Consider the following 69,792-nt stretch of genomic DNA (forward strand, 5'->3'; position numbering starts at 1 on the left):
GTACAGCCCACCTCCAGGGGAAGAAGTCATCTGTTCTCAAGCAGCAGCAGAGATGAAGAATTTGTTGGTCTGAATTGACCTAAGATTCAAGGCACTGTTTCTTCTCGACTCAGCCAACCACATAGCAAGTCATTTTTTCTAGACGACCTAAGGAGGGAAAGTTATGGAATGCCCCAAGAATTCAAGACTATATTGATTGACCAATGACAAGGAATGTTGACTGCAAGTCAGGAAAAGACTTTGCGGTTGCAGAAAACCCCAGTGTTGAGATTCTGTGAATACAGATTGACCACAGAGGCAAGCACTGGGGATTCTAGAACAGCTGTGACCAGAGATTGGACTACTCCAGAAACTAAAGAGTTATGTTTCTAGAATGCACAAAACAATTGGAGAGTCTGTGGGTCTAGAAGGACTAAAGTGACAGATTGGGAGTTCTTGATAGGCGATAACTCCAGACCACTGGCTCTACAGCATCGAACCGAGGGGGAGAATCAACGCTCTACATGATCCACAGGCTTTGTGTCTTTTTTAAGTGCCATTCTAGAATGTCCAAAGGAATCAAGATTCTGTGGCTCTAGATTGATCACAGAGTCAGGGAAGGATTGGCAATTCTGATGTCTGAGGTGTGCTGGTTGCAGTTTGCCCAGTGGAGTGGAGACTCTCAATGAGGATAGATGACTGCTTTGTGGTTCTGTAATGCCAAAAGGAATCAAGGCTCCAGGGATCCAGAGTTGTCCGTTATCAAAACCCGGAAGTTCTAATCAGCTCCTAGAACTTGGCAGTTTGAGGAGGTGGACTCGGGACTTGACGGGCAGCATTGCTGGGCTGACCTAGAAGGTGAGGGCTCGGGTGAGACCCTGTGGGTGACAGGGCTAGTTATTGGGCAAGGGAAGGGAGAGGCCCAAGGCTGGTGAGTCTGCAGTGCTCTGGAATCTTCCACCTAGTGATGTGTGTCTATTTCTTAAAGATGTTATACATATGTGTATTATATATATATAATATAAATAAAGATATCTATCTATTTTTTCCTGTGTTCCTACAGTAGGGTTAGAAATTGAGCTTGAGTTAGTGGAATGGAGTGCTTTACAAGGATCCAGGAAGCTTTGCTCTAGACCCCAGCTCTGCCTCAACTAACTGTGTGACTTTGAGCAAATCACGCCCTTCTCCTCACCTCAGTTTCCCCATCTGTAAAAACGAGGTATTGGAACTTGAAGTTCTCCAAGGGCCTTTCCCCGAGGATGATTCCTCACTTCACTGAGCGTTGGATGGGGGTGAGGGTCCTAGAGATACCCCAGCTCTCCCTGGTGCTGGAATGCCTGGTCTTCTGGGGGCAACAGGGATGGGAGATGCTCTCAGAGGCCAGGTCTGAACCTGGATGTCTGAATGACAGGGCAGGCAAGGGGGAGGGAGGGTTGTGGCTCAGGGCCAGAATCACCTCCTCTCTGGTCCAGCTTGGGGGCAGGGGAAGGAGGAGGCACCTCTGAATGTCAGGGGAATGTATGTGTTTAGGGGGAGACTTGTCCCCCAGATTAGATCATTGGGAGCCCTGTGATAGAATGGTGTGTCTGGGAGTGTGCTTCTGGGGTACATACAGGTCCTTGGATCTGGCCCCTGCCCATGCTGCCATCTACCTAAGTGCCCAGCAGGCTAGAAGCCAGCCGCAGAAGGAGCCAGTGCCAGGGAGGACACGTTCCCACCCCTGTGTCCCAGGATAGAGGGCAGGCACTGTCATTACCCATCAGCCTGCCCCAGTGCTGCATCAACCCAGGTCCCCCCTTCTGGTTTCCCCACCTCCCTTTATCCTGCAGAATCCCCACATAATAACCGGATGGGATTAATTAGCTGGCTGCTACCCCAGCTCAGGGTGGCTGGGGTAGGTATCGGGGGCAAAGGAAACCCAAGCATGAAGAAGGGTGTTAAGTTGGGGGTGAAGGGACAGGAAAAGGGTTCTGTTTGGAAGGAGAGAGAGTGGGGTCAGGGCTGGTGCAACCTGGGTTCCTGCTAGGGAGCGCAGAGCTTGAGCCACTCGTAAAGGTCACTGAGGGGATTAGGAGGCTCTGTGGCTAATCTGTCAGCTTAACCAGGTCCTGGCCCGGAATGTGTCCCCACCTGCCTAGCTCAGGGAAGGCGAGTGAGGACCAGGCCCAGACACCACCTCAGACCTGATAAGGGACCTGCCCGTTTCGGGGGTGCCCAATATCTCCTTCCGAGCCAGACCCCTGCACGTGCTTTGCCTGCAAGGAATGGGAATGAAAGGTGGGGGAGGGGAAAGTCCTCAAATGCGAGAGAACTTGGAGAGGAGGGAGGATTTTAAGAAGAGCAAGAGTATGAGAGGAGGGGGAAGCGAGTCACAGAAGACAGAAAGGACTCTGAGAAGAGGGAAGGAATCAGAGGTGGGAGGATGCTGAGGAAAGGGGAATTGTAGCGGAGAAGGATGCTAAAATAAGGGGAGGACTTTTGGGGAGAGAGAGAGGAGACTGAGAGGCAGCCTGAGGCAGGAAGGCGGAGCCTGTGCTTTCACTGTATTTGGCCTTCCTCTGTTGTCCCGTTCTCCACAACTGAGACTAAAAAGCGCAGCATTTGGAAGAAAAAAATAAGTCTTTTGTTTCACCACTCCTTGACTCTGAAGAGGCTGAGGTGGATGGGGAGGTCAAGGGAGAGGGTAAGAAATGGGTCTGGAGATCGGAGGGGCCAGTACCCGGAGGTAGGAAGCCAAAAGAAAGCTGAGCCAAAGCTACTCCCGGTTGCGTGGCAACCGCTGCAGTCAAAAGCCAGCTGGGCCGGCTAGGAGGTGTGGCTCACGGAAATAACCGAGGGTCGTGGCCCCGCCCCCTGGCAACAAGCCCAACAAAGGACCGCCCCCTAGCAACGTATTGCTAGAGGCGGGGCTCGGTTGACCTGGTATCCTAGGGCCCAGAGCCCTTGCGCAGGCGTAGTTCTCTCTGCTTCTGCTTAGTCCCACCTCCACGCAACTCCTTTCCGAGGCTTCTCATTGGTGAGCAAGCCAGCCAAGAGCCTTCTTTAGTTTCGGAGGCGGGGCCCGGCCCCTGCTCGCACTTCGATTGGCCCCACAGACCGTCTACCTCCGGCCGGACATTGCTACGTCTACTCCTTGCGCGTCTATTGGCCCTGGAGGGCGAGTCTTCGGTATCGGAGGCGGAGCAGACGAGAGGGCCCGCCGTGGATTTGGCGGTGTCAAAACGAGGGGCGGTCCCTACTGGCGGGGCGGTTGGGAGGCGAAGGGAGAGTCTTTTCAGCGCTGAGGACTGGCGCTGAGGAGGCGGCGGTGGCTCCCGGGGCGTTTGAGCGGGCTCACCCGAGCCCGCGGGCCAACGCGGATCCAGGCCCGACCGGCGGGACCGCCCCGGACTCCCCGCGGGCCTTCCTAGCCGCCATGGAGGACGGTGTCTATGGTAAGTCGGGGAGGGGCGGGGCCGTCTGGGAGCAGATGGAGCGTTTCGGCCCCAGCATTCTGCCGCGACCGTTCTTCCCGGCGCGCGCCCTGCGAAGCTGTTCGGCTCTGTCGTCGCTTCGCTTTTGTGGGGCACGGGACGGGCTTCCGGCGGGGCAGGAGAGTGGGGCGTTCCAGGCCATTGTTTGGGCCGAGCCTGTTTCCGGTGGCAGCGGGAGGGGGTGGGAGCGGCGGAGGCGAGGCCGGGGAGGAACCATTCCCTCTGGAGGGGCCGGGCGAGCCCAGTGCCTACTGGGAGAGGGGAGGGGGCTTTTGGGGACGCTGGGGTGAGGAGAGATCTTGGGGGCTACAGATTCCGCTAAGGCGGGGACGGGGCCCTTCGATGCCCCGCCCCCTTCCTCAACTCTTGCAAGCTGTCATCAGCTTCGCCTGCCATAGTTACTTTCCATGGACCCAGGAGTCCGGACACCCAGATCCACAGCTACCTCGCCAAGAATGGAGGCAGAAAACCAAGGCCTCAGCCTCCTTTCAAGTAATGGACCGAAGTTCAAGCTTCCAGCCCTTTTTTCCCCACAGACCTAAGAGTTCAGGCTCCCAGTCCCCTTCTCCCCCAGGACTAAAGAGTCTAGGTTCCTAGCCCTTCGTCCCCTGGACTGAGGAGTCCAGGCTGTACCCCGTCTTCCAGTAGACAGGAGGCTGGACTCTCATTCTCCTCCTGCCCTTGAACCTAGGAGCCCTGTCCTCCCCCAGATTTCAGAAGTCCACGCTCCCAGTCCCCAGAACTGACCTCCCACCCCTGATGCCTTCCTCCAGAACCCCCGGACCTGACTCCGGAGGAGCGGATGGAGCTGGAGAACATCCGGCGGCGGAAGCAGGAGCTGCTGGTGGAGATCCAGCGCCTGCGCGAGGAGCTCAGCGAAGCCATGAGCGAGGTGGAGGGTCTGGAGGCCAATGAGGGCAGGTGAGGGCTGGGGCAGGGAACCTGGGGGTCACGAGGCCAGGCCAGGGCCAGGGATGCCCAGGCATTGACCCTCCACCCTCCGTTCTCTGTCCCTGCAGCAAGACCTTGCAACGGAACCGGAAGATGGCAATGGGCAGGAAGAAGTTCAATATGGACCCCAAAAAGGTGCTTGGGGCCACAGGGCTGGGATCAGCCAGGCAGACATCCAGACGGGGGATTCTGGCATCTCTCTGTTCAGAAGTATGGTGGTTAAAGGTCTACCTTAGGTGCACGGACTTGGTCCTGATCCCAGGATTCAGATATTGGCTGCATTTGTTCCTGGGCTGGAACTTCCGCCCGGGGAGGGGGGTCTTCTTCCCCTTTTTGCTCACATTCTAGGGCCCACTTCTGTTGTCACCTGGAGTCCCCAGGTGGAGCTCGATTGAGTCTGGTAGGGAATATGGACAGAGATGTGTACAGAAGAGGGTTGACGAGTGCCATGACAGAGAGAGAGAGAGGTACCAGGGCTGTGGACACTCAGGGCAGCAAGCCTGGTGGCATCAAGGAGGGCTTCCCTGAGGAGGGTATATTCGGGTCAGGTTTGAAGGATGAGTTAGTGTTCACCAGGTGGAGGAAAGATGTTTGTTCGTTCATTCAGTCATTCATTTTACACCCATTTCCTGAGGCCTCCCTCGGGCCTGCCCCTCTGCTAGGCAATGCTGAGGACCCAGAGAAGAGTTTGACCCTGCCTTGCCCTCAGGGAGCCCCTAGATATGGATACCATGATCCAGAGTGAGATAGCCACAGTGGTGGTCCTCGTGGCATCAGGAGAGCCTGAGAAAGCCTTAGTCCAGCCTGAGGCTTGGCCCTCACAGCCCTTGATGGACTGCTGTCTACTAACAGTTTCCAACTTTATTTTTCTTGTCCAAAGCAATGGTAGTTTGTTCAGTCATTCAGCAAACATTCATGGAGCTGCTGTTCGTTGCCAGACCCTGCTTCCGGGGGGGCTGGAATTAACCAGGCAAAGGCAGAGGGAACAGTAGATGCAAAGGCTAAGACGTGGGACGGATGGTATTTAAGGACTTGGGAAAAGCCTGAAAGTAAAACTCGGCCCTACTCTGTTGAGGGTGGGGGTGGCTTTGGAGGCTCTGGTTTCTGAGGATGTGGGGGGAGGGGCGTGGCTTTTTGAGTACCCAGTCCTGAGACCCAGCTCCCATCCCCCAGGGGATCCAGTTCCTGGTGGAGAATGAACTTCTGCAGAACACACCCGAGGAGATCGCCCGCTTCCTGTACAAGGGCGAAGGCCTGAACAAGACGGCCATCGGGGACTACCTGGGGGAGAGGTGAGACCTGCCCCCTTCCCCCCCCGCCCCCCCACCACCTCCTGCTTGGCTTCTCACCTCGGCCCCATGCACCCAACTCCTCCCGAGAAGAGGCCCTGATAGATCAGCCTTACGACTGGATTTTGACAAAATGGGCTGACAGGAGTCTGGGGGAACCTGGGACCTTCTGGGGAACTGGGGACCATCTGTGAGCATCTGGGGGGTGTGGGACCTTTGTGGACATCTGGGCAATGTGGGGACCTTCCATTTAGGTCTGGGGACAGTGGAGAACATCTGTGGGTGGCGTGGGAGCGTGAGAATGGTGTGTAGACAACTGGTGTGCATGGGAATGATGTGGACCGCTAGGAAGTGGGGGGGTCATCAGTGGATATCTAGGGAGCACAGGGGGCCCATGGACATCTGAGAGCATGAGGGCCATCTGTGGATGTCCAGGGTGTGTCGGGACCACCTAGAAGGGTAGGGTGCCTGAGATTGGATGTTGGGAGTGTATGGGGACCAAGTGTGGATATCCGGGGGTACCTAGGGATTTATGGACAGCTGGGGTACATGGAGATCATCTGTGGATGTTGGGAATGTGCGGGGACCGTCTAGACATCCAGGGTGCATGGGGACCTCCTATCTGTGAGCGTCTGGGGTGTGTAGAGACTGTCTGAACGTCTGAGGTGCACAGGACCATCTGTGAGCGTCTGGGGTGTGTAGAGACTGTCTGAATGGCTGAGGTGCACAGGACCATCTGTGAGCGTCTGGGGTGTGTAGAGACTGTCTGAACGGCTGAGGTGCACAGGACCATCTGGACGTTTGGGTTGCTTAGGGATTGTGTGGACATCTAGGGTGTGTGGAACTTTCTGGATGTCTGCAGTACAGAGACCGTCTGTGGGCATCTGGGGTGCATAGGGACTGTGTGGGGAGTCTGGGGGTCACCTCTAGATTTCTGGCGATTGTCTGTGGACATCTGGACTGCACGGAGATGGTCCGGATATCTGGCATTGTGGGGATCGTTTTGTGGACATCTGTGGTGCACTGGGATTGTCCATGGACCTATGGGGGATGGGGGGCCATCTCCACAGGGCATCTGTGGAACCTGGGTCTCATCGGAGAGAGGTGATGGCCAGCAGAGCACGTGTTTGCTGCATTTCTCCCCACTGAATAGAGGTCCAGCCACACCAGTGTTCTCAAGGCAGACAGTCCTCCCAAGAGCCTTCTGAGTATCCCTGCCCTGGTGCCAGGCCTGTGATGGGGGCTTGGCCAAAACTTTCACCGGCTACAGGGGTAGCCTCTGTGCAGAAGAGGGGGCGCAGCCTCCCCACTCCTTCGCCTCCTGTCCACTCCCACGCCCACCTCCCCACGCCCCTTCCTGCGCGTGACTTTGTCCCTGTCCTCCCAGGGAAGAGCTGAACCTGGCAGTGCTCCACGCCTTCGTGGATCTGCATGAGTTCACCGACCTCAATCTGGTGCAGGCCCTCAGGTGAGAGGGACGAGGCTGGAAGGGCAGGAAGGTACCTGTCAGGGCTTTCTTTCCAAGTGATGATCCCTACTCAAAACAGCAACAAAAATTAGGGAATGGGTTGCCTTCACATGACAACAAAGTCCACGGTGGGGCTTCCTCCCGGCATACCTGTATCCAGGTGCTCAAATGGTGTCAGAAGGACAACTTTCTCTTTCTTTTGATTGTGCTCCACATGATCTGGGCATTGCTCGCCACAGACGCTCCTCCCACATGATAGCAGAAGGCCCTAGCAACCATCAGACCTGTTCAGCAACCTTAGTAGAAAGGAGGGTGTTTCCATATAAATCCACCAAAAGTCTCATGGCCGACGCTCAGTGGCCAGATTGGCCACAAGCGTGGAGCTCTCATTGGCCAGTTCCTATCACGGGGACTGAGAGTGGGGAGGCGGTCCTTCCAGTCCTGGCACCGACACCCGGCCCCTCTCTGACGCAGGCAGTTCCTCTGGAGCTTCCGCCTCCCTGGAGAAGCCCAGAAGATTGATCGGATGATGGAAGCCTTTGCCCAGCGCTACTGCCTGTGCAACCCGGGGGTTTTCCAGTCCACAGGTGGGGGCGCAGGCTCCTGGGTCCTGGGGAAGGAGGGAGCTGGGGGCTTGACCTCTCGGGTCCTGGGGGCCCATATGCCCCAGTCATCACCCCCTGACTGTCCAATGCAGACACGTGCTACGTGCTGTCCTTCGCCGTGATCATGCTGAACACCAGCCTTCACAACCCCAACGTCCGGGACAAGCCGGGCCTGGAGCGCTTCGTGGCCATGAACCGGGGCATCAATGAGGGCGGGGACCTGCCTGAGGAGCTGCTCAGGGTCAGGCCCCCCCCTCCCCCTTCCCCAGCGCCCTCAGCCCTGTCCCTCTTCCTGCCGCAGACCCTCCTCCCTGCGGGTCTCCCAGTGCCTGAGCTCCCCACCCGGGATCATCGCCTCACGCGTGGACAGCGTGGTCACGCCAGCATGTCCATTTCTTTCCTCTTTCTCTCTCTCTGGCTGCCTGTCTTGTCTCTCTCTTTCTCTTTTCTGTCTCTCTCTGGCTCTGTGACTCTTTCAGGGTCTTGGTGTGTCCCATTCTCCACCTGCCTGTCGGTCTCTCTCAGAACCTAGCAGCTCTTCCTATGTCTGTGTTTCCACATTTTTTTTAAATCTTTCCTCCTCTTTCTCCTCTCTGGGGCTCCCTCCACTCTTCTGCCTTCTGCTTCCCTTTTCTCCCGGCCTCCTTCCTCCCTGCACCATCCCATGTGCCGTCCCACCCATGGTCTCATTGGCTCCCTGGTTGCTGGAGCCCCCTCCCCACTGCCAGGTAGCCCTGGGAGGGTCCCAGGAGCCTGGAATTGCTGACCATGCCTTCGCCCCTCAGAACCTCTACGACAGCATCCGAAATGAGCCCTTCAAGATTCCTGAGGATGATGGGAATGATCTGACCCACACCTTCTTCAACCCGGACCGGGAGGGCTGGCTCCTTAAGCTGGGTACGTCCCTTGCTGACTCTGCTGGCTGCCTCTGCAGGGGGGAGGTTAGTGGGCCCCAGGCTCTGGACTCAGCTTTCTCACATACCCTCTATGTGACCTTAGGCCAGCAATTCCACCTCTCTGAACCTCAGTTTCCACATCTGAAAAATGGGCCAAAAATGAGTTCAGCCCTGTGTGCCAGGCCCAAGCCCAGGGCCGGGCTTGTATTCAGCGCTCCCTAACCCCTTGTGTTCACCCATACATGTTTACGGAACCCCTTCTTTGTGCCAGGGCCTGGTTTAGGCACTGAGGACACAGCCGAGAACCAGATCGCCCGGTCCCCATGTGGGGGGAGAGTGTTCACTCAGGATGCTCTCAGCTGTAGTGAACAGAAAATAGCCCAAGGGATTGGGATGCCTGGGAGCCTGTTACCTCACTTGGAGGGAACTCTTGGGGGTCCGAGGCAGACCGGCTATGACACTCTTGCCTTTATCCCCATGGTATGTACCGCCTCATCAGCCCAGTAGCGTGGTGGCTGCTCTAGGGGCGTCGTACCTCCCCAGAACGTCTCCCTTGGTCAGAAAAGAGCCTGCAGACATGAGGAAAAGGGTCTCAGAATACCCCGGTGGACTTCTTAGCTGGTTGGATTGGTCCCTGGTGGGGAGGCGGGGGCGCACCCAGGCTGGCTGAGGTGAATCGGGAGCCCCTGGCCACGATGGGATGGATGGGGCAGGGGCCAGTGACCCTTGGAACACGTGGCACCGGCAAATTCAGGGTTAGTTAGCAGAGGTCTGACAGGTACAGCTGGCTGAGGACTGGAGTGGTTCTCAACCCTGGCTGCCCAGAGATTCACCCGAAAACCGCAATGGCCAGTCCACAGACTTACGAAGTCGGGTCGCTGGGGGCAGGATAGGCCGTCAGTCATGTTGAAAGCTCTCCAGGTGGTTTCAGTGCATGGCCCAGGTTGAGAGCCATTGGCTCGGAGCTGGGTCTGGTTGTGGTAGGTGCCCTGGGAGGGTCAGCGGTGGCTTTTTTTTTTTAAAATTTGGCTGCGCCAGGCGAGCTCCTTAGTTGCGGCATGCATGTGGGATCTAGTTCCCTGACCAGGGATGGAACCCGGGCCCCCTGCATTGGGAGCGCGGAGTCTTATCCACTGCACCACCAGGGAAGTCCCAGCGGTGGGAGTCTTATCCACTGCACCACCAGGGAAGTCCCAGCGGTGGCTTTTTAATGGAGGAGCAGTGAGTGACTGCCCCAGGGAGACAGAGAATCTGGTGAGGAATTATAGTCCGGCGTCGACTGAAGGCAGCCCAGACAGTGGGAGGGCCCAGAGGAAGCTTCCAGCCTGGCACAGGGTCAGGGCAGGACTTTGCTCGGTTCACATCTCATCATCCACACTGCCTCCCCCGCCGCATGGAATTCTGCTCCTAAATGGAGGAATCGCTTCTCCAGCCACAGTAGCAGGTCCCTGGTGCATAAAAAATGCGAATCACTCCTTCCAGACAACTTGCTGGGGTGGATGGATTCCTGAATCAGCTCCGAAGGAAGGCCGACGGGTCTGCGGAGTCTGGGAGGAATTTAGATTCTTCAAGGAAGGCCAAATGGTGCCCCTGGCAGTGAGTGGGTGGGAAGGAAAAGCAGGAGGGGCAGCTTCCTGAGGAACTGGTTCTCTTCCAAACCGCGCCCAGCAGTAGGAATCCTTCCCATTTCTTGGATGAGGAGATTGAGGCTCGGTCACTGTCCAGCAGCCACTGGGCAGAGGTGGCCTTGGACCCAGATCTCTGACCAGAGCACGTCACAAGGTCTTTAGAAGAAGGCACCTCTTAAACACTGAAATACAGGAAAGGGAATCTGCGGTGGTGGTTATATTCACAAAGATGGTTAATAAAAGTCATTATTACTGCAGTTTAATCCTTGCGGGATCACAGGGAGCCCAGAAGCAGGTCACTTTGAAGCAGGAGGGTGTGGGCTGGAGTGGGTCTCTAGACTGGAGTCCACAGAGGGCAAGTGGTTGTCCTAAGGTCACACAGCCAGTTTGTACTGGTGCTGACATGAGTCCCCAAGCCCACCTTGGCCCACCGACTGGGGGTTTTGCCTTCTGCCTTGTGGGGATGACTTCCCGCAGAGACATCTTCACCGTGGCAGTGGAAGGCCCTCCTGGCCTGGGATACACCCTAGGGGTTGGGCCGGAGCTGGGCACTGGCGCAGGGAGGCGCTCTTGGTCGCCTCAGTGCGGTTCAGCATCCTCAGCCTCCCGGGGCGGGAGAGGGTCAGGCCATCCCTCCCTCATGTGGACGTAACTGGTTTTCTTCCCTCTCTCTCCCTCCCTCCCTCCTTCTCTGCGTGTTTCTGCTGTTTCTGTCAATCTCTGTGCCACCCCCTGCGCATCCCTTCCCTCCCCAACCCTGCGGCTCTCGGGGGCACCCCATTCTTCCGCCTTCCCTTCTCGCCTGGTCCTGCCTGCTTTCTCGCTGTCTGCCCCAGGAGGTAGGTACAAGGCCGGCCCGTCCTTGCTCCCCGACATGACACAAGGGGAGGGGGCTGCCCTGGCCTCGGGCCCCTAGCTGGGGGGGCTGAGGGCCCTGACCCGAGTCGACAGACAGGCTTAGAGAGTGTAGAGCCGCAGGCTGGGGGTGGACCGGTTCCCGGGGCCCAGACACCACGCCTTGTCCTGCTCGTCCGTCTTCCCACGCATCGCTCTGTCCGAGGCCCTGACAGCCCCACCTTCCCTGTGCTCGCTCTGTCTCTCGCCCCCCACCCGCCCCCCGTCCCCGCCCTCCCAGAGGCCCCGTCCCCCTGTTGAGCCCAGGCCCCCTACCCCCCTTCCCTTCCAGGGGGCCGGGTGAAGACGTGGAAGCGGCGCTGGTTTATCCTCACGGACAACTGCCTCTACTATTTTGAGTACACGACGGTGAGGGCGGGGCCGAGGGACAGGGGGCCGGACTCCTGAGTCTGCGGGAGGCAGGGGCTGGGGGGTGGCGGGGGAGACTGGAAGTCTGAATCCGGTCAAACTCGTTCTCTCAGGACAAGGAGCCCCGAGGAATCATACCCCTGGAGAATCTGAGCATCCGCGAGGTGGACGACCCCCGGAAACCAGTAAGACCCTCCCTGTACCCCGTCCTGCCGTGTCGGGGGGTCTCCCTTGGCCCCAGGGCTGGCTCTTCCCAGCTGCCCATCGTCTCGTGTCTACCCAGAACTGCTTCGAGCTCTACATCCGCAACAACAAGGGGCAGCTCATCAAAGCCTGCAAGACAGAGGCAGATGGCCGTGTGGTTGAGGGGAACCACATGGTGTACCGGATCTCGGCCCCCACGCAGGAGGAGAAGGACGAGTGGATCAAGTCCATCCAGTGAGCCTGCGCCCCGGAGTCCTTGGGGAGGGGGTGGCCGGGGGCCCAGGCCCCTCGGCCCTCACCCTGGGATCCCGCCCCTTCTGCAGGGCCGCCGTGAGCGTGGACCCGTTCTATGAGATGTTGGCTGCGAGGAAGAAGCGGATTTCTGTCAAGAAGAAGCAGGAGCAGCCCTGACCCCCTGCCCCCAACTCTATTATTTATTACGGAGCTGCCCTGCCCGGGTGGCCGGACCCCCGGGCCCTGGGGCTGCGGATCCCGGTTCCCCGTTTGGAAAACTCATCTCCTCTAGCTCCTCCCTCATTATTTGTAATTAATACGCTGTTGGTAATCTTATGAATTATTTAACCATTCGCGGTCTGCGGACCCCTCATCTCTTGGGGTTGGTGGAGCTGAGGTGCTTGGTGGAGCTGGCCTGGTAACGCATGAAGAAAGGGTGCTGTCCGTGCAGCTGAACGAGCCGGGCATCTCCTGGATGGCTCAGTTCTGGTTTCACCCATAGCCTGCGGGGGTGGAGTAAAGGAAGAAGTTTAACTGGGCTGGAGTGAGCGTTGCATTAGAACCGAAGGGTGCTGAGAATGCAGGTATGCAGAGCTTCCGGGACGAGGTCTGCCATTCATTCTAGACATTACTTGACAGCCAGGCGCCGGGCAGACACTCATCCCACCTTTGCTCTCATGGGCTTGTGGTCTTTGAGGGGCAACAGATAATATCTGATCGGCTGGGCTAGAGGTCAGTGGTGTCGGGAATAGGTTGGGACCAGTGTAGGTGGGGCGGGGCTTTGGGGCCAAGAGGGTGGGACTCTGGGCCAATTGAACCGGGTTTCTCAGCCACTAGAGGATCATCCTTTGGAAGACATTTTACACCACGCAGGGGTAGTGCTGAGAACCGGCATTTTTTATAACATCTCCTTTCCCGGGAATCTGACAGCTTACAGAAGTGTAAGGACCGCATTCTTTGAGGGTGAAACCTTGGGGGGTGGGGTACCCTTAAGCCCCAGGTCCAGGCTTGTCCCCCTTTGCCTTCCAGCTTGGGGTGTGCGTGGTGTCCCCAAGGAACAAAAGCACGTGGATCCCGAGAAGGGTGTCGGGAGACCCCGTCTCTCTCCTACGTCCAGATCCGCAGCTGAGGAGGATTTAGTACGAGAAACCGCAACTCCAGACATGCCCAGGACCAAGCCCCTGCTGGAAGGGAAGCCCGTCGTCCCAGGGCGTGCCTGAACTGCAGTCATCCTCCGTGTCCCCAAGGGATCTAACTGCTAATTGTTGAGTGCTGCCAGTGGGGTGTGGAAGATCCCGGGTCTCGGGCGTTGACCCGGCCCCACCCTTGGCCACAGACATCAGCGGGTGTGAAAACTCCTAATCGCTGTAACAACTCCAAGGTGGTGCACCCAGCCCTCCCGGGAGACTGCCAGACTACAATTCCCAGCAAGCTATGCGGCGCTGGCCGCCCCACTGTCGGGAGAGCCATTCTGGAGGTCTCCTGGGAAATGTAGTTTCTTAAGACTCCCATGTTGTGCTTCCCTTCGGCTGATCCCCTGCTCCCCACTTCCTCAGGTTGGGAAACAAGGCCCTGCCTGACCGCTTCCACCCCAGGGGCTGATGGGGAATGAAGTTCCCAAGTGAGGAAATGGAATTCCCAACTCCTCAAAAATTCCACGGAAATGGAGTCATTGACCCAAGAAAGTCATGGGAAATGAGGTCCTGGGTCGATGGAGGGTCCCATCACTGTCTCCCACTGTGTTGCTCTCCTCCATGGAAGGAACCCATAGGTACCGAGTGCCTATTGTGGGTAAGTAGCTGGCTCAGTGGAGATGCCCCAGAAGAGCATTCCAGGCAAAGGCAACAGCATGTGCCAAGGCAGGAAAAGGCACATCGTGTTGGAGTAGCTGACAGCATGTTGGTGCGCCTGTACGGTGTTGGTGGAGTGGGGCTGGGGTGATGGGAAATGGAGGAAATGCCTGGGCCCAATCGTTTGGGGCCTGGACAGCCGTTAGGACTTTGAATGTACTCTTAGCTGATGGGAAGCCATCCCAGGTCATGACACAGGAGAGTGATGTATTTGGGTTGACGTTGCAGGAGGGGGCCTTTGGCTGTTGCAGGAGAGTAATTTGGAGGTGAGCAGGGGCAGTAGCGGGGAGGTAAGTTAGGAGGCTGTGCTGTCATTCTGGTGTAAGAGGGTGTGGCCACAGACTTGGAGAGACCCGGACCCGCATGAGTCCTCTTGGAAGAGGAGCCAGCAAGACATGCTGAGGGCTGGGTCAACTCTGGGATTCTAGCTTGAGCAGCTGGTGAATGGCAATGTCATTTACTGAGATGGCTAAAGAGGGGATTTATGGGGGGGAGAAATCAGTGGTTCTGTTTTAGCCAAATTAAGCTGGAGATGCCTGTGGAACATTAAAATCAGACTCCAGTCTCCTCAGAATTGTCCTTCAGTTTTGCCCCCAATCCGTCTTCTCCCCAGGGATGGAGAATTCTGGCTTTCAGCTCCCTCCTCTCCCAGGACCCCATACTCCCAACCCCCTTGTTACGGGCTGAACCGTGTCCCCCACAAATCCATATATTGAAGTCCTAACTCCCAAAACCTCAAAATGTGACCTTATTCCAAAATAGGATCATTGCAGATACAATTAGTTAAGATGAGGTCATTAGTGTGGGCCCTAATCCAACTTGACTGGTGTCCTTATACAAAGGGACATTTTGGACACAGAGACACACATGCAAGGAGAGAAGGCCATGTGATGACGAAGGCAGAGATCGGGGTGATGCTTCTGCAAGCCAAGGAACACCAAAGATTGCCAGACAGCCACTGGAAGCTAGGAGACAGGCCTGGAACAGATTCTCCCTTAGAAGGAACCAACTCTGCCGACACCTTGATCTTGGACATCTAGCCTCCAGAACTGACACAGTAAAGTCTGGTTTAAGCCACTCAATTTGTGGAACTTTGTTACAGCAGCCCTAGTGAGCTAATACACCCCTTCACCCTCAGACCCAGGAGTCCAGGCCCCCAGCCCCCTCCTCCCTCAGACCCAGGAACCTAGGCTCTCACTGCCTAACTTGGCTGGGTTCCATGCAGCACCCACCCTGGGCAGACATGTTACAAGATCAGTTCAAGAACCACCAGATCTATCAGAAGTGGCAGTAGGGGACAGAGGCAAAACCTAATCCTCTCATTCGCTCTTTCTCCATCGCCCACAACTTACATGTGACCCTAATGCTCTCATCATCTTAATTCCTAAGCCAGGAGTCCACACAGCATCCCAGCTGGGTCCCCACTCCTGACCCCTTCCCTCCTCCCTCATCCAAACTGCTTCCTTCATATACACAAATGAATCTGGTACCAAGGTGACAGCGGGTGGGGGTGGGAGGAAGACAGGTTGAAGCCAGGAGATCAGAGATGCAATGACAGACCCAGTCAGAAGAAAAAAAGACAAAGATGGAGACAGAATCAGTCAAGAGACCAGGACAAATTGAGAAAAAGAAATCGAGACAAAAACCCGTGGCAGAAAGACAATAGAGACGGGAAGGTGACGGGGACACGCAGACAAGGAGAAAGAAGTAGAGATGGGATGATACTCAGACGAAGAAATAGATGAGAAGAGGCTGAAGACACGGGATGGGAAAACAAAGACAGAACTGGGACCAGGTGAAATAGGGAGATAAAGGGACAAAAAATAGAGAGAAATTTGAATGGAGAGGTTCGATTAGGGGGAAGGCAAGAGAATGTCAGAGAGGTGGGTGGTCACATGGAGAAACAGGTAAACTGAGGCACAGTTACCACGGGCAGGGAGATAGATTCTGACCCTCGAGGCAGAGGGTCTGTGCCTCGAGGCACAGGCAGTGCCGTTCTGAGGTGTGTGGGATGTGGCCATGATCCAGTGTGGGTGCTGGCAGGTCATTTCTGAGCACTTTCCTCACCAGCACTGGCTCTGGGACAGCTTCCGGCCACCTTGCAGAAACCCAGCTCTGACCATAACCTGCCACCTTCCCGAACCCTCGCCGGCTCCTCGTCACCTCCTGAACTGTAAGTCGAGGCTGCAGCAGAGGTTGGTGATGCCGACACCAGACTGAGATCCAGCGAAGTGGAAAAGCCGCGGGTCTCGCTGCCACACAGGCATTTCTGCCTTTCTGGGCCTCGATGTTCCTGTCAGATGGGGCTGTGAGGATGGCCGTATCTCCTGGACAGCACCCGGTCCCTGCAGCCTCCCCTCTTCATCTCCCGAAACACACACATGCCCCACGTTCCTCCAAAAAGTTGTTTTTTGTCTTTTTTAAATAATGTGAAAATGCCACGCGAAGGTTTGAACCAGAGGCCCCTCCAGGGGCCAGGCTGGGGTGGGAGAGGGGAGACGCGAGATGGGGGGGTCCAGGTCCCTGAAGCCTTCGGCCCCTGTCTGGGGCTGGGAGTGGGTGAGGAGGGGCCTCCACTGTGCAGAGGGGCTCCAGGCCCTAAAGAGTTCAGTTCAGTTCCGAGAAAGGCGGCTCTCCAGGGAGGGGTGAGGGGCTTCCTGCCTCATTTGGCACCGAGGGGGTCAAGGGGCTCAGGGGAGCCGTCCGGGGGGCTGGGGGGCGGAGGGCCAGGGCCTCCTGTTTGGCACATGGTGGGGGAGGGGGAGGGCCCGGTCTCGGGGGCCTCCCCGGAGGCGGCGTCTGTGGTGGTGGCAGTGGCTCCATCGTCCACAGAGGATTCTACTCTCAACCCCTCTTCTGGGGGTGCAGGGGGGTCAAGTCTTCGGGGAGTCAGTTCTCCACGGGGCCTGAGGATGGAGGGAGAGGAGAGAGAAATGGAATTACTGGGCAGAAAGGCTCATGGCTTCTGGCTTGCCGATCGGAGTGAAAACCAAGTCCTCACCATGGGGAGCGCCCCACCTGATCTGCTCTGTCCTTTTTCTGTCATTTACTCCCGCCCCCGACTCACTCTGCTCCAGCCACAGTGCTCTGCTTCCTTGCCGTTCCTCCAAGCACAGTCCTACCCCAGGGCCTTTGCACTGGCTGTTCCGACTGCCTGGCATGCCCTTAGCCCTTCCCATAGAACTCAGGCCTCCGTCGCCATGCCCCCTCTTCAGGGGTCTTCTCCGGGCCATTCTCAGTCAAGCAGTCGTCCCCCTCACCCCCCAAGGTCATTCTATCTCACTGCACTATAGTGGGGGGGGGGGGTTGTTTGTTTGTTTTGGCGGCGCCGCACGGCTTGTGGGATCTTAGTTCCCCGACCAGGGATTTCACCTCGGCCGTGAAAGCACTGAGTCCTAACCACTGGACTTCCAGGGAATTCCCTTCCACTATAGTTATTTTCTTTCACATTTCTCCTCTGGGATAATCTCAGCCATTGTCAAAGAGCTAGCTTCCTGTCCGCTTGCCCCTCTAGACTGGAAGATCAGAGAGGATGGGACTGCATTTGGTCACTGCTGCATCCCCAGCACCCAGTAGAGGCCCTGCGCAAAGTGCCGCCCCACCAGACTTCCCACCGTGATCCCTTCTCTCCCGGCAGGAGGAGAGCCTCCCACCCACACAACAGATCCAGAAGACCAAGGTCTGTGGGGTGGAGACTCTCAACCAGGGCTACCCACCGGGCACCCTCCCACTCCACCTCCCACTTCTCACCTGAGTGGCCTGGGTCAAGTCATTGCCCTCATTTCCAGTCCCTGAGCCTCGGTTTCCCTCCCTTTAAATGGGGAGCGTGACCCTCGTGTCCTTTTCAATGGAGTAGGGAAACTCTGAGATTCCTGGCATCACTCAGCACCCAGGGAACGTGTGTGAAGTGGGCAGAGCCACCCCCCAGCCGTGGTCTTGAAACCGGCTCAGCAGCTTCCCAGCCCAGCTGCAGGATAGCTAAGGACTGAGTAAAGGGATTTGGGATTTTGTGTGATCGGGCCCTCCCTCTCCTCTCCAGGTGAATAAAGGTGAAGTCATCCTGGATTGCTGGCCCTATGGGCCTCAGCCCTGACTCAACACTTGGCTGGTGTCCCCACGCCCTGGAACCCACCTCACCCTGTCCTCTTGGGGGCCTCTGAGAAGACCCCTGGGAGGAAGTGACATTTGGGGGTGAAATCTGAGGATGTTGACAAGTGAAGGGTCAACCCTCAGCCCATCCCTCCTGCCCTTGACTCTGTATGTCCTCTCCTCTCCCCCCTGGAGCCTTGCCTGGCCTCCTCCCCAGCCTCCCTGCCTCCACAGGCCCCCACAAGGCCTGGGAGAAGTCTTCCTACACCCTGGGCTGATGCTGCCCCTCCCCAGCTCACACTCCTCCCGTGGCTCCCTAGTGCCCCCAGGACAAAGTCCCCGCCCCTCAGCTTACCCTCAAGCCCTGCGGGGGTCTGTCCTGCTCTCTCTCACTTCCCACACCCACCCCCCTCCACCCAACTCTGCAAGTAACCTCCAGACACACCCGCTTCCCTTCTGTTCCATGAATCAGCCAAGCTCTCTCCTGTCTCAGGCCCTCTGCAAGCTGTCCTGTCTGCTAGCACGCTGTCCCCTTCCCCTTCACCTAGTTAACGACAACCAACCCTTCAAGTCCCTGGTTAAAGGACCCTTCCATCACCGAGGACACAAAGCCCTTTCCTCTCGTCATCTGCTTTCTCAACAACCCTGAGTTGGCACTTATTCACTTAACTGTGGGACTCTGGGGCAGTGCTGTGGGTAGGGCGGAGGGGGGCTCACTGATCTTGCCCAGCACAGAATCCCACGAGCCCAGTACAGCCGATGCAAGCATCTACTTCATTAAACACAGTAACAGCCACCAGTTAAAGACCACTGCAGCGTGCAAGGGGACGATTAAGCCATTCAATCCCCTTAACAAACTTAGGAGTTAGATCCTGTTATCCTCCTCGTTCTACAGAAACTGAGGTACAGAGAGGGAAAGCGACTTGCCCTAGGTCACCCAGCCAAGAAGTGGCAGGGCCAACACCTGAACTCAGGCACAGTGTAGGGGAGCAGGTATGGAGTCCCCCCTGAAAAGAGCCAGTTGCACCTTCCCCCTACTTAGTTCTGTCCTCTGGGAACACCTCCACCTGCCTGGCCCAGTGCAAGCCCTGTATGCAGGGATGTTCTCCTAAGGTGGTGGTGAGGATTAGTATTATGGCGTAAGTGAAACGCAAGAAAGGTACCTGACAAATGCTGACTACTGGAGTGGACACAGACTCAGAGGCCAGGCAGCCAGGGTTTGTGCCCCGGCTCCTCATGCCTCTCTGTGCCTCAGTTTTCTCTTCTGTAAAATGGGGATGAGACTAGAATACACCCCATGGAATCATAGGGAGGATTAAATGGGGTAAGATGTTGCAAGCACATTCTAGGGTCTATGAGAGTGCTTGCTGTTATTGCTATGGTGCTCCCTGGCCATGTCCTCTCTGCTCTGGTTCATACTAACCAGCTTTGAGCCCCCTGGTTTCCTCTGGCTTCTTGTCTGCCTCTGATCAACCTATGCCCCCCAAAGGAGATGGGATCAAGATCCACCAAGTACCAGACAGGAATCTTCGCACAAAGATGGGGCAAAGATCGGAAAGAAAAAGAAAGAAAGAAAGAGAGGGAGGGAGGGAGGGAAGCAGGGAGGCAGGGAGAGAGAGCGGGAGAAAGAAAGACAGATAGAAAGAAAGAAAGAAAGGAAGGAAGGAAGGAAGAAAGAAAGAAAAGAAAAGAAAGAGGGCTTCCCTGGTGGCACAGTGGTTGAGAGTCCACCTGCCGATGCAGGGGACACGGGTTCGTGCCCCGGTCCGGGAAGATCCCACATGCTGCAGAGCGGCTGGGCCCGTGAGCCATGGCCGCTGAGCCTGCTCGTCCGGAGCCTGTGCTCCACAACGGGAGAGGCCACAACAGTGAGAGGCCCGAGTACCGAAAAAAAAAAAAAAAAAAAGGGGCTTCCCTGGCGGTCCAGTGGTTAAGGGGGCGTGGGTTCCATCCCTGGTCGGTGAACTAAGATCCCACATGCCAAGGGACGTGGCCAAAAAAAAAAAAAAAAGATGGGCAAGACTCAGAGGGGATCCTTACAGAAGGGAAACTGAGGCTCAGGGAAGGGTGTGATTGCCCAAGCCCATCTGATGGACACCTCTTGGTCTGAGCGGGTTCCAGAGGTGGGTGGGGTTTCACTGGTGAGCAGCCAGACTGAGAGAGGGGAAGGAAGAAACTGGGAGAGAGGCAAAGAAATTCAGAGAGATGGGGACAAGAAAGTGGGAGAGACAGATGGGGAGAGATTGGCAGACGTGAGGCAGGGCCAAGGGTCTGAAGCACGATACCTGCGGGCCGGGCGTCGGGGGCCCGGGCGGGGGGCCCCGGGGTCTCCAGCGCAGGCGAGACGGAGAAGCGGGAGAAGCACAGGGGGGGGCCTGGAGGGGGGAGGAGGGGGAAATCCTCCGCCCACTCGAAACTGCCTCCTAGCATTGGGGGGGGGGGGGGGGGTGAGGAGGGAGAGGAGAGGACGCGGTCAGACCCTCAGTCACTTCTTCAGCCCTCCGACCCCGCCCCTCAGCAGGCCCCGCCCCGACGCTGCCCTTCCCATAGACCCCGCCCCCAACTCTGCCCCGCCCCGCCCCTCACCAAAGCCGCTGTCGTTGCTGGGAAACCCATCTCCGGGGGTGGCGGAGTGGGGAAGCGTCGGGGGCGCTGGGGGCGTTGACGGGTCCGTGTCCCCCTCGGGGGGGCCCTGGACACTCAGCTCGTTGGTTGGCGTCTCCTATGAAGGCATATTAGGGGAGGCAAGAGGGGGCGAACCGTCATATCGCACTCACTACATCCCAACAAGCAACAAACCCCGCTAACATTACTGGGGCTTCAGGCATCCCAATTTACAATCGCTCTCTCTGGAGATCCCCTAATCTGCCTTCGAAGCCTCAGGCCAGCTTTAACCTCCCCCGGCCTGAAGCTCCTCCCCCGACCACGGAGTCCCGCCCACAGCTAAGCAGTCCACTGCAGGAATTCTCTCCCGGCTCCTTAACGCGCTGCCTCCACGGAAGCCCCTAACCCAGGACTGTCTCCATAAGTCCCGTCCCGTCTCCATGACCCTTACTCACGTCCAAGATCTCGGCCACAGGCGTCCAAGTGCGGGCCCCACAACTACCTGCTCCTATGGTCCTCCAAACCCTTAACCCATTTTGAGCATCTCCGGACCCTCCCGCGAGCCCCTAAGCCCCGCCCTCTGAAGAGGCCCCGCTCCAGTTTGTTTCAGTGCCCTAGGCCTCAGCTCTTGACCCTGTTCTCACTCATCTCAGAACCTTAGTATGCCCCGCCCCAGGTTCATCTAGACACGGCCCCAGTCCACAAGCACTACACCGCCCTGTTTTTCTCTTCAACACTAACCTCCCAGGCTAGTTACTTTTAACACAATCCCCAACCCATCTCTCTTAGCCCCGCCCCAGTTCATTACCTGTGTCCCATCCCTGAACCCACTACTGCACTTAGTATCTTAACACTACAAGCAGCATCTCTTTAAGCCCTACCTGCAGCTTCTCCATGGCCCACCCCTAGTGGATAAGATCCCCTCCATCCTGAGCCGGCCCCTCGGCCTCCACAACATTAGAGCGCTGTTGCAGAAACCCCATCCCGAACTTCACTAGGCTCAGCCCGCACCTTACAGACCACGCCCTAATCCTCTCACTTTCTCCTTAGCCTCTGACCACCAGGTACCGCGCTTTCCTTCCGGATCCGTTCTCATCTCCAGGCCTCTCCCTAGCCCTCCAGCACCTTCCCCCACCCCAGGCCCCACCTCTGCTCTGGACTTGGCCCTTCCCCTGGCCCCGCCCCATCTCCAGGCTCCGCCCTCACACTCAAGGACTCATCCTGCCCTATTTCCCTAGCCAGTCTCTCCCCAGGCTCCGCCCTCACCCTGCAGGCCCCGCCCCAACTTGAGGCGAGGCCTTCCTCCAGGCCCAGCCCCATTCCCTGGCCCCGCCCTTACACTCAAGGCCTCATCTGGTCCTTCAAGTTCCGCCCCATTCCCTGGCCCGCCCTCACCCTGCAGACCCCGCCCCCAATCTAGGCGCGGTCTTCAGGCCCCGCCCCTCCCTAGACCCAGCCCCGGGGTCCTGCGCGGGGGCAGCCCACCTGGTCGAAGAGGTAGACGGTCACGTCCCCGTGGAAGGAGACCATCTTGCGCTTCCTCTCCAGCTCGCTGTCCTCGGGTTCGTCGGCCCCGCGTGGAGACTTGAGCAGCCCCCGCAACGGGCGGGCCGCGTCCGTGTCGGCGCTGCTCACCACGACGGGCACCGGGGCTGCCCGCGCTCTCCCGGGGCCCCGCGGCCCCGCCAGCGCGTCCGCCGCTGCCGCCTCCTCGTCCTCCTCCTCGTCCTCGTCCTCGTCCTCCCCGTCCTCCTCCGACGGCCCCGACGCCCCCGCCCCGCCGGCCTCCCCGCCAGCCGCCCCGGCGTCCACGCCCTCCCACGGGGGTCGCCGCGGGCCCGGCCCCGGGAACGGCGTGAGCGTGAGCGGCGGCAGCGCCAGCGAGAGCCGCGAGAGCTTGGCTGCGAGGGGAGACACCCGGTGAGCTCCTGTTCCTGGGGAAACTGAGGCATGCCCTCCCGCCTAACTCTGTGTCCTCAGGTAATCTCAGCCACAGTCTGGGCCTGTTTCCACCCTTGTGAACCAAAAGGCTGCACTGGGGGTCTCCAAGCAGAAGGGTAGCGGTCTTCCCCCTACTCCAGTGCTTAACCCTCCCCGTGGCTCCCCAGTGCCCACAGCACAAAGCCCCAGTTTCTCCCGGGGCCACCAGGCCCGAGTGCCCTGGCTGTGCTGACCTCTCCTGGTTCTGTCCCCACCTCATTCTGGCTTGACCTCCATCCAACCACATGGGCCACATCCCCATTCCTCCCACCTCTGAGCCTTTGCATAGGCTGTTCCCTCTGCCTGGAACTTCCTTATCTAACTCAAGTCCTATTCATCGTCCAGCTCTGTCTGGACTTTCAAAGCCTTTGGAGATCTACCAAGAGGTCAGGCCAGGCAACCCGCTCTGCACCCCATAGTATCAAGCACCTCGCCTTCCTAGCGGTTGATCTCAGTATAGAACTGTAATTCTGTGGCAGTGTGATTAATGTTTGCCTTGCCACAGAACAACTCAGAGGCTGAGTTGGGCTCATTCTGGCTGCGTCCCCAAACCCCAAGCACATAGAAGTACTCAGTCAATATTTGTGGGGTTAGTGAATAAATGTTCCCTGCTACACAATGTTGACCAAGGTACTTTCTTTCCCTTTTTGGCCCTCAATCGCCAGAAAATTGGGGTGTCTAGCCATCTCCAGGTCCTTTCCCTGCCCTAAGACTCCTTGATCTCAGCCTGCTGGGGGGAAAGGACTTCAGGTCCCTGGAGGAGGAAACCTCACTTCAAATCCCAAGCCTACCCTGCTCTCTTGCTGTGTGTCCCTGGGCAAGCAGATCCACCTCTCTGAGCCTCTGTTTCCTCACTGGTAAATGGAGGGGCCACTCATTCCTCCATTACTGCATAAGTGAGCTGTGTGCCAGGCCCTGTGGGGGGCGATGGTGGGGATGAGAAGAGGGTCAGGGCAGGGCAAGGAGAAAGATGGATGTGGACCGAGTCACTCTCCACCCCTCATTCACTCAACTCCAGCTTCACCAGCCTTTTGCTATTCCATGAACATGCCAAGTTAATGCCCATCTCAGTATCCTCTACCTGAAACATCCTTCTCCCAGATGTCAACCTGGCTCACTTCCTTCATGTCTGCTCAGAAGTCACCTCCTCATTGAGGCCTTCCCTGACCACCCATCTCAAGGTGATGGGGTGGAGTGGGGCTTTATAAAGGAAGCTATCAAGGGCTGTGGATACCCAGAGGAAGGACAGGGTGACAGTCTTTCGAAATCAGGAAGGCTTCCCAGGGAAGGGGGAATTTGAGTGGGGTCATGAAGGATGAGTAGGAGTTCACTGGATTTAAAAAAAAAAAAAGAAAAGCATGCTATTCCCAGTCTCTTTTTGCACCCAACAACACCGACCCCCCCACACCCCCGCTTCAGATCCTCTGAGGCATCTTAGTTGCTCATCCCCTGTCATTTTCATGCTGCCCAGGGTCTTTCCTGACACAGCAAATTCCCCACAACAACCTTGAGGAAGTGGTAGTGTTCTAATGCCATGGGTTTGCGGAAGGAAGGTTCTGTGCTCAGTCCCCTTCCTGACCTTTCCCTCTTGAGGCTCCTCTGGCAAACAGAGATAATAACCCTTCCCTCAAGTGTGGCTGTGAGGTTGCCAATATAAAACAGGCCCAGTCATTTATAACTTTCATACCAGTATTTAAGGAAATCAGGCCTCTGGATGATTCCAGTGGAACCACAGTCCCTATGTCCACATCTAAGCAGGAGCTGTTTATTTTACTCTCCATTTATCTTCTCTTAAATTGTCCCCTCTCTATGACAAACTATTTCCTGTGTTCCTATCAAAACTCAGTTTCCAGAAAAGGCCTTTCTACTAGGCTTTCAAGCCACCAGTACTGCGGTGGGCAGGGCAGGGTCTGAGGCTCCCTGGGTCTCAGCCCTGGACAGCTCAGGGCCTGGTGCACAGGAGGCCTGGCACAATGAACAGATGCCTCAGCTTGTTGGAAAGTTTAAACCAGAGATCACGCACTGGCAGCCCAGCCCACAGAAAGGCTTCTTTTGAGTGGGGTTCAACCATTAATACACCCAGAACTCTGGCTTAAAGGGGGAAAGCAGCAGATTTGGCAACGCCAGGTGGGCATTCCTGAATGGAGCTGAGAAGTAGCTGCATTTCCTCCCCAACTCCTACCCCACGTCTCCCAGCTCTTATTCATTCATTCATTCCCACCTGTCATTCATTCCCTTATACTGTCTGATCCCTGTGGGCATCTGAGTTTGCATCCCCTAGCTGACGTGAATTGTGATATAACAGCAGGTGCTTAGAAGTGCCAGGCGTTGGGCCAAAGGCTTTGGAAGTCCTAACTCATTTAACCCTCACAATCCTATTAGGTAGGCGCTATCCTTGTCATCTGTTTTTGGCAGATGGGGAAACTGAGGCACAGAGAAGGTCATCTGTCCAAGATCACAGCTAGGAAGGGGCAAAGCCAGGATTTGAGCCCAGGGAGTGTGGCTCTAGGGTCTGCACTTGTCACCATCAGGCTGACCTGTCTGGTACCTGGGAGCCTGAGCTTCTGAACTGCACCCTACATCTTGGAAGGAGCTGGGCCTCGGCCCCCAACCGCGCTCCCGTGCTCCCAGCAGCCTGCTCACCTTTGATCTGCTCGCTGTTCCCCTGAGGGGGTCCCAAGTCCAAGAACAGTCGTGGCATCTCGGGGCCCTTCCTCTCGGGCTTGGGGGGGTCCCCGTCTTCGTTGGGTGCTGTGTCTCCGCCGGCTCTGCTGTCTGGGACCCCGGGCTCTCCCTCGGAGGCTGCCTCCGGCCTGGCTCTCTGGGGCGCTGGCTCCAGCCTCGTCGGCTGTGCTTCCAGTGGCGGTGGAGGCGGCTGTGGCCTCGTGCTGTCGACCCATCCGGCCTTTGCGTCCACGCCGCTTCCGAGGCCGCCGCCGGGGGCCATCCCCATGCCCACTGGGGCTCGGACCCCACTCCCGAGGTCCAGCCTCCCAGCCCCGGGGGCTCTCGGTGCCCCCCCAGTCTCGGGGGCTCTCCTCTCGGTCCCGGGTTCCAGCACCCCGCTCCTGGGGGCTGGGCCAGTGGGGCCAGGGGCTGTCTCCCCGCCGTTCAGGGCCAAGACCACTGCGCCAGGTGCCAGGGCTCTCTCCAGCGAGGTCTCTGGGGCTGGCTCCCCGTTCATGGGGGCTGGAGCCCCACTCTCGGGCATCTTCTCCCAGGGCCCTGGGGCTCTCCAAGGCCCAGTCTCTGGCAGCCTCTCCGGGTTCCTGGGGAGTCTCAGGCCCCCATTCTCTGACACCTCCTCGATCTTTGGGGGCGTCAGTCCCCCATTCACCAGCACTTGCTCTTCTCTCGCCGGGGACCCCAGGCCCCCATTCTCCAGCACTTTCTCCTCCCTCCTTGGGGGTGGCAGCTCCCCATTCGCCAGCACTTGCTCTTCTCTCTCTGGGGACCCCGGGCTCCCATTCTCCGCCACCTTCTCCTCGACGCCCAGGGCTCTCTGTTCCCCGTTCTCCAGCACTGTCACCCCGTTCACGGGGAGGCTCGGGCCCTCTTGCGGGCTTGGGGCTTGCTTCCCGCTGTCCAGGACTGTGGGGCCCCTGCTTGGGCCCGGGGCTTTCTCTCGGTTCCCGGGGCCTCTCGCCGCCCTCCTGGGCCCTGTCTCGCGGGCGGCTGCCCCCTTCTCCCCCAGGAGCTTCCTTGTCACGTCCTCCCGCAAGGACATCAGCAACTGCTCGGTGCTCACTTGAACTACGAAGGTCGGCTTCTCCCGGGCCCCCGGGAGCGGGAGGGGACCCGGGTCTGGGGGTGGCCGGGGCGCTCCCGGGTCGGGGGGCTCGGGGGGAGCCCGTGGTCGAGGGACCCCTTCCTCCTCTGCTGCCCCCCCACCGGGGAAGGCTCCCTCGGGGGAAAAAGGGGTCTCGGTCTCGTAGCCGCTGTCGCCCGGTTTGGGGCCCGGAGACGACAGGCCTGAGCCGGGACTGGCCACGGCCGAGGGGGGGTCGGGGGACACGGCCGGGTCCGCGGGGGCCCGAGGAGGTGGCGGCGGCGGGGGGGGAGCGGGAGGTGGCCCCCGCCCGGGGTACTGGGGCGCCGCCGCCCCCATGAGGGGGTCCAGAAACTCGGGGGGGGCCGAGGCGGGGGGGTTCAGGGGCAGGTCGGCCAGGGAGCCCCGCTCCGCCCGCAGGGACGAGTCGTCCTCGGGGGGATGGGGGCAGCCAAGAGCAGGGTGGCCGCCCCAGCCGGCGACGGCGTCCCCCCGCTCCAGGGGCAGGCAGGAGCAGGCCCCCTCGCGGCTGCACAGGGGACAGGGCAGGGGGCCCCGGCGGCTGGGGCCCCCCCCAAGGCTGCTGCTGTCTTCCCCCGGGGAGCTGCCTTCCTCCTCCTCCTCCTCCTCTTCGGCCCACGGGGTGGCCCCCCGCTCCCCCAGCACCTCGGCGGGGTCTCCTGCCAGGGTCTCCCCGGCGCCCCGGCCCTCGGGGTCCCAGCCGCTCAGGAGGAAGCTGCCGGAGGCTGAGGACTGGGCCGGGAAGGGCCGGGCCGCCGGGAAGAGGGGGGAGGCCCAGGTCTCGGACACCAGCTGGGGGACCTCGGGGGGGGCCTGGGGGGCCTGGGGGGCAGGCACTCCTGGGTCCAGGGGGTCCCAGTCATTGGGGAAGAGGGGCTCTGGCGGGGAGCCATGCTCCTCGAGGCGGATGTAGTATTCGCTGCTCACGGAGGGGCTGCGGGCGCTGATGACCGGCAGCACGCTGGGCGTGGACAGCGCCTCGTAGAAGGGGTTGGAGGGGTTGGCGTGGGGGGCCGGGGGTGCGGACGCCGGCTGCCAGGTGGGTGCCCCCCCGCCCCGACCGGCCCCCCGCCGCGCCTTCTCCCACAGGCACTCAAGGTTGAGGCCACGGCTACTCTCGGTGACCGTGAGCACGTCGTCCGGGTCAGCCCCAGGGAAGCCATCCAGAAGGGGGAACGGAGAGGACAGGGTCCCCGGGCGGGGCGCGCTGTGCTGTGGGGGCCAGGGCCAGGGGAAGGGACCATCTCGGGGGGGGCGGCGGCGGCGGCGGGGGCCTTGGGGGCCGCTCGGAGAGCAGGTAGGTGAGCTGCAGTTGCAGATCAGAGGCTGAGGGGCGCTGGGCAGGCGGCCGCCAGCAGGACTGCAGGATGTCGTACCTGGGGGAGGGGGAGGAGGCAAGAGTGAGTAGGGCAGAGTCCTGGGGGGCGGGGGGTCGCTGGGGGTGGGCAGAGACCAGGAGAAAGTGGGGGGCAGAGACCCAGGGAGAAGGGGACCAAGACCCAGAGTGGGGGGGAACAGAAACCAGAGAGAGGGAGACAGAGACCTAGAAGAAGAGAGGACAGCAAGGCACATGTGCAGAAATGAGGGTTAAGGTGGCTTTCGCGTTTGGGTTACAAGTTTTGGAATCAGAGACAAGCAAGCAGCAGGGGTCTTCTAGGGTTGGAGAAACTAGGTTCAAACACCAGCTGCCACTCCATGCCTCAGTTTCCCTGCTCCACATAGCAGATGCTGGTGGAAGGGGTGGGGACGTCCCCACTCCATTCTAGGGCTGGTAGCAAGTGGTGCAATTGTGGAGGGGGGAGAGTGTGAAATGAGGCGGGGGATTCTGGGATCATCCTGGGGTGGGAGGTGGAAGGTCAGGGGTCCGGGGTCAGGCCCCGCCCTCACCAGTAGTCCCCGTAGGGCAGCTTGAGCCTCGGCCTGGCCAGCTTGACGTGCTGCTGACGGACGACGAAGGCGAGGACCTCCTCGTCTGATAGGTGGCGGTAGGGCTGTGCCCCAAACTCAAACAGCTCCCATAGGGTCACCCCTAGGGACCTGCGGGGAGCAGAGGTCAGAGGAAGGTCAGAGCCCTGCCCTGACGGGCCAGGGGGCCTCCCCTCCAGGCCTCAGTTGCCCCAACCGTAGAACCTGTGACCCTTCTGCCTTCCTTGCCCTCCTCGGCCGCCCCCCCGGCCCGGGCCCCTCACCAGATGTTGCTCTCGCGGCTCTGGTCCACCACCATGAAGGTCCCGTGCAGCTCCCCGAGGAGCTCGGGCGCTGCCCAGCGCAGCGGGATCCACAGGCGCTCGGGGGTCAGGTAGTAGTCCTCCTGGGTGTGGGCGGCACGGGGCGTGGTCAAGCAGGCCGGGACGCCCCCCGCCCCCTCCCAGCTCTGATGGAGGCCAGCCCTCACCTTGTAGTTGCTGTGCGCCAGGCCGTAGTCTCCGATGCGCACGGTGAGGTCGGAGGTCAGCAGGCAGTTGCGCAGGGCCAGGTCGCTGGGGGCGGGCGAGGGGGGCGAGGTAAGAAGGGGGTAGCTTGGGGAAGCCCGCCCCCCTCCTAGACCCCGCCCACTTTCCCGCACTGCTCCCCTTCCCTCTTCTTTTCCTCCCTCCTCCTCTCCTACCTTGACTCCTCCCCCTCCCCTGACTCCTCCCTCTCTTCTGTGACCCCTCCTCCCTTCCTGACTCCTCCCCTACTCTCCTGACTCCGCCTCTTCCCCCTGACCCTCCTGGGCTTTCCCCCCTTTTTGTGTCTCCCACTCAGGCCTCCTTCCATCCTTAAACCCCTCCCCTGTGGCCTCACCTCCCACCCCCGTAGCCTGGCCTCTTTCCCCTAAGTAGTCCCCTCCCCCCGCATTCCTCCCGGTGGCTCCCGGGCTGCCACCTGTGCACATAGTTGTGGGAGTGGAGATGTGCCAGCCCGCGAGCGATCTCCAGGCCCATCCTCTGCAGTGTCCGCAGGTCTCGAGGGGGCAGCTCAGGGGACAGGCCTTCGGGGGGCCGCTGGGCCCGGAGGTAACGCTTCAGGTCCCCCTGGGAGAGAGGGCAGGGAGGGGTCAGCACCACCGCCCCCTCCCAGGCACCCACACCAGGCAATCCGAGGCGAGGATGGGATGACCTCTGCCCTCAGTGGGCAGCCCCCTCTGGGCCTCAGTTTCCCCTGCTGCTTAGAAGCGCACAGGAACAGCATCCACCCACCTCATGCGCTAGTTCAGGGTGCACCACCTGGGGAGTGAGTACTCATCTACAGAGACGGCAGTGCTTGCCACAGGTGTTGCTATGATGATGATGTCACTGCTGCAGATCCCTAGCAACTGCCCTGAGCCCTCACCCCGCCCAGCTCCCGGCTCTGCCTCCCCTGCCCCAGACCCTCACCAGCTGACAGAACTCCATAATCAGCAGAAAGGGCAGTGTCTCCACGCAGACGCCCAGGCACTGAAGGACGTTGGGGTGCTGCAGGCTCCTGCGAGGGGAAGGGGGTTGCCTGGGTCAGGAAACAGCCCCTTCCATCCCACCCCAGCCCTCTGTCCCACCCCAACCTCCCAGCAAAACCAAACTGTTGCTTCAACCTCTTTGGTCTCAGTTTCCTTACTCCTTCCCCACATCCCCACCTCAGGACCACCTCACTGTCTCCCAGTCCCTGAGCCAGACCCCCAGGCACCTCCTTGCCCCTCCTTCTGGCTCACCACCCCCTCAGCCTTTCTTCCTGCCCCCTGACTCTTCCCCCTCCCCTGCCCTCCCTACAGCCCCAGCTCAAGCCTCCTCACCTCCTGGACTCTCTTCTCAGCCTCCTGCCGGCCTCCCTGCCTCCCATCTCTCCCTTCCAGTCTGTCCCTGACCTGATGCCCACCTGCTTACGACCCTCCATGGCTCCCTGGTACCCTGGGACAGAGCCTGGCTCACTCCTCGGTCTTTCCTGCCCCTCTGCCTTCCCCAGTATCATTCTTCACAGCTGTGTGCCTCTCTCCAAACTCAGAGGTGCCTGCTTAGGCTCCAAGCCTTTTGCATGTACGCTTCTCTCTGTGGAGAACACTCTCCTCTCATCAAAGTCCTCCTCATCCCTTAGTTTCAACATCACTTCCTCAAGAATTGTCACTGTCCCCTCCAACACTGGGGGATACCCCTCTTTTATCCTCACATTGTGGGTAAGAGTCAGGCTTGGGGGTCTGAATCCTGTCTCCTTCTTTCCCAAGTGTGTAACCTCACAGAAGTCATTTCACCTCTAGATCTGATCTAACACGGGAGCCACCGGCCATATGTGACAACTGAGCTCTCGAAATGTGACAGAGGTAGCTGAGGAAAGACATTTTGAACTTGATTGCATTTTATTTAAGATGAATTTAAATAGCCATATGTGGCTAGTGCTTGCCAGCACGGGCCTAGAGAGAGACAGGCAAGGAAGCAAGTAAAAGGATGAAATAATGACAAACTAGGATACGTGTTATGCAGAAAATACACAAGTTGATGTGACGGAGCATTCCAGGGTCCTCCTTAGGTGGGGGAGGGAGAGAGAGAGTGTGTGTGTGTGAGTGTGTGTGTGTAAGGGAAGGCCTTTCTGTTCTGAGACCCAGGAAGGGCAAGGGTTCCCACCATCTGAAACTGGGGCTGGGTGAGGCAGGAGTGACATTCTAGACAGAGGGAACAGCAGGACGGCGGTCCTGCGGCAGGAAAGAAGCTGGCATGTGGGAGGGTCAGTGGGGAGACCGCGTGGCAGGGGGCGAGAGGGCTGGTGGCAGGAAGGGAACAGGGCTCGTGGGCTCTAGGGACCAGTGGGATTTTGTCCTGCGGGCCACAGAAAACCATGGGAGGTTTCAGAGGAAGGGGCTAATAAAATCTCTGGGCAAAGCTCACTTTTACAACCCTCTGATAAGAGGTCCTCGTGTATGCACCCTTTCCATGACAGGGTACTCACTACCCCACAGGGCATTCATGTAACAAATGTTTATTTAATTCTTGTCTAGAAACCCTTAGAGTGGAGGGGAGACCAGGCAGGGGAGGGACAGGGTCCTGCCTTCCCAGACCTCCCAGTCCAATGGGGGCAGGGGTGGGAGGACCCTGGTCTGTGATTCTGATTCTGTCCTTCCTCACGCACAAGCAGGGGCCTGAGGAAGGGAACCACCATGAGGTACCCAGTGCCTAACACAGGGTCATCTCGCATCCTCTCAGCTGCCCTCTACATGAGGCTGCTCAGACTTCCTGGACTCACTTTCCAGATGAAAATACTGAGGTTCAGAGTGAAGAGGGGCAGGTCTCCAGCTCAGCTTCTGTGCTGTCCCCTCACCTTCATCACACTGCCTTCATTTCCCCGGCTCTGTCCCAAGGAAGAACCTGAGGCTCAGGGAGGGAAACTCTCTGGACTGAGTGGCACAGCCAGGAAAAGGTAGATGGACGATTCGAATCCAGATCTGACCCCACACTGCACTCCTCCCACTTCCAAATGTTACCTCCCTGAGGCACAAACTCACATACTTGGGCCTTCCGAGCCCCACATCCACCGAGAAGTCCCCATACCTGTACGGCTGTGCTTCTGAGATGAACTTGCGCTGCTCCAGGGGCCCTGCGCTGGCTCGGAGCTCCTTTACCACCACCTGGGCTGGGGTGTAGTCCGAGAAAATCTCTCCCAGGATCACCTGATCAAGGGGGACCCAGGAGGCAGCGCCTGTGGTTTCCCCAGCCGCATCCCAGGGACCACCCTCCACCCCACCGTATGGCTCCCATCTTCCCCCTCTTTCCAGCCTCTTCCTTCAAATCCCACCACCCTCGTACTCCCACCAGACGCGGGGTTAGAGACTCACAGGCCCAGAGTCCGATGGACGCAGGGACGGGTGGAAGGATGGACAGACGGACGCGTGGAGAGCCGGATGGCGAGGCGGAGTGGTCAATGGAGTGAGGAGGGAGGCGCTGACCGACAGGTGGCGGGGGGATGGAGTGGACGGGAGTGGGTGAGAGGTGAACAGAGGGGAGGGCAATGGGTGGGCTGCGGGGGGCAGGGGGACGAGGCAGGGGGCAGATGAGTAGTGGTGGGAGCAGGGGGGATGACACAGAACAGGAGCATCGCCCTGGATTGTATGCACCCTCCGCCACCCACCCCCAGCCTCACTTAATTACCTTCCCGAACCAGCCACTCCCAATCTCCTGCAGGTAGCTGAGGTGCTGGCGGCTAAGGCCCAGGGGGGTGGTCATGTCTGGTGGGGGGCAAAAGGGAGAGGCACCTGAGCCTCTCTCCCCTCCCAAGTGCCAACAACACCCCTCAATTCAGTGGGGACTGGGGTCAAAGCAGACACAACAAATCTGTTTTCATTGGCTGCCCCAACATTCCACGATGGGATCTCTGACTCCTCATTGGCTGCCCACAAGGTTCCAACGTCCAATCTGTCCTTCCCTTTGGCATCCCAAGATCCTATGACATGACTTCAGCCTGCCATCGGCTACCTCTGACATTAAGATCTAGGCTGACCTTACCATTGATTGCCCCACAAGAATCCCCAAATCTGGTTGTGGATGAAGCAATGGCTTCTACCAAGATGTTCTCTGACTTCTTCAGGCTGCTTCCAAGATTCCGGGGCTCCCACCTCTGCCTTTCCCCTTGGCTGCCTTGGGCCTCTGCTCCCTGTTCCCTGAGGGAAAACTCTCAGGGCCTTCCACCCTGTCCCGTGGGGCCATGAGGCCCTAGTCAGGGTGCGGCGTAGTACCTGAGTGTGATGGCTGCGGGGCAGGCATCGGCAGGGAGACCTCGGCCAGAGGGAGAATGTAGACATCAGGCAGCGACTGTGAAGAGGAGGTCTCTTCGGCGGGGGGAGTGTACTCCCCGGAGCAATCCTCCCCTTCTGGGTTCTCAAACTCCTGGGGCCGGGAGGGGGGAGGGGGGGAGAACACAGGGCTGAGACATGCCATGGTCCTCATCAATACTATCCCCATCTTTCTCATAACTGTCCCCCAATCCCAGTCCAATTCCCATCCCAAGGCTCTGGACCTTGCCATAACTGCAGGCCTGAAAGGCTCTCAGACTCGCTATGCCGCTCCCCTTCCTACCATCTGGATTGAGGGGGAAAGGACTTGCTGGCGTCTTCCTCCCGACCTTGAATCCCCTCATGCACCTCACCTTGAAGCCGACATCGCCCCGTTTGCAGCACAGACAGGTGAGGAGGAGGAAGATGAAGGCCAGCAGGCCAGAGCAGGAAATGAGGACCACGGCATAGGGAGGAGCCAGAGGGGCCCGGCCCAGGGCGAATCCATCTGTGGGCACAGGGCTGGGCTGAGGTCCCGGCTTCAAGGCCCTGGTTCCCGGATTCCTTGCCCCTCCTCATCTAGCTAGTCTTCACTACAACTCCCATGATGCTCTGCAACCAGGGCCCCTTGGCAGAGGAGCCGGATGGCCCAGGGCATTGTGGGAGTTGTAGTTTGGGGCCTTCTCAAGTGGTTGGGTTGGGGGTGGGGTCCCTCCTCTCGCCCCAACCTGGGACTCCCCCCCATCACCTCACCCCCAGGCTTGGATGAATTTCAGTGAGGATTGAGGGAAGGAGGAGTAATAGTGGAGCCTGGAGCTCTCAGAATTTAAAATACGCTCCCACAACAGCCTTCTTACCCCCTGTTTGGGGAAGAGGATGAGCCCCCAACTGCAGGCTGGGAGAAGATTCTTGCCCCATGCTGGAACCTCCTAGTTACGGGGGTTGAGGCTTGTTTCTTTTAGGGATGCTTGGAGCACACACATGTCCTCTGTTCCCAACCCAAACCCCTGAGAAGGCAGCTCCGCAAGCCTTGGGTCTCCCCCTGAGCTAGAGACAGCCTCCAATGCTGTGTCCCTCTTAGAAACTGTATTCCTCCTCTCTGTCCCCAATTCTCCCAGAGGCCCTGTCCTTCTCCGGCTCCCTGCACACACCTGCACACATGCGTGTGCACACACACATGTTGCCCGAACGGACCCCCTCCCCACCCAGCCCCCAGCCTTCCTCCCACAGGCCCTGCTAACACAGGCACCGTCCCCGCGGCTCTCCAGGCCCTGGCTCGCTGCGGGAAGACGCCACGCAGGTGATGGAGCCAGAGCCCCGCAGACAGACCTCCAGGGCAGGCCGGGGTGGGGGTGGGGGCCGCTGGACAGCCGGAAGGCCGGACAGACTTACCTGGGTGGGCCGGGGACGCCAGGCAGCCGGAGGTGGAGACGGCCGCGAGGAGGATGAGGGCGCCGGGGGCAGGCATCTTGTCGAGGATGGAAGGGAGGTGGAAGTGGTGGCGGCTGGGGAGGAGGGGGGGGCGGGCCCTCAGCCCCCAGCCATGGGGACCCGCGCGACCCTGGCCTCCCCCCAGCCCAGGAGAGGGGCAGGAGACTCAGGACAGGGGGAGGGAGGGGCTGCTTACTGGCTCAGGTACCCCCCTCCCCCTCTTTGAAGGGACAGACAGATGAAGGGATGGAGAGGCGGACAGAGGAGAGGAGCTGGGGAGCCGGGGTTGCTGGGGGGGAGAGGGTAGGATGGGGGGGAGAAAGAGGGCCCCGCCCCCGAGGGCAGCCGGGATTGGGGGAGCAGAGAGCCTGTCAGAGGAAGGGTGGGAGGAGGGAGGATGGAGGGAGGATGGAGCGTCGTCATGGCAACTGGCTCCCCAGTTGCATTGGCTGCCAGGAGGGAGGGGAGGGGGAGGGACAGACAGGGACCAGCAGACCCTTGTGGGGGGGGGACACAGGGCCCACAGTGCCTGGCCTGGACGCTGCTGTGACATGCTACCAGCAGGGACACGTGTGCTCCGCGCCACGATGCAGATGTCAGGCAGGCACACACAGCCCACACACGGCTGACACACGTCGCAGAGACCCTCATAGACAAGCACATCACATACAAAGGTGGACAGCTATCGGCAGACGGGGACACGTACACGTCACACACAAAGACGCAGGAATGATAGGCTGCACTAAGAACGCACAGGCAGGCCGGCCCCCTGCACAGATGCACCCGGCCACGCAGGAACGTCAAATGCATCACAAAGACCCACACATGCCACAGACAAAGTAAAGCCCCAAATCCACAGACACACACGCCACAGACAAAGATCCACACAGACACCACGGTGACGTGTCAAGGTACAAAGTCACGAACACAGACATTCCACAAATGGGCAACAAAGAAGACCCATAGACACACGCATCACATACACAGATAAACACACACATGCACATCATACAAATACGCAGACATCACTTGCACGGAGACATACACGTGACACACACAAACACAGACACAAGTATACCATGCACGAATATACACAGACACACAGCAGATACACGGAGAGACCCGCACATCACATATGCAACTACATACACACAACACACACACATATATAGATACAGATACATCAAAGACACACACGTCTCACACAGACCCATTTCACTCACATGAATACACAGAGACACATGTCACACACCCAGATACACATGTACAAGCACAACTCACACATGGATATAGATGCACGGCACATTCAAAGACTATACAAAGCTACAAAAGTCACCTACAAAAATACACATAAATATATTACACTGATACATACATATTACATATACACAGTGACACACATTTTACATACAAGAAACACGCAGACACACACAACACAAGCACACACATTGAACACACAGATACACACATTGCGTACCTCAACATACCTGGGCACACACATCACAGATGTACACAAATTTCACACAAGGTTACAAAGACACAGTACCCCACCGTGGTCACATATCACACACACACAGGCATACAGAACACATACAAAGATACACACAGACACACGCATCACAAATACCCACATTTCCTATGAGGTTACATAGCCATTACACAACATAGGCACTTGCCTCATACAAAAGATACATGATCATAGTTTATTTATTTATTTTATGAGCATTTACTGCGCGCCAGGCATTGTTCTCAGCGCTTTACACATATTACTTTTAAATCCTGACATCTGCCTCCGAGACAGGTTCTTTTATCATTCCCATCGTACAGATGAGGAAACAGGCACAGCGAGGAGCAGACATCTGCCCCAAGGCAGCCGGGAAGTGGCAGATTGGGGACTGGAACTCGGTCCGTCAGGGACACAGACAAAACAGACAAGGACGCACACATCACGTGCCAGGCCGCCGCCGTCTCGGGGTCACCCTCCCCCACCCCCGCCCCCGCACAGCACCCCGAGCTGCAGACACACCGGAAGCACGGACGCCCACCCTGCGCGCGGACGTCTCTGTAGTCAGTGAGCCCCTGCGATGCGTCCCTCCCGGCTGAGGCTGGGCGGGAGCTGCGCATCTCAGGCGCAGTCTCACTACACACAGCGGAGGCGACCCGGACACCCCCTCCCCAGAAGGCCCACCCCCGCCCCCCGCCCCCCAGTAGGGGTCGAGGACCCACCGGGTCCAAAACGCGCAGCCGGCGCGCTCAGAACAGGCGACCCGAGGGGAGGGGAGGGAGAGAGGTTCAGTGAGGCTCATTGGAGAAACTGAGGCAGGTTCATCAAGCCAGGAGGGGTGGTAGGGAAGGGGTGCCGGGACCAGGGCTGCAGGGTGGACTGACCATATGCAGGTAGAGAGTACGGAAGTGGGGGCTGGGGGATAAGGAAAGATGCAATTATCTGCCAGGGTGGCTGAAGGGCACAGACCCTGGAGAGAGCAGAGGCTCATGGGAAATGTAGTCCCAGCCCTGAGACTTGTGGGAAATGGAGTTCTGGTTCATTCAGAAGGGAGGCTCGGGTTAATCGTCACCTTCCCCCGCCCGCGCCCCACCCAGAGGAAGCAGCGGGTAGGTGAAGGTAGCAGGAGGCGGGTCACAGCTGCCTGAGTCTTTGGAAATGACGTGGGCAGAACTCTTGAGTCCTAGGGAACGGCACAGTTGGGGTTGAAGTCCTAACTCTGTCCCTGGTTTGCTGTTAGTTCATTTATTCACTCAACAGACGTTCATTAAACCCACTGTGCTCAGCCAGACTCTATGCCAGAATTTGGGGGTGCAGCACGGAAGAAGTCAACCTCTTCCCTGCGTTGACTTTGGGTGTGGGTAGGTGCATGTCACAGGGACTTGTAGAAAGTCCTCTAGAGTTTTTCAAACTAAGAACAGTAAGCCATTACTGAGGGCTGGCATCAAGCTTTTGGGTTGTAACCAAAGTTTTTTGAAAAATCAGATAGAATAATCTAGAACATCCGGAGGAAATATATATATATTCCTCCCTCCCCCCTCCCCCCGCCCCTCCATGGGTCACAGGAAAAGAAACAAGAGAGTACACGATAATAGCTGAAATACCATCTGAGAGAAAGTGACATGAAACTGAGGCCCATGGGAATGAGCCAGAGAAAAGGAGAGGGAAGAGTGTGTTTGGACAGAGGGAACTGCAAGTGCAAAAAGGAAGGTAGGAGGTGGCTGTTGGGGAGGGGGAGGAATGAGCACAAATATTTAGTTTGTTCTCATCGCAGGCCAGGCACTGATGCACACCTGCCCTTACTGGCCCCTTCTTAAGATGGAGGCAGACCCAAACACACCAGCCTCCTATTCACGTCTTGAGGCCCGAAGGGCTGTCCAGCCTCAGAGCCACCCCCAGTGCTATTCCCTCTGCCCTAGTACTCTTTGCCTTGCTCTCCTCCTACCTCTTTCCTTCCCCTCACAGATCTGGGCTTTACTGTCACCTTTCAAGGAAAGCCTCCCCTGACTCCTCCCCCAACCTAAATTACACCCCTCCCATCCTCTTTCTTATTGCATTTAGCACTGTTAGAAGTTGCATGTCTGTGTTCCAGTTCCAGGGAAGTCCAAGAACTATACAATTTAAATGGGTGAATTGCATGGTATGTGAATTTTGTCTCAATAAAGCTGTTGAAAATTGCTTCAGTGGGCTTCCCTGATGGCGCAGTGGTTGAGAATCTGCCTGCTAATGCAGGGGACACGGGTTCGAGCCCTGGTCTGGGAAGATCCCACATGCCGCGGAGCAACTAGGCCCGTGAGCCACAACTACTGAGCCTGCGCGTCTGGAGCCTGTGCTCCTCAACAAGAGAGGCCGCGATAGTGAGAGGCCCGCGCACCGCGATGAAGAGTGGCCCCCGCTTGCCACGACTAGAGAAAGCCCTCGCACAGAAACGAAGACCCAACACAGCAAACATTCTTGGGGGCCATCTTGGAGGCTGCCTGCTGCAATCTGGGACCAATATCACATGGGGTGCAAATGACTGAATATTATCCAGCCCTGTTTGTCTGTGACACTCAGCTTTCAGACCTACGGCTGAAATGTTCCCAGTGGCCAGTGACACTCCTGACAACTCCCGGGGGACCTGCTCTTTTCCCGTGACCCTGATGCCCTTTCTACATCCATCTGGCTGTCCCCATGTCATCTGGCTTTGAGCTTGTGTGTTTTCACGTCTGCTATTAATTTAAATGAGGCAGAGTCTACCCTCTGAATGCAGAGAATGAAAAGTTGTGGGTTTTGGGCTTCCCTGGTGGCACAGTGGTTGAGAGTCCGCCTGCCGATGCAGGGGACACGGGTTCGTGCCCCGGCCCGGGAAGATCCCACATGCCGCGGAGCAGCTGGGCCCGTGAGCCATGGCCGCTGAGCCTGCGCGTCCGGAGCCTGTGCAAAGGTGTGGGTTTTATCGTACCTTTAGTATAAAGGGAAAAGAGTGCCTGCCTACAATGCTCCATTGGTTTGACAAAGGCATCTCGTCAAGTTTGCCTTTCAGGAATTCAGAGCTGGCAGTCAAAACGTGATTAGCAGCAGATAGGAGAATTCATGGGCATGATTACATTGCTGGGTGGGGCTGCAGGGCAAAAGGGCCCCGGTTTTGTTTTGTTCTGTTTAAATCTGGTGCTGATAATTGGTGTGTGTACTTAGAATTAATTCATGAAACTGTTCACTTCTGAAATGTGTTCTGTTACATATGTACTCGGTAGTCCAAACGTTATAAAAAACTTTATTGCCAGGGAAGCAACTTACCAAATAAGATAACTCATTAGTGTCTCAAGCTTTTTAGAAACAGAAGTGCCTGGTGGTTATGTGAGGCAATTATACTCCAATAAAGATTTTTTTTTTTTTAAAAAAAAGAAGGGCCTGGTGGTTAAGAGCCTGGGCTGTCTGCTTTTGAATCCCTGCTGTGCCACCAAGGCTGTGTGGCTTTGGGTAAGTTACTTAACCTCTCTGACCCTTAATTTGTATATCTATAAAATGAAGGTAATGCCTTTCGGGCGAAATTGCCTGAGATAAAGAGAGGAAAGCATTTAGTAGAAGAGCTGTCACAGAGCAGATGTTGAAGACACGATACCACTGTTGTGTTTGTCATAGTTGTGATAAATGGGTAAAGAGGTGGAAAATGCAGAACCACTACGCCAATAAAAAATGGTCAAAGGACATGAACGGAAAAGTCACAAGGCAGAAATACAGCGGATTACAAGGCTGTGGAAAAGCATTTACCCTCAGTATTAATTGTCTTAATGGTACGTATTGCTTTCTGAAATGCCCTATCCACTTATTTACTTATTTACTGTTCATTCATCTCCCCTCCCTTCATCCACTAGAATGAGTCTGTTTTGTTCATTGCTGCCTCTCCAATGCCCAGAACTGTGCCAGCCTTGTAGCAAGTGGTCAATAAATATTTACTGACTCAATGAGTGAATATAGAAATGAAAGCAAGACTTAACTTTCTCTGACCAATAGTCAAGCTCTAATAAAATTATAACATTCAATAGGGAAGATGTGGTGACACAAACTCTGCCTTACTGTGCTTATTGTAAACAACTGGAAATTATTTTAATCTTTCTAGAAACTGAGTTGGCACTCGTACCCAGTAATTCCGTTCCTGGGACTCTGTGGGAAGGAAATAATGTAAGATCTGCACAAGAGTTTGTGCACAAAGATTTTCTCTGTTGCATTATTTGTATCAGTAAAAAAAAATAGGTACAAAAGATATTTATAATAAATTTATATATTTATAATAATAAGCTTTAGAGGAAAGGCTCTGTAAATCATGGAATAGCAATGTTATGGAATATTATGCAATCATTTTAAGTGAAAGGGAAACATGTTTTTGTGATATATTAAGTAAAAATAAGCAGAAAGTGGAAGTGCTGTGTAATGTATTCTCAACAAGAAATGGAAGAAAACGTTTCAATTTTAAATTATTGGAAGTCTCCATAGCCAATAATGGGGTCAGAAACACCAGTGGTTTTGCTTTTCCATCTTTTGCTTATCTGTAGTTTCCAAATTTTCTACACAAACATGGATGCGATGTTTTTGGTAACCACAAAGAAAGAAAATCATTTTCAGAGAGAAGTCTTTACTTCCTCTGACCAGTCAGGGATTCAGTTCTGGTGATGGTGGAAGGAATCCAAAATGCAGAAACAGCGCTGGGCACAAACATAATTATCCCAGAGAAAACTTGGCAATGAACCAAATGTCCAACAAGAGGGAATTGAGGAAGTAAATCATAATCCACCCAGAGAAACCTAGGGAGGCATTAAAAGTTATGTTTATGAAGAGCCTGAAGCACCATGGCAAATATTTGTGTTGAAAACCGTGTGTAAAATAGCAAGATATAAAATGACACGTGCAAAAAAGAAAAAAATGACATATGTAGTATCATCCCCTCTGTGTATGTTTGTATATACACTTATGTGTGTGTGTATATATATATATATATATACACATACCCACACACACGTATACATACATAGAGAGTGTTTTTTATATATATACACACATACATAACATAGAGGCACAGAGGGGATTTTATATACACACAGAGGGGAATGAACATATATATATAATGTATATATATATATAAAATGTAAACATAAATGTATGTACATTTTTATATTATAAATTTATATTATAATTTTATATTATATTATTATCATACAAATTTATATTATAAATTTATATTAAATGTTTGTAGATTTATATTAAAAATTATATTATAAATTTTATATTTATATAAAATATTCATATGTATATATGAAATTAGGAGACAAAAACATGATGTTAACAATATAATTTTACAAAGATAAAAGCTTTAAAAATAAATATGTCAGAAAATGACTCCTGGTTATTTTTTGGTGGAGGACCCCTGGGGGTTAATCTTGCCTCTTCAACTTTATAGAGAAAGTCCCTTGGCCACTCCACGTCTTTCCTGGGGGACCAACTCTTTTTTTTTTTTAAATAAATTTATTTATTTTTGGCTGCGTTGGGTCTTCGTTGCTGCCCCCGGGCTTTCTCTAGTTGCGGAGAGCGGGAGCTACTCTCCACTGTGGTGTGCGGGCTTCTCATTGCGGTGGCTTCTCATTGCGGCGGCTTCTCATTGCGGCGGCTTCTCTTGTCGCGGAGCACGGGCTCTAGGCGCTCAGGCTCAGTAGCTGTGGCGCACAGGCTTGGTTGCTCCGCGGCACGTGGGATCTTCACGGACCAGGGCTTGGACCCGTGTCCCCTGCATTGGCAGGCGGATTCTTAACCCCTGCGCCACCAGGGAAGTCCCTCCAGGGGGACCTATTCTTGTCTGTAGGATCAACCGTCTCCTCACGGTTTTTTTTCCCCTAGGTATTTCCCACATATTTAAATCTTCATAAATATACATTTTTGTAAGGTTTTTTCCACCTAAACATTGTATGGCGTCCTGGATGAATTGTCCTGCAACTTGCTTTTATCACTCAATAAGCCTCAGAGAACTTAATCTATCACCAGCACCATCTTGCGATTTTAACCTGCTGCATCGCATTTCATAGAAGGGCGAGTATCAGTTTATTTGATTATTCCCTTATTGGCAGCACCTAGGTGGTTTCAAATGCTTTTGCTGTGACCAACAACAGCGCAGTTAACATACTTGCACATCCTGCCGTGGGTTAATGTTCAAGTACGTCTCTAGGGAGATTCCAAGAAATGAAAATGCAGGTTGGAGGGGCATGAAACATGAAAAGGTTCAGGCGCCATACCAGCGGCCCTCCAGGAACACTGCCCTTTCCTCTTCCTCCTTTTTTGTAATTGTCCGATTTTCCATTTTAAGCCTGTGTTTTCATGAAAGCAAAAATAAGGTGTGATTTGGAAGAATGCAATTTGCACTCCATTTTCTGGGAACCAGTCGAGGCTATCCCTAGACTGATGGACAAAGTTCCTCTATCCCCCTCTGGTGACTCCCCAGTGTGTTGAGTGTGATCTGGTCCTGTCTCAGGTCTGAGGAGGGGGATTCAGGTCCCAGACACATTGCCCCAACTCCACCCACAGAGAGGCTCAGAGCAGAGTCTCAGGAAACTGAGATGCGGCTGGGGCTGCGTCTCTCCTTAGGTTCCAGGACTGGAGTCCCTCAACCACATTGCAGAGGGGCAGTAGGTGAGGGGGCAGGACCCTTGATTCCAGAGTCTGGGAATATCATAATTAAGCTTGGTCTCCCCAACCCATCGCTGGTTCCCTGCTTCTCACTCAATCTTGAAAAAGACCAGCTGTATTAGTTTCCTATTCCTGCTAAACAAATCATCTCACACTAAGTGATTTAAAACAACACACATCCATTCTCTTAAGAGTTCTGGAGGCCAGAACCTGAGGAGAGGGTCATGGGAGCCCCCGATTTATAGCTGGCTGGTTGGAAGTACAGGTGACTTGTGATTGGTGTCTGAAGTCAGGCCAGTCTTCTGGGACTGAGCCCTTAACCTGTGGGGCCTGTGCTGACTCTGGGTAGTTGGTGTCAGAATTTAATTGAATTGTTGAACACCCAGTTGGTGTCTGTAGAATTGGTTGGTGTGGGGGTGGGGGTAGGAATATATATTTGGTTCAGAAGTATGAGTAGAGAACGTTTTCCTTTACCCCTTTTTTACTCACATTAATATAAAATATTTCAAACTCAGAAAAATCAAAAGGATTATACATTGAATATTCCATACCCACCCTTTATATTCATTGTAGAATTTTCACTCCATTTGCTTTATGGCTTATCTTTCCACCCACCTTTTTTTTTTTTAATTTATTTTTGGCTGCATTGGGTTCTTCGTTGCTGTGCGCGGGCTTTCTCTAGTTGCAGAGAGCGGGGGCTACTCTTTGCTGCAGTGCATGGGCTTCTCATTGTGGTGGCTTCTCTTGTTGTGGAGCATGGGCTCTAGGCACGTGGGCTTCAGTAGTTGTGGCTCACGGGCTCAGGAGTTGTAGCTCTTGGGCTCTAGAGCTCAGGCTCAGTAGTTGTGGAGCATGGGCTTTGTTGCTCTGTAGCATGTGGGACCTTCCCAGACCAGGGCTCGAAACTGTGTCGACTGCATTGGCAGGCGGATTCTTAACCACTACACCACCAGGAAAGTCCCTCCATCCACTTTTTAAAAAATTAATTAGTTTGTTTATTTATTTAGTTTTGGCTGTGTTGGGTTGTTCATTGCTGTGCGCGGGCTTTCTCTAGTTGTGGCGAGCGGGGGCTACTTTTGGTTGTGGTACACAGGCTTCTCATTGTCGTGGCTTCTCTTGTTGCGGAACATGGGCTCTAGGCATGCAGGCTTCAGTAGCTGTGGCACGCAGGCTCACTTGTTGTGGCTTGCGGGCTCTAGAGCTCAGGCTCAGTAGCTGTGGTGCACGGGCTTAGTTGCTCCGTGGCATGTGGGATCTTCCCAGGCCAGGGCTCTCGAGCCCATGTCCCCTGCATTGGCAGGCGGATTCTTTTTTTTTTTTTGCGGTACTCTCACCGCTGTGGCCTCTCCCGTTGCGGAGCACAGGCTCCGGACGCGCAGGCTCAGTGGCCATGGCTCACGGGCCCAGCCGCTCCGCGGCATGTGGGATCTTCCCGGACCGGGGCACGAACCCGTGTCCCCTGCATCGGCAGGCGGATTCTTAACCACTGTGCCACCAGGGAAGCCCCCTCCATCCACTTTTTAAACTGAGATATAATTGACATATAACATTGTGTAAGTTAAGGTGTACAATATGACGATTTGATACATTTCTATGTTGCAATATGATTACCACTGTATCGCTAACTAACATCTCTATCATGTCACTTGATTATCATTTCTTTTTTGTGGTGGGAACAATTAAAATCCAGTCCCTTAGCAGCTTTGAAGCTGATAATCCAGTATCGTTGTCTGTAATCACTCTGCTCTACATTAGAGCTCCAGGACTTATTTATCTACTAGTTGCAATCATTTGTTTCAAGTCAGATTTATGGAGGTATAATTTACGTAATAATCACACAATTCCATACGATAAAACACACTCTCTTAAATTACATGGTTAAACATTTAAAGTATACAGTTGAATGAGTTTGTTTCCATTTATTTACTTACAGCTTAATTGATGTATAACTAACATACAATAAACTGCCCATATTTGAAAGTGCACAATTTGGTAAGTTTTGACATATGTATACCCCTGTGAAGCCATCACCACAGGCAAGATAGTGAACACATCATCACCCCAAAAGTTTCCTGTGCCCCTTTGTAATTCCTCCTTCCTACCCGACTCCCCCATCCCCAGGCACCCATTGACCCGCTTCCTGTCACTCTAGATTAGTCTGCATTTTCTAGACTTCTATATAAATGGAATCATACAGAATGTTCTATTTTTTGTCTATCTTTTTTCACTCAGCAGAATTATTTTGAGGTTTGTCCACGTTTTTGTGTGCTTCAGAGGTTCATTCCTTTTTATTGTTGAGCAGTGTTCCATGGTCTGGCTCTGCTACACTTTGCTCGTTCATTTGCCTGTTGATGAACATTTGGATTGCTTCTCGTATTCGCTTATAATAAATAAAGCTGCTATGACCATTCACGTCTGGGTCTTCCTATGGACATGTGCTTTTATTTCTCTTGGGTAAAGACCTAAGAGTGTAATTGCTGGGTCATATGATAAATGTAAATGTAACTTAATAAGAGTAGGGAGGAAAAAAATGTCCTCCATCCTAGGTTCTTTTGGCTGGTCCAATCATTAAACTCAATGAACACAAATCAACAGGAGAAAAACCAATTTAATTCTGTGTGTACGGGAGCCTCACGTAGACGTGACGGGCTCAAAGGCAGTCAGGCAATTAAGGCTTATGTGCCATCCTGAGCTAAGGAGAAGCGGGTAGGGGCCTGAGGCTTCAAAGGGAAGGAAGATAATTCACGGGAAGATGGGAGATGTTTGGTTAACATGTTTGGAAAGACAATGGGATACAGAAAGGAATTTGAACAGACAGGCCCTGGCCAGCTCCCCCCAGCTTCCACACTTACTCTTACCCTTTGTAGTTATCTCTGGTGATAGCTTTCTTCCTGGACCAGGCTCCCTATCTGAATTCTTTTAGACAGTTAAGGAAGAGGTAAAAAGCATTTCTTGGGTCTGTTGGGCCTCGATTTTCTTCAGCTTAAAATAATCTACATACCAAAGTGGCACATTCTGGGGCAGCCTGCCCTGAAACCTCCTTGGAAATTTCACATACAAAAAGCTGAACCGGTAGAGCATTCCATTATTTCATTGAATGAATCTTTTAGTCTTGAAAATAGGTCAGTTCGGTTAAACAGTTGTATCTCGTTTTTAGGAGGTGGTGGTACAGCTGGGCTCCCAAAGTTAGGCCTCTACTGCATGAGAAATTGGGTATTTAATAAGGCGTTTCTATGGAAACAAAAGAAAAACCATGGTTAATGATTGGAGAAGATTATAATCCCTGTTTCTGAGTTCTGAAATCAGACAGTTGAGAAGATTTCTACATGTTGGGCCCAAAGCATCTTCAGATGGAGTGGGGACAGGCCGTGGCAATCTGACAGGTTTTCTGGTTTGTAGCTTGAATGTCTCTGGTGATCTTTCTGTGTGGTCACATTGCTACAGGCCTGAAGAGTGTCCATATGTGAGCTGTTGTGGTTTTCATATTAAGTTGTCCAACTTTAGTTTGCATGGCTTTGGGAAAAGGACAGTTTTAGTCTTCAGTGATTCCAAGTCAGAAGGGTAGGAAGAAAATTGGAAATGTTAGTGTGGAGAGTAGTCAAATATTGGAGGAAACTAGATGAGTTCAGGCTCTAGTTCAGTGTACAGGTAGAAAACAAAATATCAAAGACAATTAACAGAACTAGAATCTAATATCCACACTTGTGTATTATAGTGTCAACTGAAATATAATTTTTCTCTCTACGATCACTCTCATTTCTATCAAAGATAACCATAGTGAGGGCTTCCCTGGTGGTCCAATGGCTAAGACTCCATGCTCCCAATGCAGGGGACCCAGGTTCAATCCCTGGTCAGGGAATTAGATCCGACCTGCTGCAACTAAGGGTTTGCATGCCACAACTAAATGATCCCTCACGCAGCAACTAAAGATCCCGTATGCCGCAACTAAGACCCAGTGCAGCCAAATAAATAAATAAACAAACAAATAAATAAATAAATATTTACAAAAAAAGATAACCATAGTGAGACAAATTAAGTCTAGTTTTAAAAAACTTGGATTATTTACATAAGTGCAGCAAGAACAGCGATTGACCATATAGAATCTTTTAATCTACTTTGCTTGAACTTTTTATAAGGAATCTCATATTGGACTTTTTTTATTTTATTATTTTATTTTATTTTATTTTATTTTTTTTGCGGTATGCGGGCCTCTTACTGTTGGGGCCTCTCCCGCTGCGGAGCACAGGCTCCGGACGCGCAGGTTCAGCGGCCATGGCTCACGGGCCCAGTCACTCCGCGGCATGTGGGATCTTCCCGGACCGGGGCACGAACCCGTGTCCCCTGCATCGGCAGGCGGACTCTCAACCACTGCGCCACCAGGGAAGCCCTCATATTGGACTTTTAAAAGCCTCTCAAGGCTAGGAAGTCAAGCCAAAGACTTACCATCAGACTTTGCCTGCCAAACTTATAGATTTGGGTCAATTCCTCTCTTCTCAGGGTCCCCAGGATAGCCTGAGATTCCTGCCCTTGCCAGTAAGTGACCTTCCTTACTCAAGGCAATACCAACTAGAGGTAGAAAATACCACACTTCTGCAACACATATATATAGACACACATGACCATGCAGACAGATGCAGAGACCTCATAGCTTCTATTTTAAACTTTTAATCATGAGATGGGTATTTGTGGAGAAGATATTTAAGGTTTTGTTGCCAAACCAGGTTTGTTTGCCTGACACAGAGCAAGACAAAATGCTGAGATGCTGAGGTTTCCATCAGAGAAAGAATTTATTCACGAGGCAGCCAAGCGAGGAGACAGGAGAACAAGTCCCAGACCCACCTCCCCAAAGGTGAGGGGCTTGAGATATTTATGGAATAAAGGAGCAGGGTGGTCTTGGGAGTGGGGAAGTTTACTGGAGATAGAGAAAAGTGAGATAACTGGCGTTCTTTGCAGGCATATCTGAGTCACATGCTTCTTCATGGGTTGTATGTTAAAAAATGGAAGTGCTTAGCCTGATCTGAGGGTGGAGTTTTTGTCTTTCTGATGTCAAAAAGTCATTCATCAGACACCTGCATAGGCCCCGTTTTAGGGTCAATGGTCCCAACCAGCTGGCTCCAGGTCGAACTAGACACAGCTGACTCCAAGTTCCTGGAAAACAACTCCAACAAACATCTTATTGTTTAAGCTATGTGAAGCTTAGAGGGTATGTAATTTATAACAAAATAATTAAGGCAAGCTTGCTCAGTGAAGGTGGGCTACAAGCAAAGGGGTTTTTAGCAAGCTGTAAGAAAATCTCAAGAATGTCTGCTAACACCTAACTCTGTTAGCACACGTGTTCAGGATGGATTATTTAACTCTATGGGGCATGGGTTTAGTTTGTTTTTTTGTTTGCTTGTTTTTGTTTTGAATTCTAGATAAAAATTCCTGGAGAAGTCTAGGTAAAACGTTTACATCTCAAACGCACAGAGGAAGAATGCAAGCACTTCCTAGAATGGCTCTTGTTCCCTTAAGGCCAGAATTTTTACAATATTTATAAGCCTATTGAGATAAATGGGGAGACTTGGGGAGTGATAAAATGGGTAAGTGGTCTTTGAGTTGTGTCTGGAGCCTCACCTCTGATACCGTAAAGACTAGATTTGTAAAAGATGGACAGTTTTTTAAAATCCCTTGAAGAATTCTGTTGCTGCCAAAATGACATCAAAGAACTGATAAACCCATTCACCTATGTTGGAATGTTTTTCTTTCTCTCTGGAAACATTTAGCTTAGGGGAAATGGCCAAAAAGCTTCTATCAGGTTCTGAATGTCAGCTTCCAATTTGGCCAAATTTCTGATCATAGAGTTATGAAATCCTTGTCAGGTTTCATCTGGGACAAACAGTAAATATTTGTGGCAGTATTTTTTTTTAATTTATTTATTTAATTTATTTATTTTTGTCTGCACTGAGGCTTGTTGCTGTGCGCGGGCTTTCTCTAGTTGCGGTGAGTGGGGGCTACACTTCGCTGCGGTGCGCGGGCTTCTCATTGCAGTGGCTTCTCACTGCAGTGGCTTCTCTTGTTGCAGAGCTTGGGCTGTAGGCGCAGGCTCAGGAGTTGTGGTGCATGGGGCTAGGTGCTCCGCGGCATGTGGGATCTTCCCGGACCAGGGCTCAAACCCGTGTCCCCTGCATTGGCAGGCGGATCCTTAACCACTGTGGCACCAAGGAAGCCCCTTTGTGGCAGTATTGAAACTGTGCAACTCAGGTGGGACTTGAACCCACGGTCCGCGACTCGAACCCAGCCAAAACCCAGATTGGGACTTGAACCCATGGTTTTCGTAATTGAAATCACACACCTGGTCTCAAGACTTAAAATGAAGCTCAGGTTCTTGATGTCTCCTTGTGGAAAGAATTCAGTGAGAGACAAAGTGATAGGTAAGAAGTGGATTTATTTAAAGAGATACACATTTCATAGACAGAATGTGGTCCATCTCTAAAGGCGAGAGGCCCCGAAATATGGGGTGGTTAGTTTTTACGTGCTGGGTAATTTCACAGGCTAATGAGTGGCAGGATTATTTCAGCTATTTCAGGGAAGGGGTGGGTCGCCACCCATTTTTTGGCCTTTTATGATTAACCTCTGAACTGTCTTGGTGCTGGTGGGTGTGTCATTTAGCATATGCTAATGTATTACAATGAGCATATAATGAGGCTCAAGGTCTACTGGAAGTTGAATCTTCCTCCATCTTGGACCTAGTTGGTTCTAACCAGTTTACGGCATGTCCTATGGCTATGTCATTCATTTAAAGGTTGTGCCCTGCCCCCTTCCCTCCTGTTTCAGTATTAAACAACCCATGGACTCAAGAGGCATCCTCAAAGAGTATGTACAAGATGATACCTTCACAAGTTATAGAGTCAGTCCCAAAGATAGCCAAAAGGAAGAACTGACAATGTGTATGTTCCAGGCAGGCAGAAAGCCAAGCTAATTTCCTAGGACACAAAACAAGACAAACAAGAAGGCAGTAAATATCCCTGGGAGAGAAAAGAACAGTAACCAATGGGTCCGGATTTGGAAAGAAAGTGGCAATATGAAATTTTATTTTCCTCTCTTGACTGGGCACTACAAGTAGAGATTCAGAATGATCTTGGGTGGCCTCAGCCTGCAGTGGTTGGAAGCAGGAGTTTAGTTCCCTGGCCAGAGACTGAAGTCAGGCCCCAGCAGTGAGAGTGCTGAATCCTAGCTACTAGACCACAAGGGCCAACAGCCAGTGACAAGGCTCTGGCCCATCAGCTTTGTAGAAACGAATTTCCACAAAGAGATGGAAATTAGTGAAACAAGTAAAGTGTTTATTAGGAGGAAAAAGAGTACAGTGTGTGTGAATAGGCACACACCAGCGGGCTCAGAGAGAGAGTCGAGCCCTCGTGGTAGTTTGAATCACTTATATGGGGCATTTCTTCTGGGTTTCCTTTGGGCAATCATCTTGCTTTGTCTGGCTCTGAGTCTGTATGTGGTGTATCTCAGGGTCCTCCCATGTGTGTGTGTACATCTCAGCCAAGATGGATTCTAGCAAAGAGGCCTATGGGTAGGTTGACATCACTTACTATGGGGTGGCGCCCTCTCCCTTTTTGACCTCCGAGGAGCCTTTCTATGCATGTGTAGTTGGGAAGGTCTCCTTGACCTTGAGAATGAGAAATATGTGGTCTCCTTATCTCTTATCTGCTCAGGGCTCAGCTCGTCTCTCCTGTTATTATCTTCATCTTGGATTATCTGTCCACAGGGTACAGACTCCAGCTGCTCAGCCTGGGGCCCATCTATCTCCTGCCTCAAGAACTAACTCTGGGAATTCCCTGGTGGTCCAGTGGTTATGGGAATTCCCTGGTGGTCCAGTGGTTAAGACTCAGGCTTTCACTGCCATGGACCAGGTTTCTATCCCTGGTCGGGAAACTAAGATCCCACAAGCCATGTGGTGCAGCCAAAAAAAAAAAAATAATAATAATAATAAAGCAAGTAAGGAGAGCTAACTCTGGTAAGAATTCTAAACCTTAGCTGTCTTCTGCTAGTTTTCCCAGAATCCCAACTGCAGGCTCCAGTAAGCTACCAGAAATTGGCAAGGTTTTGTTAGGGGAACCACGGACAGAAACTGTCTGCCCTGGCCAGCCATGATAATAATCACTTGCGTGGGTTATCTTAAAACAGGAGGTCCTGGTAAGGAACGTGGAACTAACGAGCTACCACCAACTGGAAGAATTCAGGAAAGGTCAGAATGAGAGAGGAGACGCCCGTCCATATGTCCTACCAGCCTCCCAGAATCCTTTTCGCCGGAATCCATCTTGGCTGAGCGCAATGCATGCGCCACCAGGAAGGACCCTGAGTCGGAATGATTGGCCAGAGACAACCGGGAAACTAACCCCATTGCTGAAACTGTGCATCTCAGATTGAGACTTGAACCCACGTGGCTGGGACTCGAACCCGGCCAAAACCCTGACTGGGACTCAGAACCACAAGGCCAGGACTCGAACCCGGCCAAAACTCAGATTGGGACTCGAACCCACGTGGCCAGGACCTGGCCCAAACCCACGGTCTTCCAACTGAGATCACACACCTGGTTTCAGGACTTAACGAAGCTCAGGTTCTCAACCTCTCATCGCAGAAAGAATTCAGTGAGAGACAAAGTGATAGGCAAGAGGTGGATTTATTTAGAGAGAAACACACTCTACAGACAGAGCCTGGGCCATCTCAGAAGGTGAGCAAGGCACCAGGGTATGGGGGTTGTCCGTTTTTATAGGCTAATGAGTGGGCGGAGTATTCCAGCTATTTCAGGAAGGGGTGGGGATTTCCAGTAATTGGGCCACCGCCCACTTTTTGATCCTTCTGGTTGGACTTGGAACTGTCATGGCACCTGAGGTGTGTCATTTAGCTTGCTGATGTGTTACAGTGAGCATATACTGAGGCTCAAGGTCTAGTGGAAGTCAACTTGTCTGCCAGGTTGGACCCATTTGGTTCTAATCACTTTATGTCATGTCCTCGGGCTATGTCATTCTTTCAAATGTTGTGCCCTGCCCCCTTCCCTCCTGTTTCATAACCATAAAACCTGAGACTGTGATCCACGTGGCGGAGCCGTTCTCCTGGGTGTTCTTACTCTGCTGCTGTCTGGCCAGGCACCCCTTTCCAATAAATTCTCTTGCTTTGTCAGCAAAGAGACTTTGTGTGTCCTTGGACAATTCATTTCTGAGTGTTAGACAAGAGCCCACTCTCAGGCCCTGGAAGGGGGTCCCCCTTCCTGCAACAGTTTTCCATTAATTTTAATTTTAGTCTCCCCTTGGCTGTTTAAGGGAATAGCAGAATAGTTCACCAGAAAATACCTCAGAGTCCCATCAACTCTGGGAGGCGCCCATACGAGGACCGTTTTTTGAGGGTAGATACGGGAGCATCTGTGAGGCAACGAGCTTGACAGACTTTTGTTTAGCGTCTTGTAGTCTCTTTAGAGTGGACAGACAATTCAGACAGAGGATTAGTAGAAATGAAACCGAGCAGAGCTCTGAGGGGCCCTCCTGGGTACAAAAGCCCCTCTGTGTCCCCCAGTCCTTGTCTGTAAAAAGAAAAAAAAAAAAAAAGCGGGCTTTAGACTCCTAGGCCTTCCCTTTGTTCCAATGAGCAGACCAGCAGTTACTTATTAGGGAAGTGACGGAATGCAGAAACAAAGGAAAAACAGTCAAGAAACAATAGTTCAGTGATAAAACAGAGCCCTAGTTCCTCCTCAAGGGATATACATAACAATCTGATACATATCTTTGGGTCCTGCAGGAACTAAGGTCCCCACCCAGGTAGAGAATGGTAAGTATTGAGACCCCAGACAGGTTGGAACCAGAAGGTTGATGACGGTAATGAAATGAGTCTTCTCCCGCACTAACAGAGCAACGAAGGTTGAGATGACAAAAACCCCTTATGCACTGGGACCCCTTATGATAAATCCCCCAAGAGCCGGCATAACCAAACAAAGAGCGTGCTGCTTGTGACTTTGTGTCTCAGAACCCCAGTATATTTGACTAGCCACCCAGATGCATGCCATATATGCACTTTCCGGGTGGTGGACACCAGAGAGAATATTCTCACTGGTCACAAAGCTAAGTACTCAAGACATAGAACGAGACAAAAGGAAAACCTCATCGGATTTTCTTTTTTTTAAAATTATTTATTTATTTAATTGGTTGTGCTGGGTCTTTGATGCGGCAGGTGGGCTCCTTAGTTGCAGCACAATGGGCTCCATAGTTGCGGTATGCGGGCTCCTTAGTTGTGGCATGCGAACTCTTAGTTGCGGCATGCATGTGGGATCTAGTTCCCTGACCAGGGATCGAACCCGGGCCCCCTGCATTGGGAGTGTGGAGCCTTAACACTGCACCACCAGGGAAGTCCCTGATTTTCTTATATGTACATGAACAGGTTTAGCTAAACCTTGGGTTTAATACCTGAGAGGGATGTGCCACTGGGCTGGGGATTGTGTGGCATTTTACAGTGTAGCTCGCTGCATGGAAATTTTCTTGAGATTGATGGGTGACCTAGTGTTAATCTAACCCATTCTGTAACCAACTTACCCTAACACAGGAGTCTTTGAGTTAGGTGGCGAGTGTTCTAGTAGCTTTTTTATTGGCTGCGTTGGGTCTCTGTTGTTGCACGTGGGCTTTCTCTAGTTGCGGTGAGCGGGGGCTACTCTTCCTTGCAGTGCTCAGGCTTCTCATTGCGGTGGCTTCTCTTGTTGGGGAGCACGGGCTCTAGGCGCACGGGCTTCAGTAGTTGTGGCTCACGGGCTCAGTAGTTGTGGCTCGTGGGCTCTAGAGCACAAGCTCAGTAGCTGTGGTGCACGGGCTTAGTTGCTCCATGGCATGTGGAATATTCCCAGACCAGGGCTCGAACCCGTGTCCCCTGCATTGGCAGGCGGATTAACCACTGCACCACTAGGAAAGCCCTCTAGTAGCTTTTAAGTGCTCGACCCATACCCACCAATTTCACGGCTTTGGCTTCCAAGATGTCCCTTAGCAACAGCCTTTATCTCATGTGTGCATTAACCCAGAACCAAGTTTGCCTAAAGAGACACTGGTCTGGTGAGAAATGTGACCTCACCAGTCTGTGAGGCTGGCTCAAACGGCGGGCTTATAGGGCTTATGCCCAGGTTTTCCTCCTTATGACAAATGACACAACAGACAGAGGCAAAGGAAAACAGTGACTGTGGTGCTCCAAGGACATGGTGCTTCAAGGACAACCCTGCCTGAAAATGTTTCAGCCCCTACCGGACTCTTAATCGCCCTCCCCATCACGTTGTGAAGGCTACGAAATTCCTGAGCCCACTTGGGCAGTGCCCACCTGGGCTACGGGACCTATCCCAAATAAGGAAAGGCATCTGGCCTGTCCCACTCTCAACCTGTAGAAGGAAGGTATATGTGCCTCGAGCAATCAGTGAACAAAATTTTCACCTCGGACCATTCTTTTGTTTTCTGGCTATAAAAACTGATCAATAACACACGTTTGTGCTCGACTCTCCCGGGTTCCTAGAAAGTAGGCCCGCTGTTCTGGCAGCGACCCTTCCCTCTAATAAATTCTATCTTCTTTACATTCTGCCTGGTGTCAGGAAATTCTTTTCCAACCCGCATTCGGACCATGACAGTGACCATTTCTGGGAGGAAAAGGATCAACAAAAACCAAGAGTAAGTGTAACAAATCTTCACCAGTGTCTCTATACCCAAGAAACTAGTTCCACAAATATTTTCTCCTGCTAATCTAAATTTAGAAATTAAAAAAAGGAAAAAAAATGATCCTCACTGGACCTTCAGGCAGAGATCTGGGAGACTGACATGGTAAGAATTCTTACCTTCTGCCGGATTTCTTTCATTCTTTCTTTCTTTCTTTTCTTTCTTTCTTACTTTCTTTTTATTTATTTAGGCTGCTCTGGGTCTCCAGGTTTTAGTTGTGGCGTGCGGAATCTTTTAGCTGTGCCATGCGGGCTTCTTAGTTGCAGCACGCACGCAGGATCTAGTTACCCGACCAGGGATTGCGAGTGTGGAGTCTTACCCACTGGACCACCAGGGAAGTCCCTTTTTAATTTTATATATATATATATATATATATATATATATATATATATATATTCACTAGTTTGTTGTGTTTTTTAGATTTCACATATAAGAGATATCATAAAGTATTTGTCTTTCTCTGTCTGACTTACTTCACTTAGCATAATGCCCTCCAAGTCTACCCATGTTGCTGCAAATGGCAAACTTGCATCGTTTTTATGGCTGAGTAGTGCTCCATAAACCACATCTTCTTTATCCATTCACCTGTCGATGGACACTTCAGTTGCTTCCATGTCTTGGCTATCGTAAATAATACCCTTCTGCCGGCTTTCTGTGCAAGGTCCCAGGATCTCTCAGCTATAGGAGCCTCAGAGCAAGCAGGATCCAGTCAGTGAGGTTTGTCCCTTCATGATCACCAATTATAGGGAAGGAAAAAAATTTCTTCTACCCTTCTGGGTTCTTTTGGCTGGTCCAATAATTGAATTGATTTAAGATAGATCAACAGGAGAAAAACAAATTTAATTTTGTGTGTATGGGAGCCTCGCATAGACAAGAGAGGCTCAAAGACAGGCAGTTGAGGCTTAGACGCCATCCTGAGCTAAGGAGAAGCGGGTAGGGGCCTGGGGCTTCAATGGGAAGGAAGATAATTCACAGAAAGATGGGAGATGTTTGGTTAACAAAAGTTTGCCATGCCATGGAAAGCCAGTGGGACACAGAGGAATTTGAACAAACAGGCCCAAGCTAGTTCCCCCCAGCTTCCATACCTACCCATACTCTGGTCATAGTTCTTTTCCTGGACCAGGCTCCCTGCCCGAATTCTTTTAGGCAGTTAAGGGGGAGATGAAAAGGTCTTGTTGGGCCTTAATTATCTTCAGCCTAAAATAATCCATGTGACAAAAAGCAGCACATTATGGGTTGGCCTACCCTGAACCCCATCCCTGACAAACTGTTTTCCGAACTGGCTGGAATATTTTGTACCGCCTCTAGCAGTATAGGAGAGCTTCAATTACTCCACATCCTTGCCAGCTCTTGGTCTTTTAAATCTTAGCCATTCTAGTGGTTATGTAATATTCTACCACCAGTTCCAATTCCAGTGTGTGGGTTCCCCCCCACCCCACCAAGCAATTCTCAGACACTAACTGGGTGCTCTACAATTCAGCTCAGTTCTGGCACTGTCTACCTGGTGATAGTGTCAGATGCCACAAGTTAAGGATTCAGTGCTGCAAGATCACCCCCCATGCCCACTTCAGACACCAGTTGAAAGCCTAGACTGCCACCTGTGCTTCAACTAGCTGATCAGAGGTTCCAATGACCCTTCCTTGGGTTCGATTAATTTGCTAGAGCAGCTCACAGAACTCAGAGAAACATTTTACTGACTAGATCACTAGTTTATTATAAAAGAATGTAACTAGGGCTTCCCTGGTGGCGCAGTGGTTGAGAGTCCGCCTGCCGATGCAGGGGACGCGGGTTCGTGCCCCGGTCCGGGAAGATCCCACATGCCGCGGAGTGGCTGGGCCCGTGAGCCATGGCCACTGAGCCTGCGCGTCCGGAGCCTGTGCTCCGCAACGGGAGAGGCCACAACAGTGAGGGGCCCGCGTACCGCAAAATAAAAAAAGAATGTAACTCAGGAAGAGCCACAGGGAAGAGATGCATAAGGTAAGGTATGGGAAAAGGGCATGACGCTTCCAAACTCTCTGTGAGTACATCACTCTTCACAAACCTCCATGTATTCACCAACCCAGAAGTTCTCCAAAGCCCATCCTTTTGGGTTTTTATGGAGGCTTCTTTACATAAGGGTGATTGATTCAACCATTGGTCACTGGTCATTGAACTCAACCTCCAGCCGCTGTCTCCTCCCACAAGGTCAGGGCTTGGATGAAAGTTCCAACCTTTCAGTCACATGATTGGTTGCCCTGGCAACCAGCCTCCATCCTTAAGTGCTTTCCAAAAGTCACCTTATTAACATAAACTCTGGTGTGGTAGAAAGAGGTTTATTATGAGCATTAAGACAACTTTATCATTCTTATCACTTAGGAAATTCCAAAGGTTTTAGGAGCTCTGTGCTGGGAACAGGGACAAAGTGCATATTTCTTATTATAAATCACAATATCAAGGTACATGATAATTTTTTGATGCATTTCAGAGTTGCAGAAAAGAGTACACTCACATCTAACCCTTCAACAAGTATATCATTAACTAGGGCTCAGTGTTCACAGTTGTATTTGTCAGAACAGGGTGAAATTTACATAATGTGAAATGCACAAAACTTAACTGGAGTTTCAAAAAAAATCTGACTTGTGCGACTCTTCCCTTTTGCTGTTCCCAATCTGAGGCACTGAAGAGCCTGGCATATTGTCCTGTTTGGGACGTCCCACCTCGCGGATTTATCTCTCTCCTTGTAGATTTTTTTAGCTTGGACCCTCCCACTACCGCCACCAGTTTTGGGGGGAAACTGGAAGTTGTGTCTGGAGTAGGGCTTCTCACCCTTCCCCAGTTGTGACAACCAAAAATATCTCCAGACGTTGCCAAATGTCCTCTGGAGGGGACAAAATTGTCCCCGGTTGAGCACCGCCGGGCTCAACATTTGTGTTGTGAATTCTTCCTAGTTTGTTCCGAGAAGAGCTGTGGGTTCCTGGTGGTGAGGGCGGTGGACAGGATCCCTCCTGCAGGGACCACCAACCAACCAACAGGAGAGACAGACAGTTACACTAGGATTCTGGATCTTCTGACTTAGCCAGGGGAGTGGCTTTTAAAAAGTGTCCAGAGGATTTTGATGGGCAGCCAGGAGGAGAACTGGTGACCCCGAGCTACTATTGATTAAGCATTGATTGTGGGCCAGGAAATGTGCAAAAACACATGTTTTTCTCCTCCAGCCCCGTTCACGCCTTAAGGTAACAGCACGGGCTGCCAGATTCGAATCCAAGCTGGACAAGTGATGTTAGCCCTCTGTGTCTCGGTTTCCTCATCTGTAAAATGGGCTTAATAATAGTGCCGGCCGGGGGACTTCCCTGGTGGTCCAGTGGGTAAGACTCTGCACTCCCAATGCAGGGGACCCAGGTTCGATCCCTGGTCAGGTAACTAGATCCCAAATGCATGCCACAACTAAGGGTCCACATGCTGCAACGAAGATCCTGCATGCCACAACTAAGACCCCGTACAGCCTAAACAAATAAGTAAATAAAGAAATATTGGCTTGGCCAAAACGTTCGTTCAGGTTTTTCTGTAACGTCTTACGGAAAACCCCAAACAAATGTTTTGGCCAACCCAATAAATAAAAGTGCCAGCCACCTACAGTCATCACAAGGATTAAACGAGGATCTGTGTAGATCTCTTGGCTCTACCCCAGGCACTAAGTGCTACATAAGGGTTTGACAGATACATTAAAACTATGATTGTGTATCTTGATATCACAAAAGGGTGTCCTTGTGCCTTGGCAAGGCGTGTCGGTTTCCCTGAGCTGGGAGAGAACCTGCCACATCACAGGGGACCCAGCTCCCTCCATCTCTCCATTCTGCTTGAGAGGCACTGTCCCACCTCCGAAGCTTTGCCCTTGCTGTCCTCTTTGTCGTTTCTTCCCTTTCCTCTTCTAAGTGCTTGCTCAGATGTCACCATCTGGGTTTAAAATTGCAATTCAACTCAATTCCCAACCCACGGTCTCCTAGTCCCCCCCACCCCCACTTTCGTTTCTTCCATAGCACTCTACTGACATGTTTATTGGACAGCTCTCCTTGCAGGGCAACCACATACCGTTATTAAGACTGTTCAGTAATATATTAATATTTTAAAAAATTTCATTTGAGAGAGGGAGATGTGTCTTTTTCTAATTGACACAAATAGACACTAGATGCAGGGGACACAGGTTCGAGCCCTGGTCTGGGCAAATCCCACATGCCGCAGAGCAACTAAGCCCGTGTGCCACAGCTACTGAGCCTGTGCTCTAGATCCCGTGAGCCACAACTACTGAGCCCGCGCACCACAACTATTGAAGCTGGCACGCCTCGAGCCCGTGCTCTGCAACAAGAGAAGCCATCGCAATGAGTAGCCCGCGCACTGCAACAAAGAGTAGCCCTGCTCGCCACAACTAGAGAAAGCTCCCACGCAGCAACAAAGACCCAACACAGCCAAAAATAAATAAATGTATTTTAAAAAATGGGTCTTCCTAAGCTAAAATCAAGGTTGTTTTTTTCTGGAGGTCCTAGAGGAGAATACGTTCCTTTGCCTTTTCCAAATTCCAGAGGCCGCCTGCATTGCTTGGCTTGTGGCCCCTTCCTCCATCTCCAAAGCCAGAAGCATAGTGACTTCAGTCTTTCTCTAACTCTGACCCTCCTGCCTCCCTCTGTCACTTGTAAAGACCCTGGTGATTACACTGGGCCCACCCAAATTACCCAGGGCCGTCTCCCCATCTCAAGACCCTTAACTTGATCACACCTGCAAAGTGCCTTTTGCTGTCTGAGGTCACATATTTTGGGTTTTGTTTTGTTTTGTTTTGGCCATGCTGGGTGGCTTGGGCTTGTGGGATCTTAGTTCCCTGACCAGGGATGGAACCCAGGCCCCCGGCAGTGAAACCGCTGAGTCCTAACCACGGGACCACCAGGGAATTCCCGACATATTCTGGGATTAGGAGGTAGGGTCACTGTTCCGTTTTTGTTCCCACTGTATCCCCAGTGCCTGGAACAGCACGTGGCACAGAATAGGCCCTCTGTAGGAACTGCTGAATGAATGAATGGGACAGAAAGAGCAGGAAGGGCAGGATGGATGTTTGGTGGAGTGGGTTTTGTGGGGACTGAGGGTCAAGGAGGAAGTGCCAACCTCAGAAGGGAGTAGGGGCAGTGCCTGTTGCCCAGGGCAGGATGAGGGAAAGAGCAGGGATAAGCTGGACAAGCAGGGCAGGCAGGGCAGGAAGGAGGCGGAGAAATGAAACAGCCATTGGGGCGTCCTGTTCTCCAGGACGTGAGCCTGCCTTCCATCCACCTACTCACCATCCTCTCCCTGGAGCTGGGCCCAGGCCTCCCTGGGGCCATCTTAGGGAAGGGAGAGAATGTGGGGAGTGGGTCACGGGGATGCCCAACTGGCACAGCTGGTTTGGCCGGTCCTGGCATCTCAGCAGAAGAGAGCCCTGGGGACAGGGGAGGATGCTGCTAGGAGCGTCCACCAAAAGTCGCGGGGGAGGGGCCGCTCCTTTGTTCTTGGATCCATCCCTGTGGACCCCAGACTCCCATACCTAACACCCCCACCCCGGGAGGCTCACTTGGCACTGTCCGTCCCAGCCTCAGGAACCAGGAACCTAACCTCTCCATCCCTAACCTCCTCCTCCCCCAGACCCAGGAGTCCAGACCCCCGGCCCCTCCCCGCTCAGACCCAGGATCCAGGCCCCCGGCCCCTCCCCCCTCAGACCCAGGATCCAGACCCCCGGCCCCTCCCCCCTCAGACCCAGGAGTCCAGACCCCAGCCCGAGCATCCCTCCCCAGTCTCTGTCCACCTCCAGGACCCCAGAGTCAGGGTCCCCAACCGTCCACTCCCCGGAGGAGCCGAGGTGTGGCTCCGCCCCCGCCAGTCCGGGCTCCAGGAGCAGGGTGGGCGGGGCGCCTGCGTGCGTGCGTGGGGTGGAGCTGGGTCTACGGTATCTGCCCTGGGGCAGGCTCCTCCATGGGGAAGGAGTAATCGGGGTGCGGAGCAGAGAAGGAGGTTCTGCAACGCTGCACACCCCGAGATGGACCCACTGATTAGAGGGCTGGGGGGAGGGAGCCGTGCCGGCTTGAGGTGTCAGCTGCCCTCTTCCCACCCCACCCAGCATGATTCTTCGTTTCCTTCCCAGAGAGGCCCTTGGTAGCCCTGGGGACAAGGGCACCCCCCGCCATCCATGACCCACCCCTTCCCCAGGTCCAGATGTCTAGGTGTCCCAGTTTCCTCTCCGTCTGGGTCACAGGAATCCCAGCCCCCATCCCTTCCTCCTCCAGGACCCAGGAGTCCAGGCCCTCAGCCCCTGTACTGTCCTCCTTCCTCATCCCATTCAAAGTCCTTGTTCCCAGCTCCAGGATTTGGGAGCCCTACCTCCAGCCTCTGCCCTCTGGGGAACCCAGCCTATAAGCGCCCTCGCTGGCTTTTCAAGGAAAGGTCGGGCTCTGGAGGTGACAATGGCCCCGACTCTGTGGAAACATGACCTCGTGACCCAGTGACCTTGCTTTGCCCATGTCTGAGCTCCGGAGCAAAACGACACATCTTGGGGCTTCCTGGAGCCCAAGTGGGGAGCCTGGGGGGGAGGCCAGGGAATTGGCATGGGGGGCCCAGGACTGGGGTGGTGGTGGCACACTTGAGAGCTCCCCATCTCTGCCCTCGGCCCTCAGCCCCAGCGGGGGGAGACCAGTTTCTGCTACCCTTTCACATTCAGTCCCTGAGGCTGTGGCAGAAGGGGGCACTACGTGTTCAGTGACACATGCGGATGACGTGTTCATCTTCCTGGGGGCTCCCAGGAGCGGAGGGCATGTCCTGACCAGCCCAGCCCAGCCCTACCTGGCGTTGCTCCCTGCGCCCTTAAGCCCCCAGGGATGGGTGTGAGTTCCCACCCATGGACCCAGGAATGCGCCCTATCCCCGGATGTCCCCTCTTTGGACTAGAAGGAATACCTCCCATCTGTCTGCCCAGCCTCTATGCCTTTGCCACACCAGGCTCTCCATCTGGATGCTTTCTTCACTCAGGTCACTCACCTGGTGTGTTCCCCTACTGGGGCAGCCTTGCCCCTGGGAAACCATCCTCTTCCTCCCCAAGAGACCCGTATCTACAGGCAGGTTACCAAGCAGACAATGTCTCCCAGGCCAGCAGAATCAATTCAACTATTACGCTAGCCACGTGTGTCATTTTAAACTTTCTAGTAACCTCATTTAAAAAAAAAAAGTGAGATTAATTTTAGAAATGTGTTTCATTCGATCCAATATATCCAAAATATCATCATTTCAACGTCATCAATAGAGAAATTACCTGTGAGATATCTTACATGCTTCTTCTCAATTCCGATGCTCCGTTTCCCAGGGTTAAGTGAAATACAGTCTTCCCAAAGCATTCATGTTGTATTTAAGAGGAATTACATTGCTTCTGTTTTTAAAGTTAAATTTAAGTTGATTAAAATGAAATGAAATTGGAAATGTTCATTTCCTCGGTTACAGGTGTCACATTTCTAGTGCTCAGTGGCACATGTGGCCAGTGGCTTCTGTGTTGGACAGCACAGCTCTATAAGCTGTTTCTACATACCTGTCTCATTTGTGGACGCAGTGCCAGGTCCTGATCTAGAGGAGGCTTCCCCAGATATTAGTCAGAGGGATGGATGGATGGATGTTTGGAGGACAGATAGACAAATGGATGCTGAATGGAGGGAGAGATGGATGGAAGGAAGGACAGCTGGATGAATGGATAGATGGATGGATGATGAATGGATAGAGGGTGGATGGTCGGATGGATGGATGGATGGACAGTTGGATGGATGGATGGGTGGATGAGTGGATTGATAGGTGGACAGTTGGATAGATGGATGGATAGATAGACAGAGGAATGGATGATTATACAATCCCTGCTCCTCCCAGAACCTACCCACCCCCATGGCGGCTGGCACTGGGTTTCCCACTCTCTCCTTCCCAACCCTTCCAATTCTCTTCCCTGTCCCCAGATGCCTAGGTTCCCCCCGCCAGATCCATTTCTGTGGGGTCAGTGGTCTCCATTACTGTCCCTCCTTTCCTGTCTCTGGGTAAGATGCTACTCTGGTAGCTTCTGGTTCCTCTTGCCACCTCCTTAGGAGTCTGGGCCCCTCTCCATCTATAATCAGGATTTTCATCTCCCCATCCCCACGCCCATGTTCTGAAAAGACTCAGCCAACTCCTCCATCATCGCTGCAACCCGTCACTCATTCCCCATCACCTGTGACGATTCACGCATCCTGTCAGCAGTGTTTATGGAACATCTGCCACATTCCAGGAGCTCTGCCAGGCACTTCCCTTGGGATACAATGGGAGACAAACAGATAACAAGCCCTGTCTTCATGGGGTTGACAGTCTGATGAGGAGACAGTCAACAAGACCAAAGATTAAAACATTGAGAATGTCAGATGGTGATGTGCGCTACTGGAAAAAACAAAACAGGAAAGGTGGGAGGAGAGGTTGGTGGGCAAGCTCGGAGGAGGTGAGACAGGGCAGACTTGGATAAAGGGAGACAGTGAAGCTCGCAGGTGTCTGGGGAACAGCATGTCAGACAGGGGAGCAGCAAGTGCAAAGGCCCTGGGGCGGGAGCATTGTGTATCTGGGCCCCCTTATTTTCTGGTCCCTGGCCCACTCTGGCACAGCCTCCAGGCCTGCCTTCTCCCTTAAACATCTTCCTTGAAATTCTCATTGGGTCTCCCTGGATCTCCTTGTTCCCCAGGGCTGCGCCCCCAAGTTCCCCCCGCCCAGTCTCCCTCAAGGATCTAGGCATTCTGTTCCCCCTAGACTCTCCCTCTCCTCTGGAACTTGAGACTTCTGGCTGGCACACATGCTCTTCCCCTCTGGTTCTGTGGGGCCCCTGGGGACGGGGTTCAGGAGAGGTTCCCACAGGAGGGACAGGGCAAGGTTGTCACCGCCTCAGAGCTAGGAACAAAGGATCACTGAAGGCAGAACAAAGGTCAGGCAGTCCAGGACGGAAGGCCAGGCGGGATGTCTCGCTCAACCTCCCACAACCCCAACGTGGGAAACCCACTCAGCCCCAGACAGAGAGAGCTGGCACTCTTGATTTTCTCCCTCCCTGTGAGGGAGCCCTTTTCACAGATGGGAACATCAAGGCTAATACTGAAAGTGGCTGAGGCACGGGAACTCCCTGGCGGTCCAGTGGTTAGGACTCTGCGCTTTCACTGCCAAGGGCACGGGTTCCGTACCTGGTGGAGAACTAAGATCGCACAAGTCATGCAGTGTGGCCTGCCCCCAATTCCGCCAAAAAAAAGTGGCCAAGGCAGAATTCGAACTCAGTTGTGGTGGTGTGAGGTAGGGGGAGGCTCCTCATATCACAACATCCTATAGATGGGCCTTTGGGCAGATAAACTGAGGGGGCGTGACGCCCCAGGACATTTGTCTTCTGCTTGTTTTCAGAGTGAGGGTGGGCAATGCTCTGTGACCTTGGGAAAGTCATTCTACGTCTCTGAGCCCCCTTCTGCATCGATTACATGAGTCTGACATGCCCCACCCCCCTCACCTACACAGCATGGCAAACTGTTAATTGGTCAGTAAATAAGAGTTGTTTTTTTTTTCTTTTTAAACAAACTTTTAATTTTAGAGTAGTTTTGTTTGTTTGTTTTTGTTTAAACCCATTTATATGAAGATCAAAAGCCGGCAAAACTAATTTGTGGTTATAAAGGTCAGGATAGTATCAACTTTGGGGAAATATTGATTAGAAGGGCATAATGGAGCCTCCTAAATAGAGGTGGTTTTTTTAAATTTAATTTTATTTATTGTTTATACAGCAGGTTCTTATTAGTTATCTATTTTATACATATTAGTGTATACATGTCAATCCCAATCTCCCAATTCATCCCACCACCACCACCCCCCGCCACTTCCCCTCCCTTTTGGTGTCCATACGTTTGTTCTTTACATCTGTGTCTCTACTAAATAGAGGTTTAAATGATGATATTTTTGTATTTATTTATCCAACTGAAATTTCTCTGGCACATAGTAGAAAGATGAGAAGTTTCTAGAAAGAGTCTGTCAAAACGTTGTTTATCTCTGTGGGTAGAAGGCGGGTCCCAGGGATGATTATTTTCTTTCTGGACTTAGCGGCTCAGATAATTTTTGTTTTTTTAAACGAGGTACACACATTCTTTGTCCTATAAAAAGCAGTCATGGTTGAGAGTGGTTGAGAGTCCGCCTGCCGATGCAGGGGACACGGGTTCGTGCCCCGGTCCGGGAAGATCCCACGTGCCGCCGAGCGGCTGGGCCCGTGAGCCATGGCCGCTGAGCCTGCGCGTCCGGAGCCTGTGCTCCGCAACGGGAGAGGCCACAACAGTGAGAGGCCCGCGTACCGCAAAAAAAAAAAAAAAAGCAGTAATTTCTGGTGAGATTAGGTTTGGGGACCAGATGCCAAGTGTCTGAAGGGTCAGGAGACCAGCAGGTGGAGAGGAGCTGGGTTTGGGTGGGGGACAAAGCAGAAGGGGACGTGGGCTTTGCGGAGCCTCCTGTGTGTCAGATTCTCCACAAAGCATCTGAGAAACGTCTCATCCGGTTCTCACAACAGCCCGATGACGTGGGTACCATTTACGGGAGGAACTGACGCCCGGGGGTTGATGGGACTAGTTTCAGGTCGCACAGCTGGGAGGTGCTGGAGCTGGGACTCAGACAAGGCACTGTGAGTTTCAAAGTCCCACACCAACCAGCTCTGGCCCTTATCTGTTGCATCTCTGTATCTCTTTGTGTCTCTCAATGTCTCTCACTATCTCTGACCCTCAGTGTTTCTCGCATTCCCTCAGCTTCTCCCTGTCTCTGTCGCTCTGCATGTTTCTCTGTCTCTTCCTCGTTCTCTCTGTGTCTCTTGCTGTCTCTGACCCTCTCTCAGTGGCCCCCTCTCTCCTGTTTGTGCCCCTGTGATCCCGGCTGCGTCTGTCCCCGTCTTTCAATCTGTTTTGACGTGTGCCCCTTGCAAGTGTCAGCCCGCCAGGGCAGTTTCTGTCGGTCTGGTTCCCAGCAGTGTTCCAACCCTTAGAACAGCGCCTGGCAGACAGGAGGCGCTCAATCAGTATTTCTTGAATGGATAAAGGCATGAATGAATGAATGAACTCTCTGAGATGAGACTAGCTCCTTGATCAGATGAGCAAACTGAGGCTCCAGATGGGCACAGACATGCCCACAGCCACCAGCATGGAATGTTCCGGTGTGGGATTGTCTCTGACCCCCTGGACTCTGTCCCCAGCCACTGGCAAGATGCCCAGGAGGTGCCCATCACCCCTCCTCTACACCCTCAGAGAAGGGTGGCTCCCTCCTGGCCTCTCCCCACTGTCGGAGGCGTGGGTAGCAGCTGGGAGAACCGGCTGGATGCTGCCCCTCCCCTTGGGCGTGGAGGTAGGCACCTGGCGGGCTCCCTGCGTGGTAGACGCCACCGCCACACACACCTGCTCCCTGTGCCATCTGCTCCCAGCGCGTCCTCCTCTCCCCACCCTCGCCCTCCTGCCATGGATGAGCCTGCCGAGCCCAGGAACCAGGCTGCGTGGGACCCCTATGAGAAAAACATCTCGGAGATCAGGTGAGGCCCAGACCTGGGCACGTGCCGGCAGCGCCTGGGGGAAGAGCCAGGGGCCTCTGCAAAGGTGGCCCCCGGCCTCCTGGAGCCTCAGAACTGGCTGGGCTGGGCTGGCTCGTCCACCCTGGAGTGCAGATCCTTCCTGCGAAGGGATTCGAGGACCCGGGCTGTGCTGAGTCACCAGTTGGGATTCTTGGGGTGTCTTGTCCATCTCAGGGCCTTAGTCTCTCTGTCTGTCAAAGGGGTCCGGAAGCAGTTTGTCTGCCTGAGGTAGGACTAGATGAGAGCAGGGTCTTGGTGCATGGTAGTTGCCCGGGAAACAGGAGGGCTTTTTGTACCCGCTTTCCTCCCAGACACGACCAAAAGCCCTTCAGATGGGGGTGCTTGCCCTCAAGGGGCTTCTGTTCTGTTTGGGGGGAGGAGGATGGGAGAGCAGAGGTGGACTGAGTTTGGGATACAGCTGAGTCTCAGAGTCAGAGTCTGTGGCCCTGGAGGACTTGGGGACCCAAAGGATGGGTCCCCAAGACAGAGCTTTCCCCACCTCAGAAGTGTGACTCCTTTGTTCCTAGGAATGAGTCAGACACTTTTATAGTACCCACTTTCCAGATGGGGAAACTGAGGCTGAGAGGGAAAGTGATGGGACCATGATTACACAGCCAGAAGCAAATCTGAACCCTGTCCACCTGACACCAAAGTCTGTGTTTTCCCCTCTCTTCAACAGCCTCAGTGATACCCCCTCCCCACGGCTCCATTTCTCAGAGGAGAAAGTGGAGGCTCAGAGAGGGCAGGCAGCCTGCCCAAGATCACACAGTGAGCTGTTTAGATGATCCCAACCCTCCATATCTTGCATTCTGCCAGGCAAGTCTCTCCTGGCCTCCCGAGCTCCTCCAACCACCCCTGACTGTACGGTTTCAGGCTCGCCACTCGCCTCCCTCACCCTCATGCCCCAGACTCCAGAGACGAGCAGTTAAATTCTGAGTGTTGTGTGACATAGACAAGCCTCCTAGGTCTCTGGGCCTCTCAGGATGAGAGTGGCTACCAGGCTGGTCCCAGCTCTGTTTGAAGAAACTCCCAGCATTCTCTCTTCAGCATTCTTTTCTTTGGGCCTCTGGGTTCTGCCATTTCTCCCTCCTGAGATAAACTGGTTCCCTTCCTGGGTTCCCACATCTAGGAAGCCTTTTCTTCCCACCAGGCCCTGGGAGCCTCCCTCTTCTTTGCTCCCGCACAGCCAGTTGGCCATAAAATCCCCAGCCCTTGCTCAGTGTGTGACCTTGATTCAGTCATTTGGCCTCTCCCAGCCTCAGTTTCCTCATCTGAAAAATGGGAGTAAATAACCCTAGCCTATAAGACACTTCTGGACCGAAATTCTGCAGCCCCCTGGGAGGTGGCTTAAAATCTTCTTTTCCATGAGCTTCTGGAATCTCCTGGACTCAGAAGGATGCCTCTCATGAGGGCCCTTAACATCCCTTTTGGACTCTCTGCTGCAGGCCCCTCAGACACGTAGTGTCCCCAGCATTGTGTGAGAACTCAGTGGCTCCCCAGAATTATTCCTCCTCCCAGGTTGCCATCTCAGGGATGGCCCCATCGGTCACCAGGTCAGAACCGCCCCCCCTTCAACTGTCTTTGTCCCTTCCTTCCTCTCCCTCCCACGGCCTGTCACTCCCCAACCCCACTCTCCTGACCCCTGACTCTCTCCATTCTCATGGTCTCTGCTCAGGCTTCATCTTTGCCCTTGGAGCCTCTCCCTGGCCTCCACGCCTGCAGTCTTTCCCAGAGCTGCCCCTCCCCTCCTCCCAGTCCAGAGGCCCTCCGGGCCCTGGCACCCTGGCTTCTCCAGGTCAATCCCCTCCCTCACCTGCATTCCATCTACCCCAGCACTTCAAATTCCCTGGTTATACCTCACTATTCCCTGCCCCAGTGCCTTTGCATACATGGTTTCCTCTGAAGGGATTCCCAGAGAAGTCTTTTCTAAATCTTTAAATCTATCCTTGGCCACCCCCCTGCTCAAGTCCCTTCCATGGCTCCCCAGCACCCACAGCGATGGTTTCCAAACCCTTTTTAAGATACAGATTCCTTTGTCCAGGAGAAATCTTACATCCAAACAGAAATACATAATAGAGATCAAAACAGAGCTGCTCTGGTTTAAAATGGGGGAGTGGGGCTAGGGTCCTGCTGCTGGCCTTTCTCCCTCTGCGGGAGCGCCTCTCTGCCCCCCAAGCCCCCTCCCCACCTTCCTTGCTCCATGGGCCCCACCTGGCTGCTTCCGCATCCCCTGCAGCCCAGATCTCACACCTTGAAGCCTTTGCACCTGGAATGACCTCTCTCCTTCACCTGGCGAACTCCTTCTCACACGATTTAAGATTCTTGGCCACCACAGGTAGGTCCCTGATCACACTTCTGGCTTCAGACCGCCGTGGTACCAAAAGGCGGAACCGTTCACAGACAGGGACAGAGTCGGGACCACCTCTGTAGTCCTCTGCTCGGGGACCCTGAGAAGGCTCTGAGAATGATGTCAAGGAATGAATGGAGGAGAGATTAGGCAAGCTTTGAGCTGGAACTTGCAGGATGAGTCAGGGCTGGAAGACAAGTGAGGAGGGGCAGGGCATGCAGGGGAGGAGACAACAGAGGAAAAGGACAGTGGCTGCTGGAAGTGACATGAATGAGTCCTAATGTCAAGGGCAAGAAGCGATTCCCAGGACACTAACTGCAGCCCGATTCCATTTTTAAGCTCCCCGCCTCCCCCAAAACAAGAAAAGCTAAGCAATATATCATTTTTAAAATACAAGCATAGGGACCTCCCTGACGGTCCAGTGGTTAAGACTTTGCCTTCCAATGCAGGGGGTGCAGGTGAGCTAAGATCCCACACGCCTCAGGGCCAAAAAACCAAAAAAAAAGCAATGTTGTAACAAGTTCAATAAAGACTTTAAAAATGGTCCACATCAAAAAAAAAATCTTTTAAAAAATTTAAAAAACAAACAAACTGTCTTTTAAAAAAAACAAGTGACCGACAGGGATTTAATTCGGATGGTGGTGAGGGGGAGAGGCCAGTGGGACAAGAAGGAGCTCAGAGGCACCTGAGAGACATATCGCTGGGAACGTTCTAGTTCATTAGTTCATAATTTGTTACAAATTATGGTTTCAATATGTTAAATGTGTTCCATGGAGACCTGTATGTATCCAAAGGACTAAAAAGGAATCTTAAGGGCAAAACCAAAATTTTAAGAGGAAAAAGTTAGAAGCAGAAGGTAAGCAGGACCCAGGCAGTTATACTAAGTTTCAGGAGGCAGAGGTGACACAGAGACAAACCCAGAAGATGTTAATCCCTAGAGAATCTTTTTAATGCTCACCTTGCTTAGTGTCTTCCACCTATTACCTCATTTAATCCTCACAACAACTGTTCGAGATTAAGCCATGAGAATGATTAACTATTATCATTCTATTTATGACAAAAGCCACTGAGGCCCGGAGAGGTTGAGTGACTTGTCCAAAGTCACACAGCTGTCAAGTGAGCTGTAGTCAGGATGTGAACCAGGACAGCCTGACTCTATCACAGCCTGGAAAGGGTGGGCAAATGTGGAAGGAATTTGGGGATAAGCAAGATGAGGGGGTAGGAGGGTCAGGAGGGAACCCTGGCCAGACAGGAGGCTTAGTAGGTATCTTGTGTTCTGTCGCATTTCCTGGAATACCCCGTGCACTGGGCTGCACCTTGACCAGCCCTTTCTGGTGAAGGTCAAGGCCAGGAGAAGCCGAGCCAGCATTTGGACCTGTGGTCGCTGCTCCTCCCCTACCTCTGATCTTGGAGAACCCCAAACAAGGTCTTTTCAAATCTCACCGTTTTTATGGCTGAAGTCACCAACACTGGTTTTACAGCCCTGGCTCCTCCTTCCCTGGGGAGGCCAAGCTACTTGG

The 69,792-nt window shown here is 53.7% G+C and overlaps 3 protein-coding genes across 7 annotated transcripts in view; 2 read left to right on the forward strand and 1 right to left on the reverse strand.

The window, feature by feature from the left end:
* Positions 1-3,275: 3,275 nt before the first annotated feature.
* Positions 3,276-16,227, forward strand: CYTH2 (cytohesin 2). Of its 5 annotated transcripts, none has more exons than XR_003797078.1 (13): positions 3,395-3,413; positions 4,226-4,373; positions 4,472-4,538; positions 5,577-5,695; positions 7,080-7,160; positions 7,635-7,747; positions 7,858-8,006; positions 8,551-8,663; positions 11,474-11,552; positions 11,666-11,737; positions 11,836-11,990; positions 12,080-14,106; positions 14,683-16,227. XR_003797078.1 is itself a non-coding variant. In XM_029245745.1 (12 exons), exons 1-12 carry the CDS (start codon positions 3,395-3,397, stop codon positions 12,165-12,167), a joined length of 1,200 nt encoding a protein of 399 aa, XP_029101578.1. In that variant the 5' UTR covers positions 3,276-3,394; the 3' UTR covers positions 12,168-12,346. The 5 variants fall into 5 exon arrangements, 1 of the variants encoding a protein (XP_029101578.1); XR_003797080.1 differs by having other exon boundaries at positions 12,080-13,781; XR_003797079.1 differs by lacking the exon at positions 14,683-16,227 and having other exon boundaries at positions 12,080-13,371; positions 13,547-14,658.
* Positions 16,228-16,239: 12 nt separating this feature from the next.
* Positions 16,240-36,127, reverse strand: LMTK3 (lemur tyrosine kinase 3). The gene is given in 17 exon segments (XM_029245679.1): positions 16,240-16,746; positions 20,215-20,352; positions 20,516-20,651; positions 22,019-22,434; positions 25,157-27,557; positions 27,559-27,679; positions 28,191-28,340; positions 28,493-28,614; positions 28,699-28,783; positions 29,172-29,320; positions 29,663-29,750; positions 31,799-31,917; positions 32,396-32,472; positions 32,980-33,130; positions 33,390-33,523; positions 34,408-34,520; positions 36,078-36,127. Coding segments are annotated over 17 exon segments (4,467 nt in total). The 3' UTR covers positions 16,240-16,729.
* Positions 36,128-65,716: 29,589 nt separating this feature from the next.
* Positions 65,717-69,792, forward strand: part of SULT2B1 (sulfotransferase family 2B member 1) — a 33,634-nt gene continuing 29,558 nt past the window's right edge. The window contains exon 1 of the mRNA XM_029207392.1: positions 65,717-65,886. Within this exon, the coding sequence (XP_029063225.1) occupies positions 65,816-65,886 (71 nt within the window). The 5' untranslated portion in view covers positions 65,717-65,815. The remainder of the gene's footprint in view (positions 65,887-69,792) is intronic.

This window comes from Monodon monoceros, unplaced genomic scaffold (assembly GCF_005190385.1).
Source record: "Monodon monoceros isolate NGI ecotype Baffin Bay Population unplaced genomic scaffold, NGI_Narwhal_1 Super_Scaffold_10, whole genome shotgun sequence".
Lineage (NCBI taxonomy): Eukaryota > Metazoa > Chordata > Mammalia > Artiodactyla > Monodontidae > Monodon > Monodon monoceros.

Coding starts and splice junctions, on each gene's coding strand:
- CYTH2 (XM_029245745.1), top strand. Junction 4,539..5,576: donor TCAATATGGACCCCAAAAAG/GTGCTTGGGGCC, acceptor CCCATCCCCCAG/GGGATCCAGTTCCTGGTGGA. Junction 5,696..7,079: donor GGGGACTACCTGGGGGAGAG/GTGAGACCTGCC, acceptor CTGTCCTCCCAG/GGAAGAGCTGAACCTGGCAG.